This window comes from Mustela nigripes, chromosome 13 (assembly GCF_022355385.1).
Source record: "Mustela nigripes isolate SB6536 chromosome 13, MUSNIG.SB6536, whole genome shotgun sequence".
NCBI lineage: Eukaryota > Metazoa > Chordata > Mammalia > Carnivora > Mustelidae > Mustela > Mustela nigripes.
Window position 1 is genome coordinate 135,598,509 of NC_081569.1, and position 70,642 is coordinate 135,669,150.

Consider the following 70,642-nt stretch of genomic DNA (forward strand, 5'->3'; position numbering starts at 1 on the left):
GACCCCCCAGGGTCACTGGCATTCCCCCACCCCCTACAGTGGGCCACTTTGCATGCAATGTCCAATGCAGCTATTTGGGGCCCTTTGGCGCTAGGGTTTGGGGGGTCATGTGACTCTGGGAGGACCCTGAGGCCAGGGACCTGATGACATGGTGTCCATGGGAGAAGAAGACCCAGCCCCGGAGAAGTTCTCACCACCGAGAGCTTTCCTCAGCAGACAGGCTGCCAGCTCCCCCACAAGAGCAAGGGTGCGGTGAGAGCGTGTACCCCAAGCATAGCTGAGGAACTGGGGGATCTCGGTGGGGCTTTGACCCTGAAACTGCAACAGCCATGGCTGACCGACCTGTGCACCAGATCTGCGCCAGGCCCAACCACAACGCTTGCCCTATACTGACCCCTTAAGGGAGCTTTAAAGCTCCCAGCTACGCTCTGGCCCAGGTACAGCATCACCTCCATTGTACAGACAGGTGGGGGACAGGGCATGGGGCCTGACTGACTTGCCCCAAACCGCACTAGTAGGAAGTAGCAGGGCCGAGCTTTGAACCCAGGAGGCTGGGCTGCAGAGTCTGGGCTGATCACAGGGGACCAGGCGCACAGGGGACTTTGGCAGGCCTGGGCACAGGAAGGATTCTGGTTGGAGAGGAGGGGTCTAGGAATGTGGGCGGGAAGAAAGAAGGAAAAGAGGGGTCGAAGACCCCCCAGGGCTTACCTAGTTGGCCCGCTCATCTGGGAGACGGAAGGAAGAGGAGGCGTGTTGGCTCAGGCCTCCGTGACAAAGCATCACAGAGTAGAAAGTTGGTCTCGGCTCAAGGTTTTGGCAAAGCTGTTTCCTCGACGCCCAGATGCTGGTGTCCTCCCCGGGTCCCCACATGGCCGCCCGTCTGTGTGTGTGTCTGGGTCCTAATCTCTTCTCACAAGGACACTGGCCAGATTGGATCAAGGCCCCCCAGAAAGACCTCATTTTGACTTCATGACTTTTTTAAAGACCTTGTCTCCAAATATAGTCACATTCTGAGGGGCTAGGGGTTGAGACCTCCACACAGGAGTCTGGGGGACGCAATTCAGCCCTCATAGAATAGGAGGGAAGTTGGAGTGTTTACATGAAGAGGACAGAATCTCCTCCCGGGGTTGCGGGGGAGGCGTGCACCTCTGATGAGGCTTGAGGATGGCCCTGGGGTCCTAGCACAGCCCCCCAGGGGAGAGGAAGAAAGAACCAGCTGGCATCTGCCTGTTCACCAACGAGTCTCTGGAGCTTGGCACCCTGCGTGCCACGAGGGAGATGCGTGGTATGTATTTGCTGAGTGAACAAGGGTAGACCAGCAGTCTGAGGGGCCCGTGGGGTGGGTCGTTGGTCTGAGTTCATAAAAGGGCCACCAGGCCTTGCACACTCTTTCCCCAGGGGTGAAGTGACAGTCAGAGGCCACTTGGGAGGCAGGCTTCTCATTCCCTGGGGACCTCAGAGATGCTGATCAGGCAAAAGGAGGGAGAGCCCTGCCCTCCCCTACCCCATAGCATGTGCACTGATATGGATGAGAGGATTCTTGTCCCTGGGGGGCCAGCCCCCACCTCAGGTCTGCACGCTCTGCCTTCTCCTCCCTTTCCGACCCTTAGATGCCCAAGTCCCCCCAGTCTCAGTCCTCCAGCCTCCATGCCCTGCTCGAAACCTCTCTCCCCACCGCACAGGCTCGTCATCTCCCTTAGGTTCCGCCACTCAGGGGGTCACCTCTCTGGGGCCTGCGCCTGACGCACTTCCCCCCAGCAGTTCATCCTTCCAGAGGACCCCTTCCCACCTGCCTTTCAGAACGAGGAGCGGCCACGATGCAGTTCTGCCTCCTCCTGTGCCTGATGCTCTTCACCCCTTCGGGTGCCAGCCTGCTCCACCCCCGCTCGCGGGAGACGAAGAAGAGAGCCAAGGAGCTACCCGTGCTCAGCACCGCGGCCCCCGCCAGCAGGGACTTTGCCTTTGACCTCTACAGGGCCTTGGCTACGGCTGCCCCTGACCAGAACATCTTCTTCTCCCCTCTGAGTATCTCCACCACCCTGGCCATGCTGTCCCTGGGGGCACGATCCCATACGAAGGAGCAGATCCTGGAAGGCCTGGGCGTCCATCCCCAGGAGGGCTCGGAGGAGGAGCTCCACAACACCTTCCACCGGCTGCTGTGGGAGTTTGCCCAGCCCAGGGAGGACGTCCAGCTGAGCCTCGGCAACGCCCTGTTCATCAGCCCCGAGGTGCACCTCCAGGACACCTTTCTGAGTGCCATGAAGACGTTGTACCTGGCGGACACCTTCCCCACTGACTTTGGGGACCCCGCAGGGGCCCAGAAGCAGATCAATGATTATGTGGCAAAGCAAACTCAAGGCAAGATTGCAGACTTGGCGAAGGACCTGGATAGCACGGAGGTCATGATTATGGTGAATTACATCTTCTTTAAAGGTAAGACCCTTGCACACCAGCCCTTCCTGCTGCTTTTGTCAAAAGAGCACCCGATCCCCACACGCATCAAGGAGTGGAAGTGGATTTAGTCCCTTCTGGGGCCTGTTGACAGAGTGAGGCCAACAAGCAGCCGAGGGTAAGCAGGCATCTTCTGAGGGTGTAAGGGGAGGTCAGTGACCCCTGGTTGCTGTCTCCCCCGCCGGGGAAGAGCTGGGTCCTCTCCATGGGCCCTGGAGTCACAGCTTCCACGCTGGATCTAAAGCACGAGACCGCCATGGCCACTCAGGGCAGGATTGCGGGTCTAAGAGAGACCTTGGAGGGCCTTCCCTTACCCCCACATCCTTGCTCCCGTGCCCTCCTAGGGGCTGTTCCCTCAGCGAGAAACGCCTTGACAGGCCCCTGTCCCCTCCGGAGAGTCCTCCCCCTCTCTCTCATGACAGATGATCTCTCCATCTTCGTTCCCTTGACGTTTCGTGTGGTTACCCCTACTCACCTTGGCTCTCATGTCTGCTTATCCTTCTAGATGCTGAGCCTCTCGGTGCCCGTGTGGGGTCTGGCCAAGGGTGGGAAGGCAGGAGTGGGTAAAGGCAGGGAGAGGAAGGAAGGAGGAAAGAGGAAGAGAGTTGGCTGGTTAACTCCTCCCCCTTCCTAGGAGCACAGAAGGGAGCAAACACCCAGCTTGGAATCCCCCAGGGCAGGGCTCTCTCTAGGACACCAGGCTGCAGGGGACAACTGTGACATAGGCTACGAGGGGCCCTGGGGTAGGTTCCAAATCTGATGACTACTAATTAGATGGAAAGAACTACTTGTATCTCGCTGATGGTAGAGACGCAGCAGGAATCAGACGGAGCAGCAAGGCAAACAGAGGGCTTCTCCGTAACAAGAATTCGGTGTGTCCAGGAACCTTACATACCTCTCTCCCAAACATAGATCAAAATCCAAAAGTGGGAAAAGAGTGAAAAACAGAATAACTCCCCCAGGTGTAGTGTCGATTTGTCCGTCATCTGTATTGTTGACCCTTTTCCTGAGGGTGTCTGACCTTGAGTAAACAGTAGAGAATCAAACTCCATTAAGCGGTTGAGGGCCTCCAAAGACATGAAAAGCATCCTCCTGGCTTGGCCCACGTCAGAGGAAAAGGCCCACAGGAAGTCCGGGCACATCCCCAAAGTTATAAAAAGACTCGCCTTCCTATTCCAGGAGTTCCGCCGTCCCTGCCCCCGAGGAGACTGTGCTGGGGAGGACAAGCTCTGCTTGATGGGTTTACTGTCTTGACACTGTTCGTTTGCAGCTAAGAATTTCTAATGTGTTTCCCATTTTGATATTTAGCTAAGTGGAGGACAAGTTTTGACCACAAAAACACCCGAAAGCAGGACTTCCATGTGACCTCGGAGACCGTGGTGCGGGTGCCCATGATGAAAGGCGAAGACCATTATTACTACTTCCTGGACCGAAACCTCTCCTGCAAGGTGGTGGGTGTCCCCTACCAAGGGAATGCCACCGCTTTCTTCATCCTCCCCAGCGAGGGCAGGATGGAACAGCTGGAGAACAGGCTGAATGAGAAAACACTGAGGAAGTGGCTCAGGATGTTCACAAAGAGGTACTCTGCAGGTGACATGGGACCAGTCTGGCCCTGCTCACCTCTGGGGAGACAGAGCTATGGTGGGAAGGTCTCACCCAGCTCAGGAGCAGCCCCCAAGCCTGGAGCTGTCACATGAGGTTCTGGCCCCCAGGCCCTGGCCCAGTCTGAGGGAGCATGGCTGGACGCCCACCCACTTTCCTGCTGGAGCCATGAGCATAGGCAGGGACCTCTGGGACAGCCCAGGTCCAAGACCAGAGTGGGCTGGGCTCTAGATGAGGGGCTGGAGGATGCTCACAAAGCCGAGGGGAGAGAGCGGGGATACGAGCTTGGGGAGCCAACACTCTGGGAAGAGTCTCAGAATGTTCTTGTCCTCTTTCCAGGCAGCTTGAGCTCTACCTTCCCAAGTTCTCCATCGAGGGCTCCTACCGGCTGGAGAAGGTCCTCCCCAGGCTGGGCATCAATGACGTCTTCACCAGCCATGCTGACTTGACTGGCATCACCAACCACTCCAGCATCCAGGTCTCTGAGGTGAGCTCGGGAGCTCCTGAGCTCCTGCTTTCAGAGATATCTGTTCTTTTCTACTATTCTGCTATGCTATGCTATGCCATGCTGTTCTATTCTATTCTACCCCACTCCACTCTGTTCCTTCATTCCATTCCATTCCGTTCCGTTCCGTTCCACATTCTATATTCTCTTCCCGTCTCTCTCACTCTCCTCTTTTCCCTTAAGAAGCAAAAAATCTCACACTGTGTCTTATCCTATGCGCCATGGGAAACCATATGCAGCTCCGTGTCTCAGGAGGAGCTCTCATTCAGCAATCAAAACTAAGAATTAAGTGCTAGCTCCTTCACTCACTGGGTGTGTCCTCCAACAATTACTTGGCCTCTCTGTGCCACCTTCCTCTCTATAAAATTGGAGGGTTGCAGCCTTGCTGTGGGATGCTGTGACAGTTCAATGGACAGCACAGGCGCAGTCAGTCACCCCCTGGCACAGATCCCGATGCACGGTAGCCACACAGCTGTGTCATTAGCTACCTGCTTGGTGTCCCGGAGACTTGGACAGGGATGTCACAGGCAGAAGTTCTGCTGTCTCCTGGGATGACATCTTCCAGCCCCTGGTGGCTCAGTGACTCCTGATGTCTCCTCTGCAGATGGTGCACAAGGCCATGGTGGAGGTGGACGAGTCGGGGACCAAAGCGGCTGCAGCCACAGAGACCATCTTCATGTTCAAGTCAGCTCCGATGAGCTCCCAAAGGCTCATATTCAACAGGCCCTTTTTGATGGTCATTGTGGAGAACTCCACGAATATCCTCTTTGTTGGCAAAGTGACCCACCCCTGAGGTGGGTGTGTCTCCTGGAAGGTCACAGGTGGTGGAAATTGAAGGCACATCGTGGCATCTGTCTGCTGGGAGCTGGTGATTGACACAGGTTTCCTGGACTAATGAGGCTTTTACAAGTAATAATAGTCATAGTATTGATACACTAATGGTTGCTTCTTCTCACACAACTGCACAACGTGGGCACCTTAAAGATCCTTTAGGAGCATTTGGTCTTGCCTTTACCCTTCCTCGGTGGAGTCTAGCACTGAGGCCCAGAGAGGTTGGTTGACTTGCCCAAGGTCACACAGCATGTTGGTGGTAGAGAGAAGCCCAGAATCCAGGCCCCTGACTTCCAGCCCAGTGACACTGAGCTCTGTAGGAGGCTTGTTCTGGTAGATATTTCTACCAAGAAATGTATTTCTAAGCTGAGCCCTCATCTTGCCAACCATGCCAACCATCAGTTCATCATGGTGTGGAGAGAACACTGAAATGAGAGTCTGGAATGGGGCTTCTGTCCCAGCTAACCAGCTAGGGGACATTGGGATAATTCTGCCCCTCTCTGGACCTCTGTTTCCCCCATGCATACCATGAAGGATCAGGTGAAGGGCTGAAGGCTCCTTGACGTTATGTAGAAAGCTGGGTGTTCCCTGCCAGTCATGGTAGATTTTAAGATATTCCAGCGCTACTTGTCCTTGAAGAAAAGCAATTGGACAGCAGCGTGGAAATGGTCCATCGCAGCATTGAGCCATCGTGTGGTTTCAGTAACAACCTCCTGGCCTTGGCTGGAGGGGGAGCCCAGAGGCCCGTTGCAAATACTACCATATCTACTGAAGACGTTGATGACTAACTGTGAATTTTAGTGTCCACAATAACAATACAGCATGTTGCAAACACTGGGTGTCATTGTCCTTACTTACAGAAATAACATTGGGAAAGGCGACATCAATAGCTTTCCATGTGCCAGGCTTGGTGCTAGGATCTTTAGCTGGATGGCTGCACTTTTCTGCCCTGAGGCCGGTACCACAGTTCTCCCCATTTTACAGATGGAGAAGGCAAGGCTTGCAGAGAGTGGGCTGTTAACCCAGTCATGTGGCTTCTAAGGGGTGGAGGCAGGATTGGACCCTGGGAGTGTGCGCCCCCGCCAGAAGCATATTTTCAACCCTGTGCTCTGCTGTAGGGAAGACATGACTATGTCCCAGAAGCCTGGGTCAGGGACCTCTCAGCCATCTGCCCCCATGGGATGCAGGTAAGCTTATCCTCTCTCTTCTTTTATGAAAGCCTCTACAGACAGGTCGTCGTCTTCCAAATGAATGGGATCAAACACTTTAAAGAATCAATGATGGAGTGAATGAGCCCTTCACTCACATTGTCCCCTAATTAGCTACCTCCTTAAATCTGAGTGCTTGCCCCTCAGCTTGCCCCCCACCCCCATGAGGCTGCCTCTACCACTCTGATCCCAGAGTATGCACTGTGTTGCCCAAGAATAACCCCTAGACCAAACGATGTCAGAACCCCAAGCTTTGGCCACACCACGAAGTACTGAGTACCCACTTAGGGCCAGCCCTCTGGGGACACTTGGCATCTGTCATCTCCAGAATCCCTCAGCACAGTCTATCAGTGTACCTGTCTCATGGAGGGGACATAAGTGCCTACCCAGAGGCTGAGGTCAGGGAGAGGCTCAGGCTCTGGGACCCGGGTGGTGCCTGTGTTGACGTACAGCCAGGTGGATGGCCGTGACTGGAACTGGACAGCTTGTCTGCGTCTGTGATTTCTGCTCAGGTCAGCATTCCAGGATTGGGCCTCCTCGTGGGGTCAGATCGGGCTCCTGTGTGCCTTTCCTTTGCGAAATGCCTAGATCTTTCTCTTACTGTTTGCTCAGCCAGCCCAAGGTCAGGGGGAGGTCCAGTCGGTGTACTGTGTGTCAGAACAAGGTCCAGCATTGTCTGAAGGTCACTGGGTACATGGTCACATGGTCACGTGGCCACAAAACAGCTACTAGGTGTGAGGGCAGGCTGGGCTCCATGACACCTCATGTCACACATGGAAGCTTCTTGCGGGGTGTCATTGGAGGCCACGTAACTCAATTGTCACACAATCCTGGGATGAACCAAATGATATAGCCCCTGGGAGAGAGAGAGAGAGAGAGATCAGGGAAGCTTTCTTGGTAAAGATGGTACCCGGCTGGTCTAAGGAGTAATTAAGCCTTCCACAGACAGCAGGTTTGGGAACAGGGAAGGGACCCCAGCAGAGGGAAGGGCTGGAGAATGGTGTTGAGTGAGCTGGTGTGTGCGGGAACCATGGAGACCTTATTCTGGGCCAGGATAGGGGCTGTGAAGGGGAGCAAAGGGGAGGAGGTGCCTGCGTTGCCGTCTGGGACAGGGACCCTGAACACGAGGCTGGCATTTCTGTTCTCTTTCCTCCCCATATTAGGGTGGTTTGGTGGTCCGCATCACACCCTGAGCGCCCCTGAGTGTGTGCCTCACTCTCCCATTGGCAGGCGAGCGGACACCTCCACTCAGGCCTGGAGGGGTGCTCGCTCGCACCGCGTGCCCCTGCTCCCCCAGCGCCCCACTGGCCGTTTCTCCCCTTGACCTTGTCCATCCTATCCAGTAACAGGGCAGCTTAACAGCAGAAACTGTGTGATGTCACAGTCCCGGAGGCTGGAGTCCGAGACCCAGGCGTCTGCGGGGTTGGGTGGTCCAGAGGCCCTCTCCTTGGCGGGGCTCCCGGATGGTCTCCTCTCTTTCTGCCCTCACATGGCCGTCTCTCGGGGTGCTAACCTCCTCTCCGGTCTCCCAGACTCCCCTGGTCTGACTAGACCAGAGCCCACCTTACCGACCTTATTTTAACTGAATCACCTCTTTAAAGGCTCTGTCTCCAAATACAGTGTCATTCTAAGGTGCTGGGGGTTAGGGCTTCAACAGACGGATGGGGTGGGGGACACAACTTAGCCCAAAGGAGCCACTTCCCTTCGGGTTCCTGCTGCTGTTGCCAACCCCCAGTTTGTTCTTGGGAACCCACTATCATTTCCCTCTCTGACCACATGGACTCTCAGGACCTCCCCTAGCAAACCCACCGCCTCCAGAGCTCAGAGGACAACGCTAGGGCAGAGGACTCCTGCCCCCTGCCTCTTCTGCGGAGACCTGGGCCAGGAAAATGACCCCGGACTCCCAAGAGGAAACATTTCACATCCCAGCGAGTACGCCCTGCCCGCTCTTGCTTATTTACATTCTTTTGGCCAAGAACCATTATTTGGGGGCTGGAAATTCATCCAAGAGCCTGGACAGGGGCCTGGAATTCATACATGGCTTAAATGGTGGCCTGGCAGACACAGGCTCTGGTCACAACCAGCTAAGGGAACAGATAAACCTGGAGTCCAATCTGCCGTGAGGGCAATGCCTTTTGTCTGTGGAGGTAATGCACCGCCCACTCTGTCTGGAACTGTCCCAGGTGCTGGAGATAAAGGAAGGAAATCCCCCAAATCCTTACCCTGGTGAAGCTACTATCTTGCCTGGAGAGACAGTGAAATTAAAAAATAACAAGGAATAAAAGAGAGAAGTAGAGTATGACGCATGTCTGTTGATGACAAGAGTTGTGGCGAATGAGCTCAACGGGGCACCTCGCTTCTCTAAACAGAGCCCAGGGAGGGAAGGACACTGGCGCCCATCACGTTAACTAAGTGGTCAAAACCCTATCACCCCCCCCACCCCCCACCGCACCAAGGGAGGAGGAGGCGGGCCCTTGAGAAGTGGGTAGGCCATGAGGGTGGAGCCCCCATCAGTAGGATTCCTGACCTTGGGAAAGGCACTGCAGACAGCTCCCTTGCTCCATCCTGTGGCAGGGCACAAACCTGTGACCAAAGAGGGCTCTGCACCTACCACACTGGCCCTGACCTCGGACTTCCAGCCCCAGGATCGTGCGAAATACATTTCTGCTGCTCATAAGGCACCTGTCTGTGATGTCCCCAGACACCTGGGGAGCTGTCACCCCCCAAGGGAGATGGATGAGACGAGGAAATTAAATGTAATGTGCTTTTCTGGTTGGGATCCAGGAAAAGCAGAAGGACGGTAGTGGAAAACCTGTTAAAATACAAGTAAGTCTGGGGTGCCTGGGTGGCTCAGTGGGTTAAAGCCTCTGCCTTTGGCTCAGGTCATGATCCTAGGGTCCTGGGATTGAGCCCCACATCGGGCTCTCTGCTCAGCAGGGAGCCTGCTTTCCCCCTCTCTCTCTGCCTGCCTCTCTGCCTACGTGTGATCTCTGTCAAATAAATAAATAAAATCTTTAAAAAAAAATACAAGTAAGTCTGCATCGTACAGACATCCACTTCTCCGTTTCGATAAATACGCCGCAGAGACCTCAGATGTTTATGTCAGGGGAACTCCCTGCACTGTTTTTACTGCCTTTCCGCCTGTCACAACCTGTTATAAAATAAAAAGCTGTTTTCTTTAGAAAAATGTTAAGGAAGAGAAAAAGCAAAGCAGAGGAGGGGCTGGGGCAGGAGCGGGTTGTAAAGGCAGAAGCTGGAGGCCAGTAAAGGAGAAGCATGGGGTGCCAGAGGGACGGTTGGGGAGACGACCTGCAGTCGGGGGTCCAGAGGGAGCCCTGAGGCGGCGGCATGGAAGCTGCTGTCTGAGGGACAAGCAGGACTGAACCCGGTGAAGATCACAAGCAAAGACCCAGACGGCAGAGAGTCCTTCCTGCTCACGGGACTGAAAGAGGACACACGTGGCTGGAGCCCGGAGTCTCACTCGTCATCCGCACCCATGTCACCGTGTAGGGTGCCGGGGCGGGGAGTGACCGCCGGATGCCACCTGCGTACCTGGCACGGGATGCCACCCGCTGATGCCTGGCACTGCCCTCTGCCTCCGCACGTCTCCGTTCACAAAGAGTCAGAGTCAGATCCCTCCTGCTGCGAGGGATCGGGGACGGCGAGCAGGTGACATCGGTGCCCCTCTCCAGTTTCCTGCAGAGCCGCACCCCTGAACGGATTATCTGTCACCTTTCTGCAAGGAATGAGGTAGGAGGGAGGTGGCTCCAAGATGGCCAGGTCCTTTCGGCACTTGGGAGAGCCCAGTGTGTGTCCATACACCACTCCTCGTGGTGACTGTCCATGAAGGCATACAGGCAGGGTACAGATAGCAAAACGCTCCTACACACAGCCACACTGCAGCCCACACGTATGTGCACGTGCGCACACACACACACACACACACACACACGTGCCTACGCCCCGCCTGCTGGAGAGCAGGGGCTGCTCTGTGGTTAATCCCACCGCAGCCTTCTCGGTGGTTCTAAGAGCTGAGAATCCACTGGATGCCTAGGGGCGGGGGGTGCTCCAGAGCCTTCTCTGGGAGCCCCTCCTTCTGCCTCAGCCTCCCAGAGAGGCTGCCACAAACCGTCTGAGGACTTGATCGGGTCCCTGCTCCTTTGCAAATTATTAAGGGCCGTGGGGCCAGGCTGGGGTGGGAACTGGAAGGTGGGCCTGGTAGGCCTGGGAAGGGGGATGAGGGAGTATGAGGGGGGGCTGGGGTGTGTGGGCCTGAGCCTGGGCCCTGGGTGTGCCCATGAGCCGACACACAAGGTGTCCATTCGTCCCCAGATTCAGATGCACACACAGAACTGGTGTCTCCACTGGTCGGGGGCAGGGCTGTCTCACTGGGCCCAGGCCCCAGGCCCTCGGCGCCCCCTCTCCCTGCAGCTGCCACTCACCCGCGCTCAGGGCCCGATGGCCCTCATCCCGCAGGGGCTCACGGGCCCATCCTGCAGGGGCTCACGGGCCCAGATGCTCTCTGCTTTCAGGTGTTTTTCCAGCTAATTTTTTCAGGCCAACTGCCAGGGAGCAAACCCCCAAAACCCGGGTGCACCTTGGAGCTCATGCCCATCTGAGCACTGAGAGCCCTTTCTCGGGGCTCTGCTCAGAGGTCCCTGCCCGGGGAGCTGCCCTGACTCCCCAGCCCGGCCCTGGCATCCCAGCTCCCCTTGCCTCCGTCTAGCACTTTCCACCATAGTTTGCTTCTTTCTACGTGTCTGTGGGGGCCCTAAGTTGTCTCTCCAGCCAGTGCCCGGCACAGGGCTTGGCCCACAGTGGGTTCTCGTTGGAGGAATGAATGAGGGGATGGCCAGCTGGTTCCAGAGGATTCTATGCCTCTGCAAGTCCTCAGGTCACTGCCTAGGACTTCCCTCTTCCTTGGGGGGGACCCCCAACACACCCTGCAGGTGGGCTGCTGACACCATACAGGACACCCAGCTGAATGAGAACTCCAGGTAATAAATCACTTTTTAGTAGAAGTATGGCCCAGCCATTGTGAGCATTTTTGCTTGCTAATTCTGGCCGCTCTCTCTGTAGGGAGCAAGGATGAGCGAGAAGCACATCCCCATTGGCCAGAAGCCAACAGTCTCACTGCAGAGATGGGGAAGTGACAATCATGGGGACAGCATGGGAAGAGGGGTGGGGACACATCTCGCCTAGTCAAAGGAGGGTTGGTTCTACCAGGAAGGACCACGGGAGGCCTCCTACCACACGATGTGCAGCCCAAAGTATAACAAAGGTGTTGACTCACCCACGATTGCATCAAACCGAAGCCTGAGACAGAATGTTCCAGTAGGTCTCCTTGCCTGTAAAGGAAGCCGAAACCCTCCCTTCTCCTGGTCCAAGCTGGGGGGCCGTGGGTTCTGCAGAGACAGCTCTGCTCTGCGGAGTGTATTTCAGGCCCCTGAGGTCTGGTGTCCCAGCTGTAGGGGTGGGGTGGGGAGTTGAGAACATGTAGGGGCTTCTGGACCAGGGGAGGCTGCCAGGGTTCCAAGTGGGACAGGGCCCTGGAGGACCCATATTCTTTTTTAATTATTATTAATTGTTTTTTTCATTTTTAAATTTTTATTTTTTATAAACACATAATGTATTATTAGCCCCAGGGGTACAGGTCTGTGAATGTCCAGATTTACACACTTCACAGCACTCACCATAGCACATACCCTCCCCAATGTCCATCACCCCACCCCCCTCTCCCAACCCCTCTCCCCCCAGCAACCCTCAGTTTGTTTTGTGACATTAAAGAGTCTCTTACATTTTGTCTCCCTCCCGATCCCATCTTGTTTCATTTATTCTTCTCCTACCCCCAAACCCCCCACATTGCATCTCCACTTCCTCATATCAGGGTGATCATATAATAATTGTCTTTCTCTGACTGACTTATTTTGCTAAGCATAATACCCTCTAGTTCCATCCACATCATTGCAAATGGCAAGATTTCATTTCTTTTGATGGCTGCATAGTATTCCATTGTGTATATATACCACATCTTCTTTACCCATTCATCTGTTGATGGACATCTAGGTTCTTTCCATAGTTTGGCTATTGTGGACATTGCTGCTATAAACATTTGGGTGCACGTGCCCCTTCGGATCACTACATTTATATCTTTGGGGTAAATACCCAGTAGTGCAATTGCTGGGTCATAGGGTAACTCTATTTTCAACTTTTTGAGGAACCTCCATGCTGTTTTCCAGAGTGGTTGCAGCAGCTTGCATTCCCACCAGCAGTGTGGGAGGGTTCCCCTTTCTCCACATAGAGGACCCATATTCTTAAAGTGATTCTGTAGCAAATGGGCTGGAGGGTGCTGGTGGGGACGAGGGCACACAGCTTGAGGGTCCCTGCTGTGGGGAGCGGTGCTAGTGGCGGGGGTTGGAGTGGGGGCTCCAGAACTGGACCTGAAGGAGGGAGACCCTGCCCCACACTGAAGGGGCCGGGGGAAGGCCCCCAGTCTGGGAGAGAGAGGGGCACCACTCACTGGGAGGCAGGAAGGAACAGGCAGGTTGGGGGTGGGCAGGGAACAGCAGGGGGTTCGATTTACGGTGTGATCCTTTTCAGGGATCACTAAGGAGAGATGCCAAGGAGACAGTGGTGTCCACATTCTTTTTACCAGAAATCTCTGGAGCTTGGAAAGAGCCACATCCCCCCAGGTGAGATGTAGGAGCTGAGTGATGGGACACCCTCCAGACTGGGGGACTGGGAAGGGCCTGTGGCCTGGGAGAGGGTCTGAGGCCAGCCCAGAGTGCTGGAGGGGGTGTGGGACGAAGTGGGGGCTCACAAGGGCTTCCCCTCAACCATACCTGGGTTTACCAAGAGCTCTGCAGCCTATGGTCCCCCTCCCATCCCGCGACCCTAACATCAGAAACTCTCACCCACTGCCCGGCCACCAGCCGTGTTTTCCAGACCAAATGCGGGGACCCGGCCAATGGGCTGGCACAGAGCGAGGACAAAGCTGCCTTCAGCCGGGCTGTTGGGTCTGAGGTTGGTGGGCCACCACTGTGTGGGACTGGGCCTAGGCCAGCCAGGATGGACACCATGTCTCTCAGAGAGGGCAGGGGCGTGGGCTCCCTGCCGCCCGGAACCTGCACCATCTCTCTGTGCCTCGGTTTCCCTCAGATGTAAAACTCAGGGTACATCAGGATGTCAGGGGTAAGTCGGGGACAGGGCTGCTCTGAACCCAAAGTCCCTGTTCACCAGGAGTCCTCCGATGCCGCCTAGAACAGGAAATGAAAGCAGGTGATGGCAAGTGGCTCCCTCCTTAAAAGGACAGATGACCAAGCTGCAAGCAAAACAGAGGAGGGAAGTGTCCCTGCTCCTGCTCGGCCAGATCCTCCCACGGGCACCCGGAATTCACGGGGGCGCAGTCAGGGCGGTGCTGAGGGGAACTGGCAAACACGCCTCCGATCCGCAGCCAGCATCTCCAGCCACAGGAAACCAGGTCAGCGCAAACACAGCCAGAGAGAGGACTGAGTGTCAGGGACAGCAGCCGCCCTCTGTCCTTTTCCAGCCAGCAGCTGAGTCCACTCACTGGCCTGAAGGAGAGAAGGCACGACCCGCTCTGGGGCCTGGGCAGTCATCAGGGTCTCATTTCTGCTTCCTAAGAATTATTTAAGGGGCGATGATTGACAAAGGAGTTTCACAGAGGTGAAAGGACGAGCCTCAAGTCACCCAGATGGTAGGTGGTGGCAGAGCTGTGACGCGGGAGGAGCCTGGCTGGGTGGGGCCCTTCCCATGACCGCCGCCTCCCCAGCCTCCAGGAAGAAGCTCTCTGGAAGGATCTGGCCTTTGTCCCTCCCAGCCTCACCTGCTCTGTGGAGGTGGGACACCTTCTTACTCGGGTTCCTGCCACCCACCCCTGCCCTGGTCGTGCCCCAGAAGTACACTCTTTTCCACATGCAACCGCAGCCCATATGGGGTGCCCAACGCTTTTCCTAAGGCTTCCTGGAGCCTGCCTGTGCCCAGCTGGCATTCAGAAATCGGTGGCAACAACGGGAAGGCGAGAACTATGGAAAGCGGTCAACAGAGCACAATGGTCACGTTTGCAAGACCCAAGTCAGTCCAGTCTTGATGGATGCCGTAGGTGGCTGGGGACAGTAGGAGTGACTGTCCTACAGACAGAGCACCTGCCAGCCTCAGGTCCAGGCTGAGCCCCTGTGGTCTGACTTTCTCATCTTCCCCTTTGAGGCACGTGCAACAGACACACCCAAACGGACCCCAAAGGCCAGTGCCCCTCTGGCCTCTGCCTGTCTCTGCCTGTCTCTCTCCTCACTGCCCTGAGCCCCAGCAGTAGGCTGCTGGAGACCTTGGCCCTGACCCCACCAAAGCCAAGTGGAACTTTCCAGCTCCCTTTGGGCTGCTCACCTCGGTCCATCTCAAGTCCGAGAAAAATGCCCATCTGTTGTCCCAGGTAGGACATGGGGACAGGCCAGGACAGACCCTGTTCAGCTGGGACCCCAATCCACATTAAAGAGGCAGCCTTCCCTACTCAGACCTACGGACAAGCCACACCTTATAAAAATAGTGTCCTCTGGGTCACCTGGGTGGCTCAATGGGTTAAAGCGTCTGCCTTCGGCTCAGGCCATGATCCCAGGGTCCTGGGATCGAGCCCCGCATTGGGCTCTCTACTCAGCAGGAAGCCTGCTTCCCCCTCTTTCTCTGCCTGCCTCTGCTTACTCGTGATCTCTGTCTGCCAAATAAATAAATAAAATCTTTTTTTAAAAAAAGTGTCCTCATGCATTGGAAACCAGTCTTCTTTAACATGGTGGCCTTATTGTTTAATTTGCATAACATAGATATACATGAAAATAAACTGCTGTTTACAATGTAAATAGTTTCATGGATTTGCTATAATGTTTGGGGCCTTATATGACGCGAAAGTTGTTCTATCTAGGATCAGTACCAAAAGGTCTTAAGTCTTAAAGAATCATTAAACTCACTTTCAACTTCTAAAAAAAAAAAAATGTGTCCTCAACACCTGTACAAGAATTATATTCCCGGGGTACCTGGGTGGCTCAGTTGCTTGGGCAACTGTCTTCAGCTTAGGTCGTGGTCCCAGAGTCCTGAGATCGAGTCCCATAGTGGGGCTCCCAGCTGCATGGGGACTCTGCTTCTCCCTCTAACCTTCTCCCCTCATGCTGTCTCTCACTGTTCTCTCTCTCTCTCAAATAAATAAATAAAATCTTTAAAAGAAAGTTATTTTCCCAAGGGACGCCTGGGTGGCTCGGTCAGTGAAGTGTCTGACTCTTGGTTTTGGCTCAGGTCATGATCTCGAGGTCGTGGGATCAAGTCCCATGGGGCTGGGCGCTATACTCAGTGTGGATTCTGCTTCAGATTATTTTTCTCTCCCACTCCCCCTCTATCCCTCCCTGCTCTCACTTTCTCTAAAATAGATACATAAAATCTTAAGAGAATTGTACTCCCAAGATTGGCATTTTCTGTCATAAGTTCAAGGATGGAAACACTTTTCTTTTTTTGAGCATGGGAAGGTACGGAGAGCCTGGATTTGACATTGGGTTGATTTTGCCCAAACTCCACCAGCTCCATCATTTAACAGAGAAGGGTTCTTGGGCAAGTCATACACTCCCTTTTCGGGAGGCTGGCACAGCCCAAGGTTTGGTGACAATGCTTGAGATGGAAAAGGGACAGAGATCTATTCAACAAAATGAGGGACTCGGGCTATACAAAGAGGCGGTCAGTCCAGGAACGGCAGGCACTGATGTTCTAGTAGATGTTCTGCTGGCGGACGAAGCACCCCCACCCAGCCCCACCCACGGGGTCACCCGATAGCCCTGAACCAATGAATGATGATTTCAGGTCTCCGGGAGAAGTAGAGGGCTCAGGATTGGGAGGCTTTGGGAACAAGAAAGAGAAGGAGAGGGAGAGAGAGAGAGAAGATTCCACTGGGGAAGGGCTTCTCTGTAGTTGGTAGGATAGAGTGGAAGGAGGAAGAGGGGGAAGATGCAGCAAACATACCCCAGGAATGGCAGAGCCACAGAAGAGAAGGAGCCCGGGCCCCCGACCAAGTGGAGCTGCCGAATCAACCCACGTCCACACCTGAACGGATGTGAGTGAGAAATAAACTGTAGCCTTGTTTTAACCACTATTTTTGTGGGGTTCTGTGTAATTTTTTTTATTATGTTTTGTTAGTCACCTATAGTGTATCATTAGTTTTTGATGGAGTGTTCCATGATTCATTATTTGCATACAAGGGGTCTGAGTAATTTTTAAAAAAATATCTTGTTTATTTATATGACAGTGAGAGAGCATAGGCAGGGGGAGGGGCAGAGGGAGAGGGAGAAGGAAGCTCTTCACTGAGCAGGGAGCCTGACGTGGGACTCAATCCCAGGACCCTGGGATCATGACCTGAGCCGAAGGCAGATGCTTCACTGACTGAGCCACCCAGGAGACCCTGGGATTCTGTGTAAGATTTTACTCTGCATTCAATTCTGAAAATATATGGAAACTAAAAGGAAATTAAGTCACCATTTCAGGAAGGAGGGGACCGGACCTCTCCTTAGTCACCTCAGTGCTTATCGGCCAGCACGTACTTGGTAAGGACCTCAAGACACGGCACAGCACGAACAGTCCTGTCAGAAGGAAGCTTACGATCTGTGTTATGTCCTGTACCCTTTGCATCACCCTGCCAGGAAAATGTCACTATCTGCTTTGTAGCGATGGGGAGGTTAAGCCTGAGGGATTTCCAGTTGCTTGAGGCCACCCAGCTGGCAACATTCCCGGCAGGCCACAGCCACACCCTTACGGACAACCTGGTGGTTTCCAAGCTGTGCTCTGTGGCACCCTACGTCTGCCCAAGTTTGTCATGGATGGAGGGTCGTGACCATGAGGGTCAAGGAGAAGGTTTTCTCAGGAGCCCAAGAAAGGCCGGGGAGAAAGCCCAAGGAGACCTCAAGGTCACTACATCTCTGAGTGCGAATCAAGAGTGGAAGGGCCCTCGGATGAAGAGAAAGCCGCCCAGGATGGAGGGTGCCTGAGACCAGAGGCCCCCGACACTTGTGCTCCCCTATGCTCCCCTATGCTCGAGCTCCTCAGACTGACGCCCTCAATCTGGGAACAGGGGAGGGGTGCCTCAAAGCGCGAATCCATCTGCAGGCCAATACAGTGTGCTGCATTTTAAAAAATATATCTGAGTGTGTGGAGGAAGTTTCCCACCACATACACACACATGTCAAAGAAAGTGACTTGTAACAGAAATCGCGAGATGTTAGCTGGGGGATGGAATTTGGGGGACCGTTATCAACGTCCTTCTGTGTATTTTCTCAGTTTTCACATGCTCCTCAATGACTGTTTCATAAACATAAGACAAAAATGAAAGGGGAAAGTTGTTTTTTGTTTTGTTCTAAGAAGCCAGTTGGGGGCTGTTCCTGTAACTGGCTGATTCCACTGGCTCTGATGAATTCATGTTACCAGAAATGATTATTTGGCCACTCCAGGTGAAAACAGACACTTGGGTGTCCTTGCCAACATTTCCCAAGCAAGGGGAGGAGCTCTTCGCACGGGTAAATAGGAGTCAGCGCCCATGAAAATCTAGCACTCTGGGCAGGCGGTGGCTTTGGAATCGCTGAGGACAGCCAGCAGCAAAGGCAGGTAATCCGTGATATCCCGGGAACAAAGGAACCCATTTTTCTAGAGAGGTCTGGAGCCTCTGAGGCAGGAGGAAGCCTGGCAAGGGCGTCCCAGAGCGCTGGGGACAGCTCTAGGGCTGGACACAAAGGCCATGCCCTGTAAAGACATGTCTTCCATCTGGGTCTGAGTTTTCCCACCTGCAAAAGGGGGCATACCCCAAGGGCCTCTTTGATGATTTCTGCCTCACACACTATGGGATTCTGAGTTTAGCCACCTCTGTACCCCCCCCACAGCGGACACTCTGGAAGGCAACTCCCCCAGGGGACACGAGACCAGGCACTGGTCTCACAGCGAGATGCACACCAGATTGATGTGGGGGTCCCTCTGGGCAGAGTCCAGGGAATCTCTAGGGAGGACTGTCCCTCAGCATCTCTCCCCTCCAAGGCCCCTGGCCAAGCAGACAGGCAGACAGACAGGCCGGCAGTGTCCGTCCAGCCACTGAAAAACAGGCTGCTCAGAAACAGAGCCAGCCTGCCAACGTGCCCAAACAAAGTTCTTTTTCTCCAGAAATGATGCGGGGGCGGGGCGGGGGGATGTTTAACTCTTTCAAAGATTCAGTTGCATTAGCCCCAGGGTAAGCAGACCAAAGAGGCAATCCAGAAGCTGCAGCTCCTGGGCTCCTCCTCCCACCGGCCTGTTGATGGAAGGCAGCTCAGCTCAGCTCCCCTCCCCTTCCCGGGCTCCCCTCTCTACCTCTGAAGCTGACCTTTTCTCTTCTGCGCTCTGGGCCTGAGTAGACCAAGGCTGAAGGTAAACAACCCTGTTGGCTGCTGTCACCGGCTTTGAACTCAGCCCCTCTCTCCGGCTCTTTCCAGCAGTGCCTCCATCCTCTCTCCCCGCGGACCCACAGCTCTGGCCTGGTGGGCAGTTTCAGAGAGTGGGTGGCCTGTGGGAGGAAGGCCGCCTCGGCAACCCCGTTAGGAGCCCAGCACCTTCCCGGTTTGTCTCATGGGAGCTACTCAGCGTGTTGTGCGGAGGTGGGAACCAAGGCTCAGAGAGGGTCAGTCACTTACTTGTCAACACACAGCAATGGCAAGTAGCCCACATGAAATCCCAGTCCAGGTCTCTGCAGCTCTGAAGCCCACCCTGGTCTCCCCCAACCAGGAGTCGGGAGCCAGGCTGACCACTTTCCCCCCGCTGCTCCCCCACTTGCTGTGGCGACTGTGAGTGAGCCCCTTTCTGCTCTGCACCCAGTTTCTCCCCTGGGGAAAATGGCAAAATTACAGTACGTACAGTACGTACAGCACGAACCTCGAGGGTCACGTAATCGTGTATGTTGGGTGCCTATGAGCGTGCCTACCCAGGAAAGTCACAAAGCTAACAAGCAGAGGCTGGAACACAGGCCACACGGTGGGGGCGGAGGGAGCAGTGAGAGGCAGTTGGGGCACCATCTGCCCCCCCAACACTTAAAGGAGCTTTGTTTTACAGAATTGAGGACAGAGGGGATGTGGCTCCTCTTGGCTCTGGGGCTCCTGGTGGCTGGGCTCTGCCCCCCTGTCCACTGCGCCCCGGGCGGCGTGCTTGACCCTCCAAATGTGACCCAGGAGGACCTACACAATGAGACTCCTGTGGACAGCCTCCGATTAGCCTCCAGCAACACTGACTTCGCCCTCAGCCTCTATAAGCAACTGGCTGCGAGGACCCCCAACAAGAATGTCATCTTCTCCCCGCTAAGCATCTCTATTGCCTTGGCCTTCCTATCCCTGGGGGCCCAAAACACCACCCTGACGGAGATCCTCGAAGGCCTCAAGTTCAACCTCACAGAGACCCCAGACACTGAAATCCACCGGGGTTTCCAGCACCTGCTTCGAACCCTCCGCCAACCCAGCAATGAGCTGCAGCTGAGCGTTGGCAACGCCATGTTCGTCAGTGAGTCGCTCAAGCTGCTGGAGAAGTTCATGGAAGATGCCAGGGTGCTCTACGCCTCTGAGGCCTTCTCCACCAACTTCCAGGAATCTGCCGCGGCCAAGAAGCTCATCAATGACTATGTGAAGAATCAGACCCAGGGGAGAATTGTGGATCTGGTCAAGGACCTTGACCTGAACACAGCCATGGTCTTGGTGAACTACATCTTCCTTAAAGGTGAGTGCCTGGCTTAGGGTTTGGAAGCAGAGTTTTAGTTCTGAGACTTTGGGGCCTTATTCTGGCCTGGTGTAGCCAACCGTGTTATTGGGGAAAACACCATGGAGCAGGTGCCTCTGGTCTGGGGTGGGGGAGGGGAGGAGGTAGGTCCCTGAGGCCCCGCCCTGCCTGAAGGCATTGTTTTCTCTTAGGATTTTTTTTTTTTTAAGATTTTATTTATTTATTTGACAGAGAGAGATCACAAGTAGGCAGAGAGGCAGGCAGAGAAAGAGAGGAGGAAGCAGGCTCCCTGCTGAGCAGGGAGCCGGATGTGGGACTCCATCCCAGGACCCTGAGATCATGACCCGAGCCAAAGGCAGCGGCTTAACCCACTGAGCCACCCAGGCGCCCTTAGGATTTTTAAAATTTATTTTATTTTATTTACATTTTTTCTATTATGTTCAGTTAGCCACTGTAGAGTACATCATTAGTTTTTGATGCAGTGTTCAGTGATTCATTAGTTGCATATAACACCCAGCACTCATTAGATCATGTGCCCTCGTTAGGACCCAACACCAGACTACCCCATTCCCCCACAACCCCCGCTCTGAAACCCTCAGATTGTTTTCCAGAGTTCATAGTCTCTCATGGTTCCTCACCCCCTCTGATATCCCTCCTTTCAGTTTCCCCTTCTTTCCTCTAATGTCCTCCATGCTAATCCTTATGTTCTACATATGAGTGAAACCATATGACAATTGACTCTCTCTGCTTGACTTATTTCACTCAGCATAATCTCCTCAAGTTCCATCAGTATTGATACAAATGGTGGGTATTCATTCTTTCTGATGGCTAAGTAATCTTCCATTGTATATATGGACCATATCTTCTTTATCCATTCGTCTGTTGAAGGGCATCTCAGCTCCTTCCATAGTTTGGCTATTGTGGACATTGCTGCTATGAACATTGGGGTGTACGTGCCCCTTCTTTTCACTACATTTGTATCTTTGGGGTAAATACCCAGTAGCGCAATGGCAGGGTCATGGGGTAGCTCTATTTTTAATTTCTTAAGGAATCTCCACACTGTTCTCCAAATTGGCTGCACCAACTTGTATTCCCACCAACAGTGTAAGAGGTTTCCCCTTTCTCCACATCCTTGCCAACACTTGTTGTTTCTTGTCTTGTTAATCTTTGCCATTCTAACTGACATGTTAGATACCACTGGTATCTCCATGTGGTTTTGATTTGAATCTCCCTGATGGCTAGTGATGTGGAACACTTTTTCATGTGTCTGTTGGCCATCTCTATGTCTTCTTTGGAGAAGTGTCTGTTCATGTCTTCTGCCCATTTTTTGACTGGGTTATTTGAGTTTTGGGTGCTGAGTTTGAGACAATCTTTATAGATCTTGGATATCAGCCCTTTATCTGTCCTGCCATTTGCAAATATCTTCTCCCATTCCGTGGGTTCCCGCTTAGTCTTAGGGTTTTCCAAATGACGTTCTGCCACTGTAGGAAGTCCCTGCAGAGGGGCCCAGCAACCCTTTGTCTGAGGGAGATTGGCGCTTTTTACTCTGACTCAAACGTGCCTGGCTCCCAGGAGGAAGGAGTGGCCTCTTACATCCCTCCAGGCTGGGCATGAACTTCAGCTTCCTCCCTGAAGAGGGGCCTGTGCATAGGCTCAGGAAGCCCTCTGCCTGGGCACTGCTGGGCCATTCTGACCTGGGGCTGTCCTAGCCAGGGACTCAGTGTGGGGCAGGTGGGGTGGGGAGGGAGGTCCCGTCTACATCGGAAGATAGCATTTAAGGAACCTGGCCATCCCAGGGTTCTGCAACAGTGCCCCCCATCATCTTGGGGGTGGTATCAGCTGGGTCACCATTGGGAGAAGGACCTTGGGGGAGGGCAGGATCCCAGGCAGGGCCCATTCTCAAGTTCCAGTTGGTCCAGCACCTGGTCCCATGGGTCAGAACTTGAGAAACACAAGCCCCCCAGCCCATGAGATCTGAAGAGGCGGGGCGTGCACAGAGTCCGCCCTGTGGAGCCCTGGTCCCCATGGGCACCAAAAATAGACAGAGACCCATAGAAGCGTCATGGAGTCCGTGGGTGATCAGGAGCTGGGTGGAGTCACTGAAAGCCTGCATTGGGGGTTATGGCTGAGTCCTGGGGCAAATCCTCCCAGGGCCTGTGTTTCTGGCTGCGGATGAAGGCCTGAAACAAGATTTCCCTATAAAGCTAATCCAGGCCCGATGTGCTGCTTGTTCTATGTGTCTCCTGATTTGCCCCTCCTAACACTCTGCCTGCCCTAGGGACACACCAGCTGGCCTGGCTTTCCCTTCCTCTCCTGCCTCCAACAGTGGTGTGTGGGTGGGGGGGTGAGGGGGTGTGCACATTCCCCAGCAAGCCCCCAGTCTCTAGTCTCCCCAAGAGCTCTCCCCACCCCCGCCGCACTGAAAGCTCCAGTCTTCCTGGGGATGCCCTATGCCCTTCCTGGGGAGCCCTATGGCCACCCCCCTCAGTCAAGCTCTGTCCCACCGTCAAATTCCCCATTTGCTCCGTGTTTGACCAGGCTGTGGGCATGTGTGTACATTATAACGCCGACGACTACCAGTGAGTTACTAGTATTGATCCTTTTAGAGGGTCAGGGATTCCCCATTCCTCCCCCTGCTCCCCCTGCTGCCATCCCTCACAGTGCTCGGGGTCCCCTCTCCCGTCTCTCCCCTCTCCTGTCTCTCCCCCACCTCTGTTTTGCACCCACTATTCCCAAACTCCTGTCAGTCTCTCACTTACCACAGTTAACCAGATCTTTGTCTCACTGTCACGTCCCAACCAAACCTGTGTGGCTTATCACCCCTGTCCCCAGTGGCCTACCCACTTGCCAGCATGTTCCACAGACCAAGGTGGGGCCAGTGGCAGGGCCGGTGGCACTTGGAGTGTATCCATGACCCAGAGAACCTGGGCGGAGGAGGGGTCGGAGCAGGGCAGCCCTTGTGTTCACAGAGTTCTCTGACCTTCAGCCAAATGGAAGACACCCTTTGACCCCCGAGACACCTTCAAGTCCAAGTTCTACGTGAGCAAGAGCAGGTCTGTAAAGGTGCCCATGATGAGCCTGGAGGACGTGTGGACACCTTACTTCCGAGACGAGGCACTGGGCTGCACGATGGTGGAGCTCCCGTACACCAGTACGGACAGCGCACTCTTCATCCTCCCCGACCAGGGCAGCATGGGGGCGGTGGAGGCCAGCCTGCTCCCGGAGACACTGAGGAGGTGGACAGACTCATTGCAGATGAGGTGACGACCTGGGGATGAGGCCATCCCTCCTTCTTCCCTTCTCAGGCGCTCCCGCTTCCCCCCGCTCCTGGACTCCCTGCACCCCCAGCACCCAGGGCCTCCTTCCTCCCTAGGGAAGCCATCCCAACACAGGTGGAGTTTGGGGACACCCTGCCCTGGCTGTCTGTGTGGCTTTGAGCCTGAAAATGTTTGTTCTATGAGACATGATGACCTTGAATGGGACAGGGGTGATGCTGCCTCCGACGTCAACATGTTCAGGTCCCGGGGACTCCTTAACTCAACCCAGTCCTCATGCCTGCCCTCTCCTTGTCTTGACCTCTTGAAGCCAGAGGGGACAGATGGTTCCGCGATCAGCTGAAGGCCAAAGCCAGAACGGGCTCCAAGCACCAGCTCTGCGCTGGCTGTTAACATTCATTCATTAATCTGTTCATCCATTTGGCACAGGTCACGTAGGTTAATGGAGCTCCTAGTAGGCACCAGGCACTGGTTTAGACCCAGATGACATGTCTGCAATTACACCAAAAATCTCCTGTTCTCATGGAGCTTACTTTGTCACTGGGAAATGAGAAAATAGAGGGATATAACAAATAGGTCAGTTATTTAGTATGTTCGACATTAAGAACTGAGGGCGTGTGGGTAGATGATAGAGTGGGGTAAAATGACAAGGAAAACTGCACCAACCAGGAGGTAGTTTGTGGTTTTAAATAGGATCACCATTAGGTGATATTTGAGCATTGATATGAAAGGGGTGAGGGCCCGAGCCCTGTGGGTAGGTTGGGGAAAAGCATTCTTGGCAGAGGGAACAGTCAATGCAAAGCCTCTGTGCAAAGTCTGGTGAGTTTGAGGGTTAGTGAGGTGAGAGAGAGGCTGGAGCAGCGCAAGAGTCCGGAGAAGTCAGGGGGTCCACCGGGACGGCTCGGATTCAGGAGCGCCCTGCAGACCCCTGGGAACCTTGCCTCTTCCTCCTCTAAGTGAAACAGGGACTCATCCCAAGGTCTTGGGCCATAGAGTGGATGTCCTGAGTATTGTTTTTAAATAGATCACTTAGGAGGCTGAGTGGAGAATAGACCACAAGGACCAGCAGGGAGGCAGGACGACCGGCGAGGAGCCCAGGGCAGCGATCCACGTGAGACATGTCAGAGGCGGTCAAGTTTCAGATGAACCTGAGGTTAGAGACAGGCTAGGATATGGAATTGGGAAGACTGAAGTCAAGGAGGACCCACAAAGCAGAGTGAATTCTGGGCCTGGTCCTTGAGGGTGGGGCCACGGGGAGGCGGTGTCTAGCTCCCACCTGGCCGGGGCTGATGATTCGTTGTGAATGGCTAGAACTTTCTTCACACACCTCTGATTCACAAAGCACTGAGGACACCTGACTTAACACAGTTCTAGCCCTTTGTGGGTGCTCAGTGAATGTGTGTTGAGTGAAGGGAGGGGGTGGTGAATGAATGAATATGGAGAGAAACTGATACCTTCCCTGTTCGTGGCACTCAGGGTTTGCTGGGAGTCACAGCCTCCTCGGATCTGGTACGTGTCAAAGCAGGCAGACCATGACAGAAGTCTTAGAGATATAAACAGAGAGAGAGAGAGAGAGCAAGAGCAAGGCTTGTAGATGGAAGGTATCTGCTCTTGCTCTAAGAACTCACCAGCAGCTCTGCCCCGAAGCAGAAATCTTACTGCTCTCACGGAGCTCACCAGACAGCCAAGATGGGGACCTTCCTTTGCTAGTCTCAGGATCCCTCCAGGCCCTTCGAACGCAGTCACTTCAGCATGAGAGATCAAGAAACTGAGGAAATGAGCTCTTCTTTCCAGCAAGAAGGGGGTGGTCAGAAAGGAAACCAGGGAAGACCATGCCTCGAGGTGGGAGAAGGCGAGCCTTGAGGCAAGCAGGTGTTCAAATTCTTGTTTCTCCCTTCCTAGGACGATAGACAACCTCTACCTGCCGAAGTTTTCCATCTCCAGCAGCTATAATCTGGAAGAGATACTTCCCCAGCTGGGCGTGAGGGAAGTCTTCACCCCCCAGGCCGACCTGTCAGGAGTCACAGGGGAGAAGAACCTGGCAGTTTCCCAGGTGAGTGTTAAGACGTTAGATCATTTGTCCTCTGTATCTGAGCTTGAATGATAAAGGCAAGGCGGACAACCGGATGACCTTGAATTTGCGTGAATAACAGCATCTCTCATTACGCCGTCCCCCTCGTGGGTCTGCCCCAAGCTCAGGAGAGCTGTGTGGCAAGCATGTTGGGTCCCCACCTGCCCTGTAATATACTGTGACCCCGAAGCCATTCATGGGGAAGAGCCTGGTGTGAACTGGGGATGGACCCCAGCCCATCCACACTGCCCCTTTTACTGCCTACAGCAGCCAATACTTCAAGTGCTGGATGCCTCAGTTTTCCTGTAAAATGGGAGTGTGAATGGCAGGTGTGAGGGGTGTGAAAGAAACACAGAGGGTCCCTTGCATTGTGCTCCAAAAACAAGGTCCTCGGAATGAGGCAAGGTGTCTGCCCCCCTCTGCACCCCTCCTTCCAAAAGACATGGTCATGGAGGGAGGTGTGTAGAGGGGCCTATGGGGTTCAGGGATGTGAAGCCACATCTACACAAAGTAGCCCAGGGCGCCAAGGTCATTGCAGACGGGGCTAAGAGCAGGGAGGCCCGTGGGTCCCCAGGGACATCCGCAGCAGCTGCTTCAGGTGGAGAGGCTGCTAGAAAGTCACTTGCGATTGTTCTCTTCTCAGTAGTGAGTGTTTGGGGGGCAGCACAGTCTCTGCATTCAGACAGAGGGGCTTCCAGATCAGGGGGCCCCTCCCCTTTATCTTCACGATCCTTCGCGACCCCTCACAGCCTGGGAGCCTCAGTTTGTGTATCTGTGCATCAGAACCACTCAGAACCAGGGACAGGGCTGTCAGGAGGAACACCCCCCCCCCCGCCACGCCCCGCCAATCCGTGATGGGCCAGGGTCAAGGTTGCGTGAATGTCTGTCCCCTCCGGGCTCTCAGGCGAGCCCCTCACCCCTCACCCACCAGACCTACAGTGCATTATGCTCTCGTGTTTCCACAGGTGGTCCACAAGGCCCTGCTCGATGTGGCGGAGGAGGGCACGGAAGCCGCGGCCGCCACGGGAAGTAAAATTATTTTATTGTCCGGAAAAATGGGTCCACTGATGACTGTGCATTTCAACAGACCCTTTCTTGTGTGCATACTTCACAGAGCTACCAAGAACATCCTCTTCTGGGGCAAAGTCACCAACCCCAACCAAGCTTAGGGCTGCCCCTCCTTCTCAGGTGCCAGGTCTCTGATGCAGCCTGAGCCGCCATGCATCAAAGAGCCACAGGCCAGGCCCATCCTTGCTCATCCCTTAGAAGGTGACAGTGATTCTGGTGGCTTCCATGTGCCCTGGGAGCCTCGGGACTTTTTGATCAGAGGCTCTGAGACCTCCAGATGGCAATAAACTCTCTTTCTCAGACCGGACACTTTCTTTGTGTCTTTCTATCCTGATCTTCCTGACTCCAGGCCCCTGTAGCTGCCTGTGCCTGGAGCCTAAGCTCCAAGACCTCCCACTGGGCTCAGTCTCACCCAGGCCTTCAGCTGCAGAAGCCTGGCCGGAAGCAGGCTTTGTGCCTGTGGCCAAGCCCCCCTGGACCTCAGGCCTGGGAGGGGAGGGGAGAGTGTTATCCGGTTCCTTCTTCTGTGGGCTCCCTTGTCCCCAGTTCTAGTCTCACTCTTTCCCTCCCCTGGGCCCAGGATGTGGCCACATGCTGACCCCCGACCCTGACCCCATCTGGTAGAGCCCCTAGACTCCTCGGTCTTAGGACCTTCTCTCTTCCAGGATCCCTCCTTTTTACCCACCCCCCCGACACCCCCAATCTGGGGAGAGTAGCTACTTTGTAAGTTCCTGGCCAGAGCCTGACACATGCCTCATGAGTTCCAACTGCTGCACAAGAAACAAACCCCTCAGCAGCTGGCATGGGGGGCGGGAAAAAATGAGCGACCTGTGGACAGCTGCTGCTGCTAAAGCCACGCAGTCATCCCTCTGCTGGAGTTACCAGGAACTGGGTGATGGTGGCGGCGGGGGCTGGGCTGGGGGAGATGAGGGGCAGCAGAACGGCCTGAGCCAGGGAACTGGGCAGGTGTGCAGAGGAAGGGGCACTTACGGGAGATGCCAACAGGTACAAGCGGCAGGACTTGGTGGTTGATGGTGCAGAGGACAGGAAGGAGTCAAAGATGATGTCCAGGTTGCTGAGCTGGGGGTTCAGGAGACTAGAACTGAAGCACTGTTCTGTGCTGTGAGTTCTGGATTACAAAAAGAACGATTTTCTGCAGGAAGATGAATAGCTGTGATGTACTCATGTGGGGTTGGAGTTGTCTGTGGTGATCTGTAGCTCAGTGAGAAAATCTGGGTCAGAGAGATGGATGTCATGGTCATCATGAGTTGGTGGTTCAGCGAGACCATGAGAGGAGACAGGTATCTCTGTGTGCATGGTGCCGAGAGCCTAGGGCCACCCTTACCCAAACACCAACACGTAAGGAGACAAGCAGACCGCAAGGAGACTGGAACAGAGCGGGAGAAGACACAGGAGGAAAAAGGTGGTCTTGTGAAGAGTCCCCGGGAAGAAGATGGCGTGGAATGGGCTGGACCCTTCTGGAGGAGAAGGACGAAGAACGTCCTCTGGGAGAGTCTAACGCTGGTCCCTTGGTGACCTTGGCAGGAAGGATCCCGGGGGAGGGTGAGAGCAGGAACCGGGAGTTGGGGGTGGGTTGGGCAGAAGAGCAGACGGCTCAGGGAGTCTACAACTGTCAACACCACTCCATAGCTGTTTGGCATCGAAAGGCAGGAAAGACGGGAGCTTGAGAGTCGTTTAGACTAAAGGAAGGATTTTCTTTCCACATTTTTTAATAATGAGAGACTTGAGAGTGTTTACATAGTAAAAGTCAGCAAGAGCGATTGAAGATAGAAAATAAATCCTCAGCAGGGCGTGTGCTAAGGCTTCTCTCCCTCAGCCCTCCCCTCACCTCCCTCTCTCGCTCCAATCATAAATAAATCTTAAAAAGAAAAAGTAACTCTTCATGGACTCACGGGTTCTAAAGCTAAAACCACTCACTCCTGGCCCTTTTGTCAATTCCGACCGTGCTTTCTATCACTCTAAAACCACCGTGAACTCATTGCAGCCCAGAAAACCCCATACATACTTCCCCTAACTTCCCCCATTGAGGCAGACTGAGATGCTGACAGGGTGATGCTCCCCCTTGCTCAGTGAGTTTATGAACCCCAGATCTGCATGATCCACAGAGTCCCCTGGTGACCTCTGGCGGGGGCGGGGGGACTGCAACCTTAAGAAAACTGGATTCCCAGCGGAGAGGGGAGGTGCCCAGCTAAGGTTCAGAGAGCACAAAAGTCTGGATCTCAGGGCCCTAAGCCCTGCTGAGGTCCTAAAGGCTGAGTGATCTGGTGTGGTGGGGAAGGGGGTTGCCCTGCACTGTGCTCCCTGAACCTCCACGATCTGTGTGTGAAGCTCTCTGAAAGCACGGGAGCCAGAAACATGATCAGCACTGTGGTCCCCTGGTTATAATACACTCGCTTCCTTGCAGCAAATTCTTTGTCGCATTCTACCCTGCTCTGCCCCCTCCATGGTTAGAAGGCGGTAGGAGGAATTAAAGTGACAGGTGACAGGACACTGAGCAGAGGATGGAGGCGTGAAGATAGAGGAAAAGGGACATTTTGAGACATACTTAGGAAATGTCACTGCTTGGACCGAGCAAAAAGAGGTGACACTCAGACTGCCACACAGGAGCTTGGGAAACCAGAAGACATCATTTGGTAAGATGGGTCACATTGAACAAAGCTTCGTGAGGAAGATGATAGAGACCAGAGATGCCTGACCATCACCCACGAAGGAACGAGCAGAGGCTGGTGTGGTGCCCTCACACATGGGAATAGGACTTAGCCCTAGAGAGGAATGGGGTGCTGACCCAGCCCACAGCATGGGTGAACCTTGAACACGCGGTGCTCAGTGAAAGAAGCCAGACACGAAAGGTCACAGACTGCATCATTCCATTACAGAAAACGCCTAGCTTAGGCGAGTCCATAGACACAGAGGGCACATCAGTGGTTGGCAGGTGCCGGGGAGGGGGAGAAGGGGGATGGGGTCTCTGTTGGGGGTGCCTGACACCGTCTGACCCGAGAGGGAAGTGACGGTTACACAACAGCGCGCATGTACACAACACTGCTGAATTGTACACTTTACGATGGTTGATTTCATGTTATGTGCCTTTCACCTCACTAGACAGAAAGGGAGGCTTGCAGACATGAACTCAAGGACACATGAGATCCCAGTTCCAACCAACTAACTCTAAAAAGAAACCTCGAGGAACCACGGAGGGAAACAATGACTTGATACTAAGGAATTATAGGTTTTAAAGGTGTGATGCATGGCTATGGCTATAATTTTTTTTTAATTCTTACAGGTAAAAAGAAATGATCTGTAGGATTTGCTCAAAACAACCTGAGGGGGAAAAGGGACTGGAAGGAGTAGAAAAAAGGGTACTGGCCTCACATTAATAATAATCAAAGCTGTTGGAGGTAGGTGAGGTTCATTATGCCACTCTCTGTTTTTTGTAATTATTTGAATTCTTCTATAACAAAGATTTGAAACAAAAAAAATCCATGAAGACAGGACCCTGTCTTATTCCCCAGTATTCAGTGCATCTTCAGCATGCTGGGGTATTCCGTAGTGGAGGGATGGTTGGATGAATGGACAGACGGATGGATGGATGGATGGATGGATGGATGGACAGATAGATGGATACAAGGAATCTTGTGCCCACAACCCTGTCTCCACACTCAGTACGCAGGCCACCTTTGTATCATCCCTGCCACCAAGCCAGCTCAGGAAGGACAAGGCATCGGAATCCCAAAAGTGTTGCAAAGACGTTTTCTGCAGAGTACACATTAACTTTTCTGTTGATGCTGCACGAAAGCAGAAAGTTCTGTTGGCTTTCTAGAAGAAGTGGTCATTACCCTTTAAAAAACACTATAGCCCAAGTGTCTAAGGAATAGAGCATCCTGAAGTTTCATAACGCAAGCTCCTTGCATGTGAGAGCTGTGACTCAGGCATCCGCGCTGCCGGGCACAGCGCCCGGCAGGAAGCAGGTGTCCTCAGGGGGAGGAATGAAGCCGGAGGGGGTGGAGAGTTGGTCCAATCAGGTCAGCCCTTTACCAGTTTTAAAGACTGCATCCTCTGTCTCTCAATGTGGTCTTCAGGACCTCATCTTGAGTAGTGAGGAGGGTGAGGGAGGAAATGGGCACTCAGGAGAGTGTGCGGTGGTGGGGCTGTGCCTCAACCCCAGGACACCAGCCCTGAGGGCAGGCATCACTCCTGTTGCATTACTCCTTCTTCTCTCTGCATGAATCTCCACACAACCTGAACTGATGGGTGGGTTGTTTTTCTCACAATTGGTTGTGCTGAGAGTGAACATTGGGCCGAGGGCAGCATCAGTACCCTCTGGGTTAACCCCGGAGGCCCAACCTGTCACCGCCCTCCCAAAGGGTCAGACTTCTGTGTCCAGGGTCAGGCTGAATCTCCCCAGCGCCTTGGAAAGCACTCGATTCTAGGTGAGTGTGGGGCTGTGGGTAGGTAGGGCTGGAGTCCCACCACCGCCACCCATCCCCCCACCCCCAGCCAGTTTGTTGAGCCTGCCAAGGGGGTCTCATCACGACACACGCATCCACACGCCCTCACATCCCAAGAGCAGCAGGGGTAGGCAGCTGCCTGGAGTGGTATTGGCTCGCCCCGCCTCCATGACCTTGAATATACTCTTCCCTCTGCTGAAACTCCTTTCTTCACTCTCTTAACCAATCCATGTTCTAGTCTCAGCTCAGGAACTGTCTCCTCCGGGAAGCCCTCCAGAAACTCCTTGCCTTCTATGCCTCCTCTAGACTCCCCATTCACCCTGCATAGGCCACCTCTGATGAAGGCTAGGAAGCCTCTTCTGGGTAATCCCTCATGTCCTGGCTCCCAAACTGTTTGTTGAATGAGGGAGTGAAGGAACAAGCTTCTCTCTGGGTCTCATGTTTCCTGTCTGCACAGTGCTCGGATGGGATCATGGTGTCCTGGCGACTCATAGCACTTCGGTTTAGAGGACTTGGCCGTGCCACACACACTGCCCTTGTGAATTCCATGTGTTTCTTCCCAGTGGACCCAAGTCCCTGGAGGGAGCAGCTGCCTCTCATCCATTCTGCTTCCCTGGCATGTAGCTCAGGTCCCAGCACCGATGTCTGGTCCGTGTTTGTGCAGAGATGAATGAATGAACATGTGAATGAATGCTCAATAAAAGAAAGGAATGAACATCTTACAGACTTTTCAACAAAACCAGGATAGCCACCAAAGCAGATTACCAGGCAAATAGACAAATGGAGACTTGTCTGTTCTCTGCTGCTACTTGGTAAGGAGCAAAACTTTTCAGATGAAGCTTTCCCCCAATTTCTTCTTCTTTTTCCAGAGAGAGCTCAAGTTTGAAAAGGTTCAGGGCTGCCTGAAGACATGGAAAATCAGAGGCAGGACAGAGTGATGTGATGATGATCGATTCTATCATAATTTACCCAAACCCAGGGGCCAAGTGAGACTGTGGTGGGGAGCTTGGGATGGTCTGATGATAGGGGCAGAGCCCCAAAGGATGGTGCTTGTGCTGGTAGGGGAAGTGCTGAAACCCTGGAACGGAATTTTCTTTTTATTAGAGAGACAGTGAGCGTGAGCAGTGGAGGAGGGGCATAGAGAGAGGGAGAGAGAATCTCTGTGCTCAACGTGGAGCCCAACACGGGGCTCGAACACATGACCCTGAGATCAGAACCTGAGCTGAAATCAAGAGTCAGATTCTTAATCGTCTGAGCCATCCAGTCCCTCCTTAAAGTGGAATTCCAATGGTATCCCATGAGCCATTTGCTCTTCCAACAAATATTGAATATCTGATCTATGCTGAGTACTAAGGACCTAGAAGTAAATGACACAGACAGAATACCTGCCCTCATAGAGCTTACTTTCCAGTAGGGAAGCTAGACAAACATTTCATATCACTCCAGAGGAGCATAAAGAAATAAAGCAGGGCATAGGGTGGAGAGGACGGACATAGGGCCTCCCTAAGAATGTGACCTGTGAGCAGAGAACTGAGTGAAGCAAGGAAGTGTGCAGAAGTAAGGGCTGCCGAAAGGCTGTTCACAGTCCTGGGCAGCCAATAGCAAGTGCAAAGGTCCTGAGGCAGGAATGAGTTTTCAAGTTCTAGTGTAGCAAGAAGGCCAGAGTAGTGAGAGCAGAGGGAGGGAGGAAAATGATGGTCAGAGGTGAGGTCAGAAGACTGACAAGGGCCTAAGAGGTGGTGAGAGGTGCAGAATTTTTCCTCAGTGTGATGGAGACCACTGGTGATCTTGAACTACAAGGGAATGAATCTGCTTTACCTTTTTTAAAAGGTTAATATAATTTGTTCAGAGAGAGAGTGCAGAGGAAAAAGTAGAGGCTGTCAGGCAGACTCCCCACTAAGTTCAGAGCTCGACACAGGGCCGGATCTCACAACCCTGAGATCCAGACCTGAGCCAAAACCAAGAGCTGGAGGCTTAACCAACTCTGCTGCTCAGAGGCCCTGAATCTGATTTACCTTTTAAAAGGGTCACAGCAGCTCCCTCAGCGGAGTAAGAGTCAGCTCACCCTCCTTATTAAAATGGATTCTAGGCTTCACTGGGATCTCAGAATCACTGGAAGAGAGGCCTCAAGTCTTCTGAGTTCACAGTATCTGTGCGTTTCTGGGAGTCTATCCTGTGCCAGGTGCTGGGCTGGTTCAGAATGGGGCAAAATCACCTTGAACTCCTATAACCCTGGGGGAAGTTATAGGATGGGGGAATCTTAGTGCCACCCCAGAGAGGGCAAGCAGAGACCCCAAGAGGTGAAGTGACCTGTCCACGGTTGCTGGACTCCCACTTAGCAGCAGAGCCCGAGCCAAGCCTGGGCTTCCAGGATGTCTCCCTACCCCTCTAGATGCCTCCTGCAGCTGCCTTCCTCTGGAGCACTCTGCTAGTCCCAGACCAAGCATGAGCAACAGGGCTTGGACAGGGTCAGTGAGTCTCCCAAGATCACATTCCAGGACATGGTGGAGCAAGGCTTGAAAGGGGTCACCTGGAGGAGACGCTCTGAGTTGTTGGATGAGACCTGATCAGTGTGTGAGCAGGAAGCAGGAGGGCTGGGAAGGGAGGGACAAAATGGACCCTCTCAAAGGTCAAGGGGGCTGCCTCCCAAACCACGGGAGGCGGCTAGGGAAGACTCTGCTAACTTGAGATCTGTAGCACCTCTGGAACCTAGGGAAGGGCGTGGGGGAAGCAGGGCCGTTGCCCTAGGGGTGGATAGAGCCCTCAACTTCACTTAGTGCCCACGTCTCCCAGCAGGTGCTTGAGGTCAGTGTGCTTCTGTTCATATGAGACATTCACTTTGGAGAGAGGCCCAGAGCCACACACTCAGGGAGAGAGTTACAGAAGGAGGAAGCAGAGGGCTGAGGGCAAATCAGGGGCAAATCAGGGTGGGCTGGGGTAGTGTATAGCCCATGGACACCATCAGCTCCCTCTCCTATGGCGCTTTCACTGGACATTTGCTGGATACCACTCAGGCCATGAGGTCAGTGCTGCACCTCCATTTTATAGATGAGGAACCTGAGGCTAATCACCTGGTCACCACTGCTAGTTAGTATCCCCACTGCTAGTTAGCATCCCCACTGCTAGTTAGCATCAAACCGGGGTTTGAGACCAAGTCAAATCATTTGAAAGGCCTGGATTCTTTCTCACACAGCACTGGGTCTCTGTGGCCTCCATGTCCTACACATTCCAGGAGAGGCCATGGAGGGTGAGGGAAAGGGTGAGGGGTTTGAGGTCAAACAGATTTGAGTCTGAGTCCTCATTTTGTTGCATCCTAGCTGTGTGAGCTTAGGCAAGCTACACCACCTCCCTGAACCTCCACACCCTCATCAGATCACTGGGGACCCTGAGCAGTACGTGGGAGAAGCAACTTTCTAAGATCACACCCTGGGGCGGGTGTAGTGGGGTAGGGTGGGAGAGACGGGGGTGGTGTGGTGGAGCGACAAAGAACCAGAGTCCTCTGACTTCAGACCAAGTGACCTTCCATAAGCAGGTGATGATGGAGGGGACATGAGGCCGAGCCAGGAATTTCTATGTCCCAGGTGTAGACCAAGTTCAGGGATGGAGCAGGGACCAGAGCAAACTTGGAATCTGGTGTGTGCACTGAGGGCACAACCACAAACAGACCACATGCACTTGTAGGGTGTGGATGATAGTAAGTCCCACCACCCAAAGAGTGGACAAAAGGGTAGGTGACCTGAAGAGTGGAGGGTGTTAAGGGTGAGGTTAAGTAAGAGGAGGAAAAAAAAAATGGCATAAAAATAAAGCCTGCTCCGTCCTTCCTATGGGGTCAATTGATGATTCCAGAATTTTCCTTGTAGGTCACTCACAAGGTCATGATGACTCTGAATGAACGGGGCTCAGAAGCCACGGCTGCCATCAGCCTCCAGGTCACTCCCAGGCCTCACCCCGACCTCAACCCCACATCCTCTCCCAGCACTGTGTTCAATTGACCCTTCCTTGTGAGGACTCGGCACTTGGAGCAGGGAAACATGCTTTTCCTGGGAAGGATTGTAAATTTACCAGGATCATGCTCCCAGAGGCACTTGAATGGTCCGGAGAGCACAGAGCAGGGGACCCCTCTGGGGGTCCAAGTTCGGGGATGGGGTCCCCTGCTCTGGGGACTGAGTCACCATGGAAGTCTTTGCATGGCCTTGGAGACATTCCCCAGGCTACTGGGGATTCTGCTTCTTCACCTGAAGTGAAATGGGAAGCCTTCCTGGAGTGGGCTGCTGGGGGTGTGCTTGTACAAGCTTCACGCCACTGTGAGAATAACATCTGCACATGTGCCCAGGGCTTGTGCTGAGGAAACAGGTGCAATGAGATTGTGTACACCTGGCTCTTCTGCATGGTTTCATGGGAACTGGGAACACGGGGTGAGGGTTGCATGGGAGGTCAAGGCTATGGCATGGTGTGCGTGCCCATGGGAGACTAGGTGCTCTCTGTACTTTACCTCATTTTGAGATTGAGTCCCACAACCCAATAGGGTAAGTGCTAGGTGAAATTTATCAAATTGATTATATTTGGCTTTTTTTTTTAACCTACTTGAAAGGGCACCTTCACATGGTTCAGCTTAACATTGTTTCTCTCCTTCCATAGCTGGAGCTCAGAATGGATGAGAGGCAGCATGCTTGGGCAGCTCCAAAGCTGCAGAGCTGGGCTTCAAATGCTCTACTTCAAATCCTGTACACTTCTATTCCCACCCATTTGGCAAGATCTCAGGGATTCTCGGGCTTCGTGGGCATAGATCCACCAGACATCTTGTTAAAAGGTAGATTTTGATTCAGTAGGTCAGGGCTAGGCACTAAAATCTGGGCTTCCTGAGCAGGTCCCAGCATTGCCAAGGCAGCTGCTAGTTCAATGAGTTCCCCTGTGGTAGCAGGTGCCCAATGGTCCCATCCCTGGGATGCAAGGAGGGGCCAAGTACGTGTGGTCTACAGGGCGGAGGAGTGGCCCTGGACCCCTGGTGTATATGTCGGGCTGAGCACATTTCTGGAAATACTTTTTGAAGTCTGTAAACAAAGCTTGCTTTAGGGTCACTGATTAATAAGCATTTTGGGGGAAGATAAGTGTCCCAAATAAAGGCATGTTGCCCGTTCTAATCATAAAATGGGGTTTGTAAATGTCCGTGTGTTATGCTCCATGCCAGTCCCTGCTGCTGGGATGTTGGCTGTCAGCTGGCTGAGGTCGCTGGGTCCAACTGCACAGAAGAAAAGAGCCACAGAGATACACTTGGGGTTAGACACCCTTGAGGCCAGATCTTTTCTCTGGGTCTCACTAGCTCCCCCGCAGAAGCAATAAGAGGGCAGCTGTCAGGTGCAAAGATCCCACTGAGCTCTGGTCAGGGTCTGTACTGTGCCATCCTATGGAAGCCTCATTGTGCAGTTTGCATTTACTGCCAGAGAAAAAAGTTGACTGATTTTTTTCCCCCCTTTTCTCTAGTGAGCACCAATGAGTCCATAAAATTAGCCTTCCCAGAGAAAGGGGCCCTGAATCACTGAGGGGATCCACTAAAAAAGAAGGGTGAGCAGCCCCCCACAAAGTACTGGAAAACAGGTGGCTTCCTTTTCTTTTGCTTCTCAGAGATTGACAATGGGTGTCCCAAACTCAAATGTGTAGGGCCCAGGTAGGCAGCAGCCAGGGATCAAGGAAAAACATTAACACTGTGAGTTCAGTTGCAGAAATCACCTGACCTTGGCACTGGGAAAGCACAGGGAATGGTAGGAAAGAGGGCACACTGGAAAGCAGATCCCCATCAAAAGGTGGCACCCAGAGGTGGCTTATCTGCAACAGTGGCTTAGATGAGATAAAATTTAAATTTTGACCAGAGTGCCTGGATGGCTCAGTTGGTTATTTTAAGTGTCTGATTCTCAGTTTCAGCTCAGGTCATGATCTCAGGGGAATGTGGGATGGAGCCCCAAGTCAGGCACCACACTCAACAGGGAATCTGCTGGAAGATTCTCTCCCTCTGCCCCTCCACCATTCTCTCTCTCTCTTTCAAATAAATAAATATATATATTTTTAATTTTGACGTCATCTAAGAATGTGAGCAGACCTAGTAGCCATTTCGCCCAGGCTTCTAGATGGTAGGTCTGCCACCCCTGGGGTGTTGTCCTCTCCTGGATGTTTGAAGACCAGCCGCCAAAGCCTCCACCTTCCACTCAACAGGAAGGAGAAAAAGGAAAATGGAGGGACACTCTTTCTTGAAAGGCCCAACTGGTAAGTTCCATCCTACTCTTCAGCTCGTCTCCTATTGACCAGACCCTGGACAGGTGGTCCACCTAGCCACTAGAGAGGCAGAGAATGTGGCTTCCATCTTGAGTAACCATGTGACTGGGCAGAAATGGGGGCTTCTCAGAAAAAGGCACGATTGGCTACAGACCCTCCTCCCACAACATCTGCCCAAGTTCCCACAGGCCTCAGTGTGATATTGTCTTGCAGAAAGGTGTTCCAGGGCCACTGGCTTTTCAAATTTCTAGAGAAACTAAAGAGCTAGGTTTTTAGGTGACAATGTTTCTGCTTTTGAACGCTGACTGCTAGTTCAATTTTTTAAAATACTGAGCAGGCCAATAGTGTGCAGGGTAAATGAAATATGCAGCTGGGCAGGGAGGGAGGCCGTCTACAGGATCCCCAAGACTGGCCTTAGCACAAGGTGCTGGCCTCCAGAGCTTGGGTGAAAGCCCAGCCCTGGGGTGTGACCGCACTGAGACCTCCAGGCAACCATGAGACTGTCCCTAGAGAGAGAAGGTATCAGCTACAACGCAGCTTCAGACACAGGACCATGGTTCAGAAACGTGTGAACAGATTTTACAAAAGATATTCAAGACTCATCCTTTAGACTCTTTCTTCCAATCAATCCAATTTGTGCAAAAATCTCCATTGTAACAAGATAACTCGTGATTTTGTTGAATGAAGACAAAAACAATAAATGTAATGGAAAATATTTGTGAATGTAAATGTAATGGAAAGATTTGTGAATCATCTATGTCTTTCCTTTTTTATTTTTTTAAAAAGGTTTTATTTATTCATTTGACAGAGTGAAAGAGCACAAGCAGGGGGAGGGGCAGAAGGAGAGGGAGAAGCAGACTTCCCACTGAGCAGGGAGCTGGATGCGAGGCTCGATCCCAGGACCTGGAAATCACGACCTGAGCAGAAGACAGATGCTTAATCCACTGAGGCACCCAGATTGCCCCCCATCTATGTCTTTCCTTATTTCACATCCAACATTACTGACCCATCAACAGACACCCAGACATGAACAATCATAATTAAATTCAATCACCTTTGCTATTTTGCTGATTTGCAGTCACACGAAACTCCAGCTGTGTACAGAGTTTTTGATTCTACTGTTTCAAAAGTATCATTTTTCCATTTCATTCAGCAGCTGGTTTTGGCTTGCTTGGGAGCTCATGGGGCTCCAGATATGCATGGAAAACTGACTGCCTTTTGTACTTTGTCCTTGGGGCCTTTTGCTCTGGCTGAGAGGCAACGAGGGGCTCCCACCTGCTCCCTCTGGGCGGGGGTACAGTGTGGAGGTCTGACATCAGGAAGAAGATGTGGATGAAGCCGAGACTCCTCGGGCCTCAAGAGGCCTCAGCTTAGAGCGGGAGGGGTCTCAGAGCAGAGAAGGACCTTTGTAGCTAAAGGGTTCACCCATCATTCATTCCACAAACATCAGCCAAGCACGGGGGCACAGGCTTCCCTGGTCAGAGGTAGGACCCCACTCCACAGGACACCCTGTAGAGAACACAGTGTTTTGATGCCAGAAGCCCCAGAGGGGAGGGGCCCTGGCATTAGCACTCACTGCTCCGACAGCCATAGTCAAGGGCCAGAGCTCCTTGAGCAGAGAGTCTGGGCATACGATGAGGCATGTTGGGGGGTGGGGCTGCTTTTCTGGTTTAAGAGGAAGGAAATTACGAAGGCAAGTCAACCCAGCATCATGTGTTTGAAGGGACGACCAGAGTCTGGGGCAACACATGTTGACCCCAACCCCGGGGGAGGTTCAGCCTCCCGCAGAAGCAGGACTGGAAGGAAAACTCAGTGTCTGCCCAAAAGATTGGCCCAACCACCCCTGTCCTGCACACAGGGTTAGGTTATACTGGGATGTCAGCCATCCCTAAGGGGAGGGGAAGACAAGCAGAGATTCCTCCCAAGAACATTTGGAGGGAGCCCAGACCCTGCTGACAGCCGGGTTTGAGACTTTGGGAATACAGAACTATGAGAGAAGACATTTCTTTTGTTGGCGATCGTCTGTCCCCGAAGCCCAACTGAAGCAGGGTACGACCGGGGTCAGCAGTCTGTGAAGGCCTCAGTGTTGGCAGAGCACCATAGTGGGGACTGCTTGCTGAGGGATGCCCCCGTGGGGGTCTGACACAGTAGAGGTGACTCAAATACCCACCTCTGGAGTCAGCTGTGTCCCTTGCACTCCCCAGATGAATGAGAACTGATCTGGACCCCATTCTTTGGGGCTGGTGAGGAGTCCATTTCAGCCATCTGGGGCTCCTCCGCTGACCCCGCCTGGGGAATGGTGGTGCTCTGCCTTCAGAGGCCTTCCTAAGGTGCTGTGGGGACCTCTGCACAGCTTCCAGGCCATTCCCACCTACCCTGGAATGGCCTTTACCAAGGCTTTGGGAGCCCCCGGCCTCTACAAGGGAGTGGGCAGGGCAGTCCTGCTCAATGGGCCACCTCTCTGTCTCAGGTTTAATGTGATCTGGTGGGATTCCTGGGGGTCTCAGTCTGTTAAGCATCTACATTTGGCTCTGATCATCATCCCAGGGCCCTGGGATCGAGTCCCAGCTGGGGGTCTCTGCTCAGTGGGGAACCTACTTCTCCTTCTCCCTCTGTGACTTCCCCTGCTCGTGCTCACTCTCTCTCTCTCTCTGGCAAATAAATGAATAAAATATTTTTTTTTTTTTAAAAAGGAACGTGATCTGGCCAAGCCCCTGTTCCCCATCCACACCTGAGGGATGATCAGATCCAAAGTCCCACTGTGAGCTCCAATGCCCACCCTACCAAAGCCAGGAGGGGCCCTCTGGCTATCTGCTCACATGGCTCTTGGTCCTGTGACACAAAATTCGAGCAACAAGGCAACTCACTAAAGCTTGTCAGCCTTCTGGGACCAGCAAGCTCCCTGGCAGCACAGGCCACGTGGGGTCAACCATCCTCCGGGCAGAGGGCAGCCGAATACCAACCCTTCACCCCAGGGAGCTCACAGGGGGAGCCTTGCTCCCCTGGGTAGAATGTGAGTGATCTCGGCTGTGATGCAGGGCGCAGCTAGGACGTGGAGGACGGGGATGCAGTGTGGCCCTGCTGGGAGGTCCTAGGTGGCACCTGATGTTGGCCATGACCTATGGCACTGTGGCAAGTACAAGGGTAAACTGGAGGCTGGAATAACCCAGGGCCCCTACAGGCAGGGTTTCGGAAGGTGACATACCTTCATTCAGTCCTCACCACAACCCTCTGAGGGACGGCTTCTTGCCTTGGGCAGTGGAGAAAACCCAGGGATAGAGAGACTCAAGTACTTTCCCCCTCCAAGCTCCCAACTGGAAACAATGTCTGCTCCAAGTCCCTCAGTGCCCTCCACACCTGTCCCCAGCCCCGACCCCTCTCTCCTGGGAAGGTTGGTTGCAGTGTCCACCTGTCATGCCTATAGCAGACAGGATGGTGTCTGAGCCACTTCTGAATCCTCCAGACCTTGGGCGGTATCTAAGCCAGGGTGGGCCGTTGGGGGACCCCTGACTGGCTGGAATCCCCGGCGGACCAGGGCTGTCCCCACACGAGGATCAGAGGAGAGCGAGATGGAGTTCAGGGAGAGCGGTGTTAACACAGAGCACCCTCTCTCTTACGCATACACACGCGTGTGCACATGGAGGGCAGGCTGGGGCGATGGGGGAGGCAGAACCCCAGAAATGGAGGCAGAGGAGGGCAACAGGGAGACAGGAGAGAAAATTTCACAGACTCCCAAAGCAGAGCAGAAGAAATTGTTTCCAGAGGCACTTTGGAGTGGGCCCCTGCCTGGCCCCTACAGTCCTGTCACTTAGCAGGTCTAGAGGTCCCCCTCGCAGCTGCCAGGACTGAGAAGAGGGGGGTGGGCAGGGGCGGTCGGGGCCTGCTGGAGAAAATCTCCCCAAACCAGGCTTGGCATCTGGGCCTCTGATTGCCCTGAGCCTGGGGGAGGGGTGGCCGAGAAAAGTGGTCCAATATGGTTGGTGCACACGCATACCCCAGATGCCCGTCTGCTCATTACGAGAGGCCGGGTGGGTAACCCGAGAGCCCCGAAGGTGTGGCCCTTAAAACCAGGCCCTGCCGACGCAAGGGGGACTCTGTCAGCTGGATCTGCGGTTGGCAAAATGAAAAAACAAAAAAAATCACATGCAGTTCTAGAGGGAAAACAGTGAGAAGTGAGGAGATCCAGCTGAATTCCTTTTTTTGTTGTTATAGTAAGAATACTTACCATGAGATCTACCCTTTTAACAAACGAAGTGTTCGCGCAGCACCATTAACTATAGGCACAACATCGTACAGCAGGTCTCCGGGACGTTTTCATCTTAGGTAACTGGAGTTTACATCCATTAAAGAGCAACTCCCCACGCCCCCCTCCCCCGGTCCCAGGCAACCACCCTTCCACTCTCCGCTTCTATGAGTTTGGTTATTTTTGATACCTCGCATCAGTGGAGTCTGACAGAATTCGCCCTCCTGTGCCTGGTTTATTTCACTTGGCATAATGTCCCCCAAGTTCATCCATGTTGTCACACATTATAGAATTTCCTTCTTCTTTAAGACTGAATAATGTTCCATTGCATGTATCTGGTGAAAAGGAAACCTACAGAAAGGGAGACAATTTTTGCAAACCATCTATCTAATAAGGGGTTAATGTCCCAAGTACGTAAAGTGCTCCTACAACTCAACATCAAGAAACGCAGATGACCCCTATTACAGAACGGACCAAAGACTTGAACAGACATTCAAAAGGATATTCAAGACCTACAAATGGCCAGCAGGCGTATGAGAAGATTGCTCGATGCCACTAATCATCAGGGAGACGCACATCAAAACCACAGCATGGTATCCCTGCACACCCGGAAGGCTGGCCATTATCAAAAAACAAAAAATAAGGGTTGGCAAAGATGTGCACAGACTAGAACCCTTACCCACTGCTGGTGGCGATGCGAAATGGGGCAGCTACGAGGAAAACAGTATGGAGGGTCCTCCAAAAGTTAAAAATAGATCTACCCTATGATCCAGCAATCCTCCTTCTGGGTACACCTCCAAAAGAACTGAAGTCCGGATCTCAAAGGGATGTCTGCTTTCCCGTGTGCACGGCAGGATTATTCCCAACAGCTCAGAGGTAAAAACAATCTAAATGTCCACTGGCGGGTGAATGAATAACAAATTCCTCCCGTTCTTTTCTTTATCTTGTCCAGCATCTAACGTTAGAGCATTTATCCCTGTGCATTCCAAGTACGACGCTTCCACAGGGGGCGCACGCCAGGGGCTGATGGAGAGGAGGGAGCCAGCGGGTGGTGTGCACTGACCAAGCGGGGGGTCCTGCTCCTTATTCCTGAGGTAAGGTTTCAACTGACACTGCAAAAAATATTTCAAATGGAAACAATTCTTAATGACCATATTATATAACTTATTATTTCTCCAGAGAGGGAAAAGTGGCTGGCACTGTCCCAAGGCCTCATGGCCCGAGTAAGTAGAAGGCTGACCTGGTCACAAGGGCCTCTGGGTCAGGCAGGCCTGGGTTCTCTCCTGAATTCTGACCTTTTTAGTTGCATAACCTCAGGCAAGGGGATGAACTCGCTTCCCCTGTTGTGGGGATAACATAGTGCCTCTGTCCTGGGGTAGTTGACAGGGTAAAACAAGTTTTAACCCAAAAACATTTAGGAGCCTATGGACCTGGCATCCTCGGGAGGCAGAGCGCCCATTCCCTGGGCTGGGGACCCAGGAGATCTACTACTGGTTCTCAGCTTGACCACGGACACCTCACTGCCTTTCACTCCCCACGCTTCCTCTGCTCAACAATGTGGTCTAAAGGGTCTAAAGCCGTGGTTCTCTACTCTGCTGCACTTTGAAATCACCTGGGAAGTTATGAAATGTGTTAATTGCCCCCCACCCTGGGGGTCTCACTCCCCTGGTTTCTCACTGGGCCTTGGCATCAGTGTTTTCCAAAAGTTCCTTTAGTGATTCTCATGGGCGAGTGGAGTCGATAACTGCTGCTCTAGGTAATTTGAAACCCCTCTTCCAGGGCTCACACTTTGTGGTTGGACTTAGCTGGATTCTGAAACTATCTGATAAAGCACCTCGTGGGTTTCGGGTGCTGTGTTCGGTGTCTGGCCCAGGGAAGCTCTCCTTCTTTTCATCTGCCTGGGAGATGCCTCATGTGGCTGAAGCTGGGGCTCCTGAAGTAAGGTACTTTTCTTCCTTTGCTATTAACCTGCCTCCATCCTGCCAACTTTTCAAAGAAACTAACTTTGTAAATAACAACCCTAGAGCTCCAGTTCATTGTCCTATGATCTATAGAGGTTAAACATGGGGGAATAAACATGTCTGTGAGCAATGCTACCTCATGTTTATGTTAACATGGGGTCCTGCTCATCCCACCTTATTTGTGAAAGGGGCTGGAGGGACCGAGAGTTTTTACATACACAAATAAGGAGAAAGAAAGGGAGGAAGAGAAGGGTGGGGAGAAGGAGAAGAAGGAAACAGAAGGAAGGGCCCCTGTTCTTACAATAGCAATGTGACAAGATAGTAAGGAAGGAGCTGAGAAACATGTTAACACTAGAGGAGGGAAAACCTTAAACGCTGCTAGGAACGTAAAGAAGAGTCGATCAAAAGGAAAGACGCACCATAGCCTCGAGTAGGAAGGCCCCGCATCATAAAAATGTCAGTACTTCCCAAGTGAAGACATAAATTTTAAGGGGAACTCCGTAAAAACACCAATACGATCTGGTCACTAAAGAATATGATTCCAAAACTCATCTGAAAAGATAAACCAGCAAGAATAGTAAATTCTAAAAAAACAAAAACAAAAACAAAAAAAAACAGAGAATTTGGGGGGAAGGCTAGCCCTACCAGATACTAAAACATCCTATACAACTCCTAATTATAAATTATAAAATAATAATTTAATAATTATAAAACATATCATTAAAACCATATGGTGTGTGAATAGGCAGACTCATCATTGGAACAGAACAATCGGTAATAGTTCAAAATATTAATAGAATTTAGATCATGATAAAAAAAAGTACTTCAGATCAGTAGAGAAACGGTAGATTAGTCATTGAATTGATCTGAGAAAACAAAGTTGACATCTGGAAATAAAAAGTTGGATCCATGATCTTTTTTAGTAGTCATTGAATCTGTTCACAAATAGTCCAGTTCTCCTCTCCTTCTGACCATGTAATTTGCTTTGATTGGTGAAATGTGAGCATAAATGTGTTTCTTTCAGGAGGAAGCCTTTAAGATCCAAGTTACAATTTGCCATATCTCTGTGTTCATGCCGCAGTAGACCAACAATGTTCTCTCTCTTCCTGGGTCCTAGAGCCCAGAGTTAATACAGAAAGGACATGTAACACGAATAAGGAATGAGCATTATGACATATGTTTGTTATATTATCCTGTTGCATTCACAACATACACTGGGATAAATTTCATAGACCTTTAAGATTTAAAAGTAAAGTATGAAACCCTTAAAGTGCTAGAAGAAATCACAAGAGAGCTTAATACCTTACAATGGGGAATGCCTTTCTAACAAAGATTTAAGAACTCAAAAACATATTTTAAAAGATTACTAAGTTTAAATACAAAGAAAAGAATTGCTACATGACAAAAACAGCCATAAGCTGAGTTAAAATACAAAGGAAAACTGGAGGAAATACTTAAACTCATATCATGGAAAGAGGATTAATTTCACACACATATATAGAGAGTTCTTGTGAATCAATAAGAAGAAAGACTAGTGACCCAATATAAAAATTGACCCAAAGTATTAATCAATTGTTCATAATAAAGCAAATTAACTTGGCTCTTAAACTTATGAAAACATTAGATTAAGAAAAAAATGCAAATTAAAACTACAAATGAGAAGCTCTGTTTCACCTGTCAGATTTGACAAAGATGAGAAAAGTCAATGCCATATTGATAAGAATGTGGGAAATAGGGACCCTCATATATTCCTAGAGTAAATATGAGTTGAAACAGTCTCTGTGGAAGGATATCTGAAAATCCCTCAAAATCATAGGTACACATACTTTTTAAGCCAGCAATCCTGTTTCCAGAAATTTATCCCATCAGTATACTTACACAGGTGAGAGTTGGTATGTATAACAAAGTTATTCATTGCAGTATCGTCCAAAGTTGCAAAAAAGAAAGAAAAGGGAGAGGAAGCCGTTTAAATACCCATTGGCAAATGACAGTTTACATTAATGGCAGTTCGTGCATATCACGGAATATGAGGCAGACAAAAAGAGTGAGTAAACGTTTTGCGACTCTGTGAGCAATATGGAAAGATAAGCCAAACATGTTACAAAGTATATGAAAAGGGCAGAAAAGTTTTGAATACCATGTTGCCATTTGCATGTGAATAAAATATTTCTGGACAAAAACCTTAAAGTTGCTTAAAACCTGTTTGCCTCTGGGAAGGGGACCTTGATGCCTGGGAAGGGTTTGGAGGAAGATTTCACCATTTTCCTCTAACTCATTTTGAATTTCGAACATTGTGAAAATTACCTATTCCAAATAGCACTTAAAATACCAGGGTGAACAAAAAACTCTTGAGTGTGACTAGTTCTCTCAAGTTCACCAGCCCAGGACCACAGTGAGGACCCATCAGACAATGAAATTAAGTGTTTATGTGTTTCTGAGCATTGGAAACGATTATGTAACCCTAGATGCTCTGAAATCTCATACCAAGAAGGTTCAAGGCAATTGACCATAATTTCCCGCTGCATTGAGTTTCCTATATTTCAGAGTTGGAAGACATTTTTCTTTAAAAGGTCAACTCTAATTTCTTTTTAGATGAGAGATTGTTTTTTTCTAATGAGAGCCATCAAACTGCTCCAGAATGCCAATGCATTTTTCATCTTCTTATCTGAGACAGGTTCCCATGAAGATCTCACTCACAGCTCTCTTCTCAGTGGAGAAGGTCACGAAAGGATTTTGCCTCAATGGAGAATTTTCTATCCACCTAAACCACTAGTTTCAGGTGAGAAATACCAACCTGAGATCTCCTGGGGAAAAATGGGATTCTGCATCAGGCAGCTGTGTGCTTCAGTAAGGGCTGGGACAAAATTGGTCTTCCCACTTCCCACTCCCAACCACACTCCCACTTTGGGCCACTCAACCCTACACTGCCTGCTCTAAGGACTTCGTGCATGAGGTCAGTCTGAGAAGGAACTTCAGAATCAGGAGGACCCCAGATATTATTGCACCTTTCACTGAGGGATGTATGCAGAATCTCTCACATTCCAAAACCATCAGTGGATTCCCACACATGGTCATGGTGCCAGTGGTCATGACATCGTGACCATGACAATAAAGATTTTGACACTGAGCATCCCCAAAGCATCATTAGGACAGAAGAGCTGAGGATTGTCTACCACCCAAACCTCTCCTTCAGCTACCAAAAGGGGAGGGATAACCCTCTGGGTTCACGAGTAAAGCTTTCTCAGGCTCTGTCTCATTCCCAAGCCTGAACCTACTTTTTCAGAATCAGTGTCTCTTCTGGCTGCTCCGTTGTCTGTTTAGAACCCTTGGGTCAATCTCCTGTTGAAACTTGGGCTTGGTTATGGATCCATTATTGCTCCTAGACATTGTCCATTAGCTTCACCCTCTAGTCCCATATGGGTTAGTTCCAATGACCTCCATATCATTTAAGTATTCTTTTTTTGGTTGTTTTTTCCCCCAAAGATTTTTCCCAAAGATTATCTATCTATCTATCTATCTATCTATCTACCTACATACCTACCTATTTGTTTATTTGAGAGAGTGAGAGCATGCATGCAAGTGAGGGACGAGCAGAGGGAGAAGGAGAGAGAGAACCCCACATAGACTCTGTCCCGTGCACAGAACCCCAACACAGGGTTCGAGCTCATGATTCCAAGATCATGACCCGAGCCTAGGCCAAGAGTCAGACACTCAACTGACTGAGCCACCCAGGCATCTCCATATTTGTTAGTTTTAAATCCCACAGGTGACCAAGGTTGTCCAGACGTGTCTTCTGATTTGCTTATGCTGAGCGTCAAGATCGCTGCCAGAGTAATCATACAAGGTGGATTCAGTCCACTTTGAGAAATTCTTTAACTTGGAATTTTGATGGATATAGATATATAGATAAAGTTCATTAAGAATACTGACCCTCTGTTCTGGAGTAAGAACTACATTTGGTTAATTTAAGCAAAAATATACGCATTGTGGATCCTATCTGGGGACTTCTCATGGCGCTTGTAGCTGCCCCCGACCCCATCAGGGAAGGAATGAAACCCTTAGCTCAAGACTGCCAGAGGACAGCCTCTGTTAGAGCTGACATACACCCCTTTCCTCCTACCCCTTGGGCCCTGCACTACAGATCTTCTGGCCTTTGCCTTGGCATTGTCATCCTTGTCCTCAGATGTTAGCTTGACGGAAGCCCCTCTTACCAATACTCCTCGAATGCACTTGGAAATGCTAGAGTCCCTTCAGGTAGAATGTTACTGGTGGCCCCATTTCCTCTCACATGTCTTTTCAAATTTTGGTTGACTGCTGCAATTCAGCCACTCAACAAAAAAATTACGTTGAATACATTCTCCTTGCCTCTTTTTAAGCTCCGGGGATGGCTTTGCATATTTGCTGGCTTCTCTGACTACATATCTGATTTGGTCTAGATGTTCTCAACTTCTTCCTATCTTCTGGGCCACGGCTCAGAGGGTTTTCATGAGTGCCAGATGAGGTCACCCAGGTGCCTGGGTGTCTCACCCAGTGCCTGGCATGTGGTGGACATTGTAAACGAGAGCTAATAGCACTATTGTTTCACGTTTGGGCCACTCCTTCAAGATCGACCACACAATAGTCACTTCAGCAAATCTAGTTCAGTGATTTTTAGGAAAGGTCCCCACCTTCTCATCACCATCTCCTTCTGTTCCCCTAAAGCAGAGCAAAAATGTGAAATGTCTTCCAAAAACCAATGATGTGACATTTTAATCCCACACAGTATGGAAAGCCACCAATGTCTTCACGTGTACCCAAGGTTCACTTTCAAGCCCTTCTCAGATGCTGGGTCCTGACAGATGGCAAGCAGAGAAACTCAACAGGAAGTAGAACAATAAATAAAAAATTGCAAACCCAAAGAAAAGACCATAATGTGCTGATGGTAATCAGAACATAAGTGATGTTCTCTAACACTGTAGAGAAGCAGCCAGACTCAGAAGTCCTCAGAGATTCAGAACCCTGTGTCCAAGAAGCCATACTCATGGACATCAGCAGCAGGACCCTCTTCTCAAGGCATCTTCTAGGACTCCACTTCTCCCTGTGCTCCTCCAAGCCCCATTGTTGACTCTAGGACCTCCTGCTTCCCTTCCAACCTCCTTCCCTCACCAACATGGCACAGCTCATTACCCAGGCCCAGGCTTGTGGGAGCCAACCCTGAGGCTGGCCAACATCCAGGCAGACAAGCCCATTTATTCATGATTGGCAGAAATCAGTTCCTGAATTCATGCAGTGAAGACCCTGGGCCACAAGTGTGGGGGGAGCTCTAGAGGCATGCAAGCCATGCATTGTTTTCTGGTGGCTTGGCCCTCAAAGCCTGAGTGAACATATTTTGCCACCCTTAAATTAAGAAATTATAAAATAGCTCTGTAAACATTATACCATGTTGCCTTGGAAATATAATACATGACTTTTATTAGAAAGAATAAAATATTATCTTAGCTTAAACCCTATGAAATTGTCATTTTTTGTAGGTCAAAATGGTTGAATATTGGTAATTTCAAATGATTCTATCCAGTGGTGATGGTCTATACTCATGGGTACTCATCATGCACCAGGCACTGTACTCTGGCCTTGAACCCTACGAGGGAGGGCTATTATCTTAGTTTTACAGATTGGCAGAGACTTTCTTAGGTGAAGCAACTTGTCCCAGTCAGGCAGCTAGTAGTGTACTCCTGTTGTGTCCAGGTGATATGCCACAACTCTTCTGAGTATCTACCAACACCTACACTTCCAATGATCTTTTATTCTACCTTCCTGGGGCCACCCATCCCCTTGGCTGCACCCCAGATTCAGTCATAACAGACAACTGGCCACCATGCACATGATGTCTCAGCAACATGAGCCTCTCACCCTTGACGCTTATCCTCTGTCTTTATAGCACGCCCACTCCCATCCTTCTCCATTCTAGTGAATTCTCCGGGTACTGACCTGAAACTTCCTCTACTTCAGACTCTCTCGCATGCTCATTGCCCTCCTCTCCTGGCTGAGAGTCCATCCAATTTTGACAACTACTCCCTTGCATTTAGTTTTAATTCCTTTTTCCCCGGGCGCCTGGGTGGCTCAGTGGATTAAGCCGCTGCCTTCGGCTCAGGTCATGATCTCAGGGTCTTGGGATCGAGTCCCGCATCGGGCTCTCTGCTCAGCAGGGAGCCTGCTTCCCTTCCTCTCTCTGCCTGCCTCTCCGTCTACTTGTGATTTCTCTCTGTCAAATAAATAAATAAAATCTTAAAAAAAAAAAAAATAATTCCTTTTTCCCCTTCACCCTCCAAAATAGGGACCTGGAAAACCTCCAAACCCGTGGATCTCCAAATCGCTTTATGGGCAGGGTACTGATTCCAGGGATACCCAAGGCCCTCTGAAGTTCCAACCAACGCTGGGATATTTAGCTGGGTTACCATGCCCCATGATGGAACAGCTCAGACATTCCGGGAATATCGCCATGCAAGTGCTGGAATCAAATAAGAAGTTTCTAGTATCCCACAGATAAGAGGGAAGAAGCAAGTCAAATATTCCTCTTGTTCAAGTTTGGCAAATATCAAACACACAGAACAATTAGAAGATTAACACAATTTAGAAACGTATACCTTTCTCCTAGATTTACCAGTTGTGAACATTTTGCTATAGGTGATCTCTCTGTCTCTCTTTCTCTCTCTCTCTCTGCACACACTCACACACACGTGAGTGAGCACACACACGCACATGAGTGCATTAAAGAACATTCAGAGTTGGGTGCTCAGTGTAACTTGAAACGGCCTCTCTCTTGACTACCACGTTAAGGCCCCAGGAAAATAGAAACACGTCTCCAGGTCTCTCTCCCGTCATATCATCAAAACAAAAGATAAGTTTGTCCAGATGCTGGGAAGGGCTGTGGGTTGTGTCCCTGTTGACTTTGGACAGGGACCCTGTTTCTGAGTGTGCAGGGGGGTTGAGTGCTTAGGTAAGAGGGAAGAGAGATATCTTGACTTGCCAATTCTTTATCTCAGGCCACAAGAGTTCGATAACTATTGCATAATGATGTAGATTTTCTGGACGCACGAACAACCACCTTCCTGCTTCTTTTTGTGTTACAATTTGTGCTTCTGGAGCTACTTACACATTAGCATAATATCCCCAAAGAGTTGCTCATGACAACTGAAGAATATTTTTCAATTTTAAATGATTTATATTAGTCCCAAATTTGTATAACGTAGGTCCAGATAGAACAGGCATTTTTCACATGGCCGGTTGTGCTGGAATTGCCAATGATTTTATATTCATTAAATATTTAATAAGATTTAACTTTGAAAATAAATAAATTCTGCTTTATTTGAATAATTCTTATTTAAAATTGTATATTCATTAATTTTAATTTGCATTTTGTCATGGGATGAAAAATAATTTAAAATATTTTAGAAGACAAATCATGAGCAATTTTTAATTTTCTCTCTTTTACATTTTTCATTTATACTTTTAGAAGAGCACATTCACATTTTGGATACGTTGAATTCATTACATTTTATTATTTAATACTTTAGCTCACTGCCATCAATAGAAAATATTGCATAATCATCTTGATTATAGTGACATTATTAGTGATTTTGCTGAAATGAAGGCATAAATAAATAAAAATATTTTTTGAAACATACAGTTATTTAAGTATTTTGTATTTATATATTATATTAAACAAGAGTTTGTTTGTTGATAGTTCATCCTCAGAATATCCAGACATTCATGATAGTCATTCAATTCCGTTTCTTCTTAAATATTTTGCCAACATCTAGTCAGATAAAAATCATAGCTTTATAGATTACTTGTTTTGCCATCGCACAAATATATTTGAAAAGGTGGATAAGACATACAGTATTTAGTGGTTCGTTATTTTGGTTTACAACTCTTAAACATCTGTTTTATATATATGTAAATATATACTACAGACATATAGTACGTGGCCTTCTAATCCTTCTCTTAACCCACAGCCTCTAGATAAAGTCCCATTCTGGCTCCTGCAGATGTTAGATCAGGCCTGTCTATAGCTCTGGAGAAGTGCACTTACCTCATTTATTTAAGAGATGAATGGCAAAACAAACAAATATTAACAAGCCAAAAATAAAATTCTGACAAGGTTCTCCAGCACCTAGCAGAGAAACTTGGAAGGCAGCGGGGTTTAATAGTAAGTAAACTATTAATGTATTAAGGTGCACTTATAAAAACAGATAGTCTTAGCAAATGCCACATGGAAAGTTGATGCAATTTGATATTCATTCTCCATTTAGACTTCGGGAACATTTTAGAAAATTAGGAAGAGTACATCTAAATTAGTCTCACGTTTGATGGTGAAGTATCACAGACATTGTTATTAAATTGGGGCAAGGGCAGGATGCCAGGGATTTCTTTTTTATTAGTTCACATTGTTCTTGAGTTCCCATCCAGTACAAGTCTGTATAAGGTAGGTATAAGAGAGATGATCTCCGGAGGAAGGATGAAATCAGGTTATTTTTAGACAGTATTGATATATCAAGAAAACCCAAGAGAATCATCTGAAAAGCTATTAAGAAATCATGGGAGTTCAATAATATGGCCAGATACGTGATAAATATGCCAAAGTCAATAGCGCTGTTATAGACCAGCAATACCAGATGGGAAGACACAAAAAAGGAAAGAAGATTCCCTCCGTAAAAACATAAAATCTCCAAGAATGACTCTAAAAAGGGAATCTAAGAGTCTATATGACGAAGAACGTGAAACTTTACCCAGACCTATAAAACAAGACGGAAGGAAAGCGCGAGACCTTGTTCCGGGATGGGAGCACACGATGGGGAAAACCGATGTCGATGTGTCCCAAATTAAATGAAGGTTTAATGCAATAACAGTCCAACCAACAGAAGTTTTTCATAACTTGACAAAAGTGATTGTAAAGTTATCCCTCTAAAATTTGGAAGAGCTAATAGAATTTTTTAAAAGGGTCAAAGGCAGTCCCTTACGTGGCCAGTTATTAAAATGTATTATCAGCCTATGCTAATTAAACAGTGTAGTACGGAAGCACTCACAGACGCATCCAAGTTCAAGCAAAAGCCGGCTCACCTGCCGCTCTGAAGATCTTGCTCCTGGCCTCTCACACGGTCCCTGCCTTCCCACGATGTCCCGCCGCTGCCACCCGCTGCTAAGCTCTCTCATCCCCCTACACCAATCCAGCAAAAGGGCCATGGGCACGTGTCCCTGAGGAATTCCTCCGTTTGTAACTTTTCCTCTGATGATAAAATTCATATAGTTGGAAAATGCAAAAATATTAATCTTTATATGTTACATATATAGTCCTCTGTCCTTTTTTGCCAAAGTTTGCATCTTTTGTAGTCTTTTAATTTTATTTACAGCACATGGCAATGCAAGGAAATCTTCCATTTCTCTGCAGTCAAATCTACTGACCTTTTACAGTGTAACTTCTTCTCTTACCTTTAGGCTAAAAGAGTCTTCTCGATTTAATCTACGATAAATGTGCCACTTTAAAGTGGGGCATGGGGAGATGACTTTTTCAGTCAATGTTGTCAGGATAATGTGGTAACTATGCAGACAAAATTAGCTCTGACTGCTGCAACATTCTTTATATCAATATAGTACAGACAAAGGAACAACTTTAATGTAAAAAATGAAAAAATTTAAAATGTATTAAAGAAAACAGGAGGTATTTGTTTGTAATTATGATGTGTGTGTGTGTCTTTTCTCCTTGGCATGACCTTAAACCCAAAGTCCAAAAAGAAAAGATGATTAATTTGATACATTTTACTATGTAAATATTCAATATCCAATGTGGCGAATGTACCATGAGGTCACAAGACAAGTGACAACCCAGAAAAACAGTTTTAGGTTAAATGTGTGTATATATATATACATACACACACACACACACACACACATTTATACATATCTAACTGTATATAATTTATAGTTACATAAGTATATATAACTTGTTTATAATATTATGCTTATATATACATAAGTATATGTTGCTTATGATATTTTGTATATATCCATAAGTATATAATCTACAAATTATTATTACATTATTTAATCTAGTAATTTAATAAGTATTGCTTATTACTATATTACTAATTGATTATTAAGAAACAGAGCAAAATAGAGTTACCTTATGACCCTGTAATTGCACTACTGGGTATTTACCCCAAAGATACTGATGTAGTGAAAAGAAGGGCCATTTGTACCCCCAATGTTTATAGCAGCAATGGCCACAGTCGCCAAACTGTGGAAAGAGCCAAGATGCCCTTCAACGGATGAATGGATAAGGAAGATGTGGTCCATATATACAATGGCATATTATGCCTCCATCAGAAAGGATGAATCCCCAACTTTTGTATCAACATGGATGGGACTGGAGGAGATTATGCTGAGTGAAATAAGTCAAGCAGAGAGAGTCAATTATCATATTGTTTCACTTACTTGTGGAGCATAAGGAATAACACGGAGGACATGGGGAGATGGAGAGGAGAAGGGAGTTGGGAGAAATCAGAGGAAGAAATGAACCATGAGAGACTATGGACTCTGAGAAACAAACTGAGGGTTTTGGAGGGAAGGTGGGGGGTTGATGAGCTGGTCGTGGGTATGAAGGAGTGTGGCACGTATTGCATGGAGCACTGGGTGTGGTGCATCAACAATGAATCTTAGAACACTGAAAAAATAAAGTTAAAAAAAAGAAGAAACAGAGCGAAGTGAAAGAAGAACACGGACAGTTCACAGAGGGAGAAATATGGCTGGTATTTAAACATGCAATGTCATGAAGAGAGAAATCAGTGCAATCTACAGCTTGATACCATAGTTTCTCTTCTACTCAACTAGACAAAGATCTAATAAGAACGCCAAGGCTCCATGGGTCAAGGTTACAGGAAAACAGGAACCTGCAGAAATCTGGGGACGGTGTGTGAATGGGCACAACGGTTGTAGGAAGCAAATTTTATCAAGATTTAAGTGCTCTTTCATTAACTGTTTCACTTGTAGGAACTTGTCCTATGAAATCAATAATACAAGAAAACACACACACACACACGAGGATATTCACTGAAGCATTGTGTTCACAGCAGAGACTGGAAGCAAGCTAAGCATAGCTCTAATTGAATAAATGGTGGGACAGCTCTTTGTAGGAGAGTCCCAACTTTTACCTTTTACCCTCTCAGGATGATTTTTGGCGGGGTCTAAGAGTTAGGTCAACATAATACAGATCAACAGGAAAACAAAGCATACAATTTTATCTAATACAAGTTTTGCATGCCGTGGGGGAGCCTTCATAAGGAACGAAGACCCAAAGAAATGGTGAAACCAACTTGCTTTTTTGAAGAGAGGCGATGTGGAAAAGGGACTTAGACTTTGAATTCCCTCCCATTTTGGGGGGTGTTGCACTGCTATTTAAAAGAAAGAAGCAAGTCCACCTCCTAGACACTGGCACTACTTCTGGCTCATGGGGCTCCAGCTGGAGAGGAGGGTGTCGATAAGGCAGACACTAAACCATGGCTCTTTTTTTTTTAAAAAAAATATTTAATTTATTTATTTGCCAGAGAGAGCACAGGCAGGCAGAGTGGCAGCAGAGGCAGAGGGAGAAGCAGGCTCCCCGCCGAGCAAGTAGCCCGATGTGGGACTCGATCCCAGAATGCTGGATCATGACCTGAGCCAAAGGCAGTGGTTTAACCAACTGAGTCACCCAGGCGTCTCTAAACCATGGCTCTTACAAAGCAAACTGGCTTCCTAGTTACAAAACCTACACAGCTGGCCTGTTAACACACCAAGCTTATACTGTCCATGCCATGGGGCTCGCAGTCATGCCAAGGACACACAGCCAAGGACTCCACGCTCATGGAGTCATGCTTAAGGCTTCACACTCAGGGCACCTGGGTGGCTCAGTGGGCTAAGCCTCTGCCTTCTACGTGGGGCATGATCTCGGGGTCCTGGGATCGAGCTCCGCACTGGGCTCTCTGCTCAAAGGGGAGCCTGCTTCCTCCTCTCTTTCTGCCTGCCTCTCTGCCTACTTGTGATCTCTCTCTCTGTCTGTCAAATAAATAAATAAAAATCTTTTAAAAAGAAAAAAAAAGAAAAGACTTCACTGCCATGAGAAGTATTTCATTGTCAAAAACAAGAGAAGAAAAGAAATCTCTTTTTCCTCTGACTAGTAGTTCTGAACCATCAGTTTTTTCCCCTGTGGGGTCAGAAAGCACCTAAGCAGATGACTGCAAGTGGAAAATTGAACACAGAAATCAGGTACTGGAGGTTTTTCATCTTCCTTAGTGTGCAATTTTCCGTCCACAGACGGGGACGTAAAGCATTAAAGCAAATCAGAAAGTTTCAATAAATGCGTTTCGGGGTTTCAACTTCATGGTTGAAGAAATGGTTAAAGAAAACCGTTAAAATGTTCTGGACAATGCTAGCATTGGAGGTTTTAAAAAAATACATTTCCTTTTTTAAGATTTTATTTATTTATTTGTCAGAAAGAGAGAGAGAAAGCACAAGCAGGGTGAGCAGCAGGCTGAGCCCAATAGGGAGCCCAATAGGGAACTCGATCCCAGGACCCCGGGATCATGGCCTGAGCCAAAGGCAGATGCCAAACAACTGAGCCACCCAGGCATCCCCACAGCTGGTTTTTTAAAGTAGTCAGACCTAGAGGGTCAGCATCTGAGGAGTCTGACAGTTTGCAGCCAAAACACTCCCTTTTTAAAGGGATGTAGTCCATCTTGGGCCTTTGCAGACCTCCTCTGTTTCTGGTGCTTGTCAGTTCTGAGTGTGTCACTAGCTGATGATCATCCTGGTGACATCTGGTCTCAGCTATAATCCCCTTAGCTGCTTGTGTCCCTCTTTGACTGACACGAGTGACTCCGTCTTGCTCTCTCCAAAAATGATAAATCGCTATGTAAAAAAGTAGGGAACAGAGCAGTGTGTGTAATGTACTTCCATACTTGGAAAAAAAAACATATAATTCCTTTAAAGGGGTATAAAAAAAGCTGGCAATAATTATTAAAATGGTGACCCTCGGCCACCAGTTTGCTCACACACACACCCCACGCCATGAAGTATCCTGTTCGCTAAGGACGGCGGTCAATTACAGCATCCTTTTCAAAGACGAGGAGTGGGTCTTATTCATCTGCGATCCTTGGGGCCTGCCTAGTGCTTTAGGACTGAGTGTCATCCTATTCAAGTCCCCCCCCGAAAAGCAAATTTATTATGATCCCTACAATTTAGTGTAAATTAATGTGTAAATATTTCCGCGGCATCTAGTCCGGAAGGAGAAGCAATGTGGGAGGCACCACTGGCTAACAGAGCTCAGAAAAAAAACAGGAGGTGGGACCAGTTATAACCCAGAGTCCCACACTGGATCCACTTGGAAACTCTTGGAAAATAGAGAGCGTGAAATGGTGTTGATGAGCCCTGCGTGAATGTTCATTACCAGGCATGTGGAGTCAAAGTCCAGAGTCCAAGTCAAGGGATTGCGTTTCCTGGTGATAAGATCTTGAGCAAATTTCTTGATCTTTTTGAGCCTCAGTGTCCTCATCTGTAAAATGGGAACAAAGTTAACTGCTCCCATGTGTTCCACATATTAGTTGGAAGGATCAAGTGACACGATGTGTAAGATCACTTGGTCCTGGCAGAGGCAGGTGGAGGTGACAGGGTGGGACCAGCCCAAGGCTGAGCAGGACAAGACACTGTTGGTCGTCACCTCGGGGTGCAGGAAGCAAAAGTGTGAATCTGTCTCACAATACACTGAAGCCCCAGTAGCCAGTAGCCAAGCCCCAGCTACCAGAACTGTGGGGTTCAAGGTGGGATTCTAGACTACGTGGTTGGGCTCACGAAGAAAGTGGATGAAAACTTATTTGGTATCTCTCAGCCCAATACCGATATCCAGGTGGACAGGACAGGGACAGAGAGAGGATTTCTTGGGGAGAGGTGTTTGACGGCTGCGGTGATGCCCTGCCCGGTGGAGGAATGATCCTTCTCTCTTCCCTCAAGCCCTGGCAGGCAGTGTCATGGGACCCGTGGAGACCTTGGGCCCCAGTGTCTCTGGGTGCAGAGCCGGTAGGCATCAGCCCCGAGCCTGAGAAACCCCGAAAGCAAGAGGCAGAGGTCCCAGCCTGGAAAGGGAGAAAGCAGGGTGCTGGCGGAGAATGAACCGGTGCTGGACAGTATTTCCTCCAAGGTCAGGGCGTGCAGCGGGGATGGTGTTCCCCACCAGTAAGTAAACCCACCAAGGGAGCCAGCTTGGGGTCATGTCGGAAGGGACTTCGTCCCGAGGGCACCTGGAGGGGCAGCATGCCATGGGACAGGGTGGACAGACGGAGCCCAAAGGCCAACAGCAAAGGTGAGAGATGCATCTAGAAGCTAGAGGAGGCTCCTGGCGGGGGAGTCGCCACGAATCCCACAAAAACAGCCAGCAAGAAGGATGCTCAGAGCACACTGCCAAGCTCAGACTGCCAGGTCAAGTAGACTCTTCCCGAAGCTCGCTGATCCCCACTCTTTCCCTCCTTCCCGGAGCAGCAGAAAGGACACTGGGGAGGTCCCAGTGACGTGCTAGTGGAAGAAAGAAGAACGATGCCAGGCCTCCCTCCCACCCCACAGGACCCCGGCATGAGTTTGCAGGTGCCCCACGAGGAGCTCACCTTTGGGTGGAATCCAGTGTTTTCATGATTGCACGAACTAAACAAAGGATTTTTTTTTTTTTAAGAGGATATACTATTATCCAGGAGGGACCAGGAAAGCTATGGGTTGGGACTCACCTCAGCCAGCGTCCAGGGGTGGAGAAAGAAGCAGATCGTCATCGGGAGGGGAAGTCTGGAAGATTTAGGAGAGAATCCTGAGGACCCCCACCTGTTCTAAGTGTCCGTATGTGTGTAAAAAGGATATAAGTGTGTAGGGAGAATGCCGGGATGTAGAGGCAGGGGTAAGAGAAGGGAAGGGGCGCCTGGGTGGTTCAGTCGGTTGAGACTCGACTCTTGGTTTCAGTTCAGGCCATGATCTCGGGGTTGTGGGATCGAGCCCTGTGTCGGGCTCTGTGCTCGGCTCCGAGTCTGCTTGTCCCTCTCCTCTTCTCTTTCTCTCTCTCAGTCTCTGTCCCAAATAAAGAAACAAAATCATTTTTTAAAGAAGAGCGAGAGAAAGCTTTTTTGTTCTAGGCGCTTTCATATTGGGAAATACTTTTTGAAATGAATGTGCCAACACGTATCAGTTGAGGAATAGGAGAACAGATTATATCTAGACACACACCATTTGTCTCCAGGCCTCGAAGGACCTGTGTTCTCTGGCCCTGACCCCCACCTGCAGGTATAACGGGCTTCTGGAACGTTCCATGAATATTTGCCGCCCATGACCCACGTTCCGGCCTGCCACGGCCCAGGCCAGAGGTGGGAGTTGGAAACTCACATGGGAGAGGAGGGGAGACAGACTGGGCTGGGGGAGACCCATACGCCTTCTTTTTCTCCTTCTTTTATATAAACACTGTCATTTACCATCAAATGTGAAGACAACATTGATTAGGGAGCCTGCGTGACAGCTTGGTGGAAACTGCTCTCGGCTCATTACGCAAACATCCAAGGCCTCACTTTTAATTACTCGGCTAGTGCCAGATTACCTCCTAGTCCCTGCCAACAGCACGGCCTTTCTCGTGGAGAGGTCAGAATGAATCAAGAGGAAACCAGAGGAGCCTGAGCCCACCACCCACTCCCCGACTCCTTGGTAAGAAAATGTGTTTAGCCAGAGAGGCAGGTCACCCCTCCACGGAGAGGCCATTGGTGAGCCGGAAAACAGACTCATTTCCTGTCAGGGTCTTTCCCTTGGTTGGCGCCCCAAGACTTCTTCTGGGCGGAGAGACCTCCTAGAATACTGTTTTCTTTGGGGAATCGCAGGAAGTCAGTGCGGCCAATGTGCGCTCGCTGAGAAGACTCGGCTCTAAGACTAAGTGGGGGCTTCCAGACGCTTCCGGCGTGGGCAGGGCACGGGACGCGAGGATAGGATCTTTACCATTCATTCCATTCCCCGGTGCACATGCACAGGGAACCTACGGGGCACCAGCTCGCGGCCACACGTGCTACGGTTAGCCCTGGAACCCACATGGCGACAGCCCTGGGGACTCAGTCTGCAGAAAGACAGACAGACTATCAGTAAGAACTATTAGCTTCTGCACTTGGTTGCGGGAACAGAGGCCTGTAGGGACCCCATGGGGCACAGAGAGAGACATGGCAGGAGAGGAGGGGGAAAGCTCTGCAGAGGGGAGCTGGATCCGAGATGGCCAGGGAGCAAGGACAAGAGGGAGCCAGGGTAGGAGCCAGGGTAGGACTGTTCATGGGACCGGAAGGGGAGCCATGTGGATGTGGGGGACGTGTGAGGTGCTCCTTAACTGCCTAAGACCTTCGAACACTCCTCCTGCATTTAAGAAGGCTCCTCTTAGAAATTCTAGCCTTCCCAAGGAAAAAGGCAGCGAGTTTCTTTCCCAGCATCCCTGGCAGCCAGGGACAACCATGTGACCTTGAACACACCCATCAGCCTTGTGCCAATGTCTGTGACAGCCAGCCTCATCTTCCAGACAGGTGAGGAAGGAAGACCAGCATTGATTCCGGCCCCGGCTCCCATCGGACCAAAACCACGAGAGGGACCTAAATGAGAGCAGCCCAGCCGAGCCCCACTGATGCTCAGGAATGTGAGAAATAGAATACCATAAGGACCATGTTGAGGTGTAAAGTTTGGGGGTGCTTTATTAACATGGCAATGTGTGCCTGGGACACGCGGTTCTAAGCAATGTCCTGACTCGATTAGTGTCCATCACGATCCTATGAGGGAAGTATTGTGATTTGCCATTTTTATTACTAGCCTCCTCATTCTTACCAATGAAGCAGCTGAGGCACAGAGAGGTTGAGTAACTTGCTCAGTGACGCACAGGCGGCTGATGGTGGAGCTAAGCTTCGAAAGCAGACCCTCTGGCTTTTGGAGTCAGGACGTGTTCCGGTGACTCGGGCTGCCTTTCCTGAGAAGCAGTATTACAAACAGAGGGTCATTGAAGGGTTTTGAGCGTGGAAGTGGAAAAAGGCAGCCGTGGTCAGATTTTCACTTTGGAAAGACTGTGCTCGCAGAAGCGTGGAGGAGACGTGGAGGAGACACGGAGAACGAGGTTGGGGCAAGGTTGGAAACCGAGGGGCCCCTCAGCCACTGCGGCATCTAGGTGATGGGACCTTGAAGCAGCGGCTGTGGTGGTGGAGACAAGGACACAGACAGAAGCCACAGCTCAGGGATCGATCCCTGCACAGAGAGGTGCATCAGACATTGTCCCTGTAGTTTGGGGGCTGCCAAAGAAAGGCAAGTATCTTTTTGATGTTAGCCATCGCTAAAAGACATGAGTCACTCATTCCTCTTAATTGTCAGCTTTGCTTGGCAGCCAGTGTTAGAGTTAGCACCGAACATTCTGGACTCCGGAGCAGAGCCTGGGCTCGTGTCGGGAGGGATATGGTTGCTTCCGCGGTGCTAACAATCAATCCTAAAAATCTCAGCTTCTCCTCAGGAAAAAGAGCTGATCCAGCGCATCCCCTGAGGTCAGCAGAGGGCTGTGCTCCCATCGCCCTGCTCTGGCTCCCATCTCCAATGACACTCATCACTGTCACCGTTGGGCATGAAAAGAAAGCTTCAGAGAGTCTCCGGCCAACAGGGGAATCTTCCACCCATAAGTGACACTGGCTATGTGCACCCAACGGATGGGCCAGAACTAGGCTCCTGACCCACCCAATTGTCCACAGGTACCGGCAGGGGGTCGGGTCCCAAAGGGCAGCCCGAGTACCACAGCAGGGAGTGTCCTACCTCATGGACCTTGTTTCGGTGAGTATTACCGTGTGTGGTTTGTGCCTCCTCTCCTTTGGCTGCTCACGAGCTTCTCAAAGGCCAAAAACCTGACTCTCTCTCTGGAGTAGCAAACCTTGATCTGGATGCCTTCCTGCTCAGACCAAAAATTCAACAAGCTGTGCACTTTTCGCTAGATGGGTATTTCAATAAAAAGCTAACTTTAAAAAAGGTAAGGACTCATATACTCCAGCAGGGTAAAAAAAAAACAAAAAAACAAAAAAACTCATCCCAGTGGCTCAGAACTTGGGAGGGTCCCGTTCACTTTTCCTCTCAATCACTTAGGGGATCAGAAAGCCGGTCCTCCGTCCTAGAGCCACCAGGCAAGTAGCAGGACCAACTCCGCCTCCTCCCTCCTCTTAGGTGTCACTCTGCTTCCCGGCTGAGGCTGGACCAAGGCAGCGAATTGGTTAAGTATGTGGCTGGGCAGCTCAAGTCTCTCGGATGCATGAAGTCCATTAGCTGGAAGCCCGGACAGGGAGATGCTGTTCATCTCCCAGCCAGGGCTCCTGGGACCTGGCAAACATCTGACCCCCTCCTGGATGACTTTTCCAGGGTCAGCCTATTACGGACGAATCCCAACTAATTCGGTCACCCTCACATTTCTCAAGGATGATTTGTGGCTTAATTGCAGCAGGAAAAAAAAATAATAAAAAGAGCTCAGCCAGGGCCATATCCATAATTCATAACCACAATAAAACCCTTGATGTGCTGTGGTGACTTATGGCAGTCTGAGGGCCGTGCACCCTGGGGCCAGCAGAGGGCCCAGATGTTTCCGTTACAGAGCATTTTAGAGTTCACAGCCTGGAAAGTCCAGCCTGCCCAACTATTATAGCAAGGTTTAGTCCTGGCTGGAGGCAAAAGCATGAAGCTCGGCACAGGGTCCTGGGTCCCAGGAGAGATCTGCACTCAGGCTGCCCTGGAAAGTAGAGTATGTCAGAACCTAGAGGCAGTAGCTAGCATCTCAGAGGCAACTTCAAATTGTCTCAAGCCTATGGAAATCCCTCATCATGCAAGAGGCTGGCCTATGCCAGCCCCAAGAGACGGTAAGAATGATATATCAGCTGGGGGTTAGGCTGTGAGTAATAGGAAACCCAGCTTAAACAGCTTTGAACATGAAGGTAATTTATTGGCTCACACAATGGAAAAGTCCAAAGATAGTTCTAGCTTCAGGTATGGCTTGATCCAGGGACTCAAATGACATCACCAGGAGGAAGGCATCTTCCATCGTTTCTCCTGGCTTTCCATCTCAGTGTCCACAGTGGCCTTGAGTTGTAGGATGTAGGATTTCTCTCCCCAAGGCAAACTGGCTGTACCAGTTCTAGCACTCACAGACTCGGGGGAAGAAAGATGGTCTTTTCCCCCATGAGGTGAACAAAGAAGCCTATTCTCATTGGCACCCATTGGGTCAGGTGTCCATTCTTGAACCAACTAGCATGTGAGAGGCAGAAAGGAAGACAGAATGTAATAATTTAAGCCAAGTGGGCAGCTGACAGTCAGCCCCACATACTCCATGTATTTGAAAGTGGAGCAAGGGTAGCTCCCAAAGGGGAGACTTTTCTCACCAAAGGACACACTGGGAAAGCAGAGGGAAGATGTCTGCTTCTGGGAGCAAGCATGGACACGGAAGGTCCAGGGACCAGGTCCAGCCCAACACTTTTTGTAAATGGTGTCACTGGAGCTCAGCCACACTCATTCTTTTACATATTGTCTGCACTTCTTTCACACTACAGTGAGAGTCAAGTAATCGAAAGACAGTCTGTCTAGCCCAAAAGCCTTAAAAAGTTACCATCTGACTCTTTACAGAACACATTTGCTGACCCTTGGCATGGAGGGCATTGCCCTCGAACAGAGACCTTCTGAGACAATCACTAAACACAAGCAGTGAGCATCGCTGGGGGCCAGACACCATGAAATCATAGCTGGCATCTGTTGCTGCTTCTTGCCCACATTCCGGCTGAGGCCAGATGGCCTCAGGAGAGACACAATGCTGGGCGAGGTGGTACGGGCTGCGGGCTGAGCACACCCAGGTCTGGAGAAGGCTGCCTAGTCCTAGACGCACTGCCCACTGGCCCAGTGACTTTAGGCAAGTCACATGCCTTTCTCAGCCAGGTGGCTGGGATGGCTCCCAGGATCTCACATTTGTCAGTACATATCCTTCCTGATCTGGCCATGGAGGGAGAGCTCTCCCCTCCCCTGCCCCAAATCTGTATGCAGGAGGTGGAGCCCATCAGCAGGGGGCGCTAAGGGGCACCTTCGTGGGGTAGCCAGAGGAAGGGGTATTGTCAATGCCTGAACTCCTGTGATTACCCCCTTAATCCAACCCTTGCCTCCTCCTACAAGCACGTTTGTTACCAACTGTAATGGTCATAATCTGTAGGAATAATTGTCCAGCTTATGACACGACAAGACCATGGTTGTCTCCATGCTTGCGGTCACATATTTACTCATCTGTCTCTGTGTTTGGACTAGCGCATCAATAAGGCTGCAAAGCATGAGGCACACAGGCTTCACTGTGAGGTGTTCAGGAGCACAAACTTAGCTTCAGAATCTGTTCCCGTGTTCTATGTGACTTCGTTCTTGCCTTCTACACTTGCTGTTAAGAGATGGCAGCTGAGTTAGCAAAGATTTCTTCTCTGTAGGCAGAAAAGCAAGTATCCACCAGCATATAGCCCTGTATGCGCCAAGGTCCGAAATGACTTTAAAGAGTTCCTAAACACAGAAAAGCCCAGGGAGCTTCCCTGCACCCCACGTGAAATTTAAAAGAAAATTTGTATTTTTTGAAATGCAAGAAAACGTATATGTGTGTACTAAAAATAAAGGAGGTTCTTTCTGAATATGTCTGATTACAACTTTATTTTCCATGCATACAACTATTGGTTTGTGAAGGAACAATTCATTCACCCGCTGTTTGGGGCTCCCGCTGTGTGAGGACACATAGGTGCACAATTCTGCCTTGCAGACGCCCCAGCGGCCGTGGGCACACCCATCCATGCAGCTGCGCATGTCGACAAGAACCGAGCACTCACGCTGGTCACACCAGAACACCCCACGTGTGCACACGGGCTCTCAGGCTCCATGCACACATTCACACACGTGCACATGGAGCCCAGCAGAGCTCCAAGCCAGAAGCCCCCAGAAGGAATCGGTGCTGGCCCCCTCGCCGTCAGACACAGGCAGCACTTCTGCAGGTTACCTCCCCTCCCTCCCGATGTTTTGGCCACAGCAGGTTCCAAGCTCAGCGGGAAACCTCAGAGAGCTGCACACAGTGAGTCCTGCAGATTGCAGACCTTGGGGGTGCAAAGCAGTCTGGTCCAGAGACAAAAGGCAGGGGGCAGGGAATGTAGAGCCGAGGGAGGGAAGGGACTGGTGAGGGTTGATGAAGAAGAGGAATGGCCGGAGGGGATAGCTCAGCGCAGCCCACGGACCCCAGACAGGAGCCAGCACTGTTCTGGATGTCTGATCAAGGGTCGACATGTGCCAGCCCGACCCCCTTCCGATTAGGAGATCTCCCACTGCCAGACTCAGGCTCCTCCGGTCTGATGCAGGAATTCCCTCCTTACCTTTAACACCGCGGGGGAAGTCCCATCACCACATTCCGGTTTAATTGATTTGGAGTGGGGCCCGGGCGTCTGGATTTATAAAACCTTCCCAGGCAGTTCTCACAGACAGCCAATCGGGAACCTCCGGTCTACGGGGGCCCTGGTGAGTTGCCACGACGGGGACCTCACAACCCAGCCTGGTAGCCTTTCCGCTTCGGGCACATGCTTGGAGTGAAGAGCTTCCTGCCCGATCCCCAGGATGGCGAGAGCAAGCTCAGGGAGCGCCCGGCCTCCATCAGGAGGGTCTTGGCTGTCCGCATCACCGATGTCTGCCGGCACCAAGCGCGGCCTCCTGTAGAAGTCTTCCGTGACAGCTCACCCATCCCTCCCTCGCTCGCTGCTGAGCCTGGGGGGACCCCAAGGGAGGAATGCTGGCTTCTTGGTTCTCACATGCAAGCCTTGGCCACCCAGGGTACTACTTCTCTGTGAAGGCTGCAGGGGGAGGGCTAAGAGCTGGCATCTGGGAAATACTGACGGTCACAAGACTCCCCCCCAAATAGTCCCCCCCCCCCAATTTTCAGAGCCTCTTTGCTTGTCCACAATGCATGAGAGGTGGGAATGCAGCTACATGAGAGAGAGCTTGGAGAATGGGGGGACCACGTGATCCTTCGCCGGACGCACACAGGGGCTCCCTCCCAGGTCCCCCCGCACCCAGCAGGGTGCCTGATGGCCACCGCAGACCTCTCCAGCGGCACAGCAGGCTCAGTGCCCAGAGCCCAGCCTACTCTTTAGCGAGCCACAACAAGATCTTCATTTCTTCTAAAATCCGAAGGCCAAAATGGATTATCATTTGGCCTGGCTGACCTTTTTCTTCACACCGGTGCCGTTGTGAAGGAGCATTTCAGACTTTCTTTTCACGAAGAAAGGGGCCCACCAAAGTCATGCTGAAGCCCCACCAACAGGGGTGATATCTGGTCCCAGAGGAGTCCCAGGGAGGACTCCCTCACAGTGCCCGAGGGGCCCAGCCCGGGGTCTCAGGGAGCAAGGTCTGTCCCCAACACAGCCATTTCTGTCAGTGGAGTTTCTCTGGGAAGCTGGGACAGGGGGAGCCCGGGCTCTGGAGTTAGAGGGTTCAAATCTGAGCTGTGTGTCTCAGGCAAGTTACTTCACCTCTCTGGGTCTCCATGTCTGCCTCTGTAAAAGGCGGGCTAATGGGCCTCAGGTCATTGTTTGGATTCAAGGAGATGATGCATTTGGAGATGCGGGAACCTGTACCGGCAGCGGCATTGGCAGTGACAGCGCCTCAGGGAGCTGGACAGGCCCAGCCCAGCCATCTCTTCAGGCCCCAGATGGAGCCCATGGGAAATACCCCCACCCCTCTGGGCACCTCAGGGCTAAGGGAGACACTGAGCTCTGCGGTCCCTCCTGAGAGAGCTCTGGGAGATGCTGTTTGGCTTCCTTTTGGACTTATAAAGGGGCCTGAGGGAAGCCCAGGACACTCTCCAGGACATGGGGCTACTTCCTGCCAGGGGACTCCCCTTTCTACCTCTTCAGCCTCTTCCTCAGCACCCCAAGAGAGAGGAGGCATCAGATAGCTTCAGCTCTTTGCACTCCTGGCTTTCTGTTCTGGGCACATCCAGCAAGCATTCATCGAGCACCTACCGAGTGCTGGTGGGTAGAAGAAAACATCACCCTCTGGGACCTCTGAACCTCAGCCAGGCCCAGAGAAGCCTGGGTAGGAGAGGGAGTCCCCTGTGCGGCTGAGTGCCCACATGGGCCAGGAGACAAGTGAGAACACATGCCCTCCTCATCCACTCTGGGACAAGATGGGTATGGTCATCGCCATTTCATAGATGAGGAGACTGAGGGTCAGAACGGACCCCATGGTTTAAGTGGTGATCTCTGACCCATGCCTGGCTCTGCCCGACTGCAGAGCCCCAGCTCTAAGTCTTCATCTCTCATATCACCAGAGAGCTGAGTGACCCGCATCCCCAGGGCTCCTGGGACCCTCAGGTAAGACCCTTCCACGGGCCCACCCTCTTGGTCGGTCCACTGGAACAGGCCTGGTGAGAGCTGACCTTGATTCACCTCCAGGATGCCCATCACTGGCGTTAAAGCTGAAAGGGACAAGGGGCTTGGAGTCCTGGGTGTTCCCAGATGAATGTCCCACAGATGGGGAGACTGCCCAGGATTACTCAGGTGCCCAAGGTCACTCTGGCAGTGAACAGAAGGGAGGTGAGAACTGAGAAGCCCCCAAGTACCCGGTTCCCTCCCGATCAGGGCACTGAGTGCCCCTCACTGTTCCCTGAGAAACTCCTAAGCTTTGAGAGGGACACCACACTCCACATAGCAAAAGGCAAGCCGCCCGTGGGGGCCATCCACCATCTTTCCACTACATACACACAGAGAATCTTCCGGAACACATCGAATCTCACAGTTTTCAGAACATGTTCCGCTTTACAAATCACATGTACACGTTATTTACAATGACTCACTGCAAGTCCTGAGATACATAACATTTTTTAAAAAGTGATTTTTCTGATTGTAGATATTTAAAGCACAGTAACGCATAAAAGGAAGGAAAAATTCCCCACAGTCCCACTGTCCAGAGCAACTGCCTTATTAACTCTGTTTCTTTTCTTTCTTTCTTTTTTTTTTTTTTTTTAAGATTTTATTTATTTATTTGTCAGAGAAAGAGAGCACACAAGCAGGGGGAGCAGCAGGTAGAGGGAGAAGCAGGCTCCCTGATGAGCAGGGAGCCCAATGCGGGACTTGATCCCAAGACCCTGGGATCATGACCTGAGCTGAAGGCAGACACTTAACCGACTGAGCCACTCAGGTGCCCCCACCTTATTTAACTTGTTGGCGCATTTCCTCCTACCTCCTTTGTTACCTTTTTTTTTTTTTTTATTGAAGCATATCATCAAAAAAATGTGTAAAGTGCACGTCTCCACCCATTCAGGCTGTTATAATAATACCATTGACTATGTGGTTTAAAAACAGAAACTTGTTTCTCACCGATCTGGAGGCTGGAGGTCCGAGCTCAGGATGCCGGCATGGTCGGGTGACTGTCCGCTTCCGGGTCCCAGAGTCTGTGTCCTCACACAGAAAAGGGCAAGGGAGCTCTCTGGGGTCCCTCTTATAAGGGTACGGATCCCATTCATGGGAGGAGGGGTCCTCCCTTATGACCTGAGCATCTCCCTGAGGCCCCCACCTCCTAACACGATCCCACTGCAAATTAGGGGTTTGACATATGACCTTGTGGGGGACACAGTCAGCCCACAACAGTGCTTGACTTCCATGGTGCAGCTTGCGAACGCAGCCGCTAGCTGGATCAAGTACGGCTGGAGTGTCCCTACAGAGCGAGTCAGCGCCCCCAGCCGGCGCCCCCTCCCTACGCCACCCCTGGACGCGCAGAGCAGCTCTTCCAGCTTCCACCACCGGAGACCAGCGTCGCTCGTTTTAGAGCCGTATGTGCACGACATCATGTGTGTCTCACCGCTCCCCCTCGGCGTGACTGTGGGGCCTCCGTGCTGTTCCCCGCGTTTGGGCGTGTGCTTTTTCACCAGTCGTTATGAATCTGTCCGTTCTACCTTGACGGACATGTCAGCTGTGTCCCGCTCGGGGCTGTGTGGACCTTCTTGCCCTTCGGTGGGTTTCCTGCAAGAAATACATTTTAATTTATTGTATTATATACGGTATCTTCTATCTTGTATATTATCACATTACACCATATAAATAACAAATGTATTAAATAATATGTTAAAAACCCGATTGTCCTCACAGTAGATGGAATCCTGGCTTCGTATGCCACGGTCTCAGCTAACCTTACAGCATGAGCGCCGCCCGGGGGGTTAAGGTCTCTCCGTAGTTACTGCGCTCAAAGACAGCATAAAACTGACTTCCTAGATGAGGAAGCAGTGGCTCAGAGAGAGAGAGTCGCCGGGAAGCTACCGCTCCAACACGGACCCCTGGGCTCTTCCCCTTCCTTACAGAATTTGTGTGTGAGGAAGGGAAAAAGATAAAATACAAACACCGCCCAACCAACCAGGGGAGAGGACCCGCGGAGAGAACTGAGAAGACCTGGAGGAGCCCCCCCCCCCCCCCCCCCCCCGCCAAGACCTGGGCGACCCCCCGCGGATCCAGGTGAGCAGAGCCAGGCGCCTCCGCGGCAGGACGGAAGGGCGCTGACGCTCACTCGCCACTAGGAGGCGCCAGAGCAGCGCCGATGGCCTCGGGCGGCCGGCAGGGCTGAGAGAGGTGGGCGGGAGGCGCGGGTCCAGCCCTGGAGAGAACCCAGGGCCGCTGACCGGGATTTCTGGAGAAGACTGGGTGGGAGAAGGCTCTGGCAGCAGATGAGAAACTTTTCAAAGGACACCCGCCACCCCCACTCTGCAGCCCAGAGGATCCTATGTTACTCAGTTTTCTGGAGCTTCCTGGCCCTCGTGTGCTGGCCAGGACGGAGAGGGCGGATCCGCAGCGTGGCCAGCGCTGTCCGACACCAAGCAGGGAAAAGGGTCCCTCCCCACCCTCTCAGGGCATTCATAGAGAACTTTCCAGCCCGCCAGGACCTGGAACCCAGCCCCCCATCTTTGCTGCCGAGTTCAGCGAAGGCCATGGCGGGCCCAAGGCCACTCAGCCATCGGGGGTCCATGGCAGCCTGTGGCCTTCCCCTAGCTCCTCTGCACCGCCATACCCCCTTGGGGGCCGGACACAGACACAGCCGTCCCAGAGGGCTCCACCTGTACCCACCCCACCTCTCCGGCTGGGACACATTTTTCCGAATAACGTCTCCTGTGAGGTATCAGAAGGAACTTTTCAGGTTGCTTTTCGAGACACATTTATACTTGAGGTTGAAAGAAACGAAAGTGTTAAGACAAAAGTCTCTGATGTCAGAAATGCTCGTGGGACCTCTCCACAATAGAGCTGTAACTCATCCATTGGGAGGGAACTTGGACACCGTCTCGTCCCGCAGTTCATGGGGCAGAATGGGCACCCAGTGGGTCCACACCTGGGCAGGTGGGCACATCCGGGATGGCTGAAAAGTCTCGGTCTCTTCTGGTGCAGTTGTTGTCCGTGGCCCCAGGCTGGCCTTCTCTGGACGGCTAACCGCACTGGGTCTATCCGTCTGCCTGTCCACACCATCCATGAGGGCAGGACTCACTTAATTGTGTCCTAATGCCCAGTGTCAGTCCCAGGCTTGGCACCAAAGAGTGCCTCGGTCTCCAGTTCAAGGGGCCCTTAAATTCCAGTTGCTACTGAGAGGCAGAGGGTCTGGGAAACAGGGAGGGCTTTATCTAAGTTGTCACTGCGAGCCTGCTCCATATCCTCCTTACGGTTTCCTAGAATCCCCAGTACCACCAAGGACTAGATATTCATAGATACCTCTTAGACCCCGAGCTTTTGTTCTCCTGGTTGGGGAGACTGTGTCACTGCTCATCAGATACATTAAGACAAGTTCCAAATGAAACAAATATTTCTAGACAACAAACAAGCAAACAA

At 50.9% G+C, this 70,642-nt stretch overlaps 2 protein-coding genes across 5 annotated transcripts in view; both read left to right on the top strand.

Annotated features, from left to right (window-relative positions):
* SERPINA5 (serpin family A member 5) overlaps positions 1–6,223 on the top strand; it is a 10,226-nt gene extending 4,003 nt beyond the window's left edge. For both annotated transcript variants that reach the window (XM_059373892.1, XM_059373893.1), the window contains exons 2-5: positions 1,801–2,433; positions 3,760–4,030; positions 4,393–4,540; positions 5,163–6,223. In XM_059373892.1, coding sequence (XP_059229875.1) covers positions 1,801–2,433; positions 3,760–4,030; positions 4,393–4,540; positions 5,163–5,351 — 1,241 coding nt within the window. In that variant the 3' untranslated portion in view covers positions 5,352–6,223. The remainder of the gene's footprint in view (positions 1–1,800; positions 2,434–3,759; positions 4,031–4,392; positions 4,541–5,162) is intronic.
* An 11,925-nt stretch (positions 6,224–18,148) lies between these two features.
* SERPINA3 (serpin family A member 3) lies at positions 18,149–27,085 on the top strand. Of its 3 annotated transcripts, none has more exons than XM_059373897.1 (5): positions 18,149–18,239; positions 19,711–20,364; positions 23,351–23,624; positions 25,542–25,692; positions 26,676–27,085. In XM_059373897.1, exons 2-5 carry the CDS (start codon positions 19,728–19,730, stop codon positions 26,877–26,879), a joined length of 1,266 nt encoding a protein of 421 aa, XP_059229880.1. In that variant the 5' UTR covers positions 18,149–18,239; positions 19,711–19,727; the 3' UTR covers positions 26,880–27,085. The 3 variants fall into 3 exon arrangements, with proteins under 3 accessions (XP_059229880.1, XP_059229879.1, XP_059229877.1); XM_059373896.1 differs by having other exon boundaries at positions 18,155–18,243; XM_059373894.1 differs by lacking the exon at positions 18,149–18,239 and adding an exon at positions 19,205–19,282.
* The last annotated feature ends 43,557 nt before the right edge of the window (positions 27,086–70,642 follow it).

Bases quoted from the DNA above. Each gene is read 5' to 3' on its own strand.
- SERPINA3 (XM_059373894.1), top strand. From the start codon at position 19,231: ATGGGAGCTACTCAGCGTGTTGTGCGGAGGTGGGAACCAAGGCTCAGA. The intron at 19,283-19,710 runs GTCAGTCACTTA...TTTGTTTTACAG, and splicing joins GGAACCAAGGCTCAGAGAGG to AATTGAGGACAGAGGGGATG. The intron at 23,625-25,541 runs GTGACGACCTGG...CTCCCTTCCTAG, and splicing joins ACAGACTCATTGCAGATGAG to GACGATAGACAACCTCTACC.